This window comes from Coffea arabica, chromosome 2c (assembly GCF_036785885.1).
Source record: "Coffea arabica cultivar ET-39 chromosome 2c, Coffea Arabica ET-39 HiFi, whole genome shotgun sequence".
NCBI lineage: Eukaryota > Viridiplantae > Streptophyta > Magnoliopsida > Gentianales > Rubiaceae > Coffea > Coffea arabica.
Genome location: NC_092312.1, coordinates 20,010,500 through 20,080,294, shown reverse-complemented (window position 1 = coordinate 20,080,294; position 69,795 = coordinate 20,010,500). Strand labels below are relative to the sequence as shown.

Genomic DNA, 69,795 nt, shown 5'->3' with positions numbered 1-69,795 from the left:
GGTGGCAGCGATCAACTGAAAATTTTTGACAGATGCCACCGTTACCCGGCCTCGAAAATTTAGGCACCAGCACTGTAATTGTTCGTGCCATCTAGGTGCCTTGTTCTTGAGGATTAAAGGTTTGACCTTACCCTCCTCATCTTCATTTCCCGGCACACCAATATCAGAAAATCTTGAGCTGCTGAACTCCGTAGAATGATCCAGAGATTTTGAGAAAGAAATACTCCGGAACGAGTCTTCCAGACACCTTGGAAGGAGCTGAGGTTGGCCCGGTACCGTTCCGCCAGCGTCAAGTGCCGAGGCTGGAATTGATTGCATTACGCAATGCATTCTCCGTGGACCCCGTGTTCCCAGCACATTTAGCTCATACGTGATCTGAGCTATGTTATAACTTCCAGTTGGCACTTTTGGAGAGACCTTCTTGGAATAGAATCTGCGGCTTGTTCTCCCAGGTGGAGGGACATTTGTACAGGTATACGGAGGTTGCGTGTCGTATATTATGAATTTCGTGCCAAGAAAATTTGATCTGCAACAAAAAAGATTTTGCAGAAGAAAATCACATTGGAGTACTAAAAATGCATCATCAAATTGAAAAAAAATGGTGTCTCAAGCTTTAACGAGATAAAGAAATCCAAACTAGCAAGAAAACCAACATTTATGATGGCATATAAAAGCATAATCCCTTGAACTAGTTGAATCCATAAAGTTGCAAATGCCAGAAAACCAAATTGACTGAAAGTCAAGCAGCCCAGTGACAACTACGGTCTAAGGCATTGCAGATCCATACAAGAAATCTTCCTCACATACACAAAAATATCGGGATATAGATCGTAGCAATTCCATTGGAAAATTGTCAAAACTTTAATATATCAGTTAAACCAACTCAATTTCAACATTAGATTGGAGAGAAGAAAGCTACCGACCAGTTTGCTGCTTATCAAAATATTATAACATGTTATGACCAACAAGCGTGAGTTGAGGGGAGAGATGGGTTGGGTGGTATGGAAGGCGGGAGAGTCAGTAAGAGGCCTCGGGTTCGAAATCTCCCACTTACACCCCCCCCCCCCCCCCCCCCCCCCCCCCCCCCAAAAAAAAGAACTTCATCTACCATTTTCTGACCAGAAATCTGTTTATGTGCTTTTGTACAAACTCTCGAAAACCGTGACTTTTAATTTTTACCTGTAGGTTTTCTGAACTTGCCACAAATCTTCAAAGAAATTACCCTTTGCACAAGTCTATAAAATTTACCTTTCACATGTTGCAAGAAGATAATATCTTATAGCCTAAAAAAATTGGGGGACTTTAGCTTAATTTAGTGTAATGTTTATTTTGATGCCTCTTTTCAAGAATGGGGATGTTGTTTTGTCTGGAATTAAAATTTTAGCAATGGTGTTTGGCCTAAAAAGCCTCTATTGATGCAAAATACCCAGAATATGCTAAGTGAGCAGAAGAACAATAAGAAACAGGAATCTGCAAGTTTCAGACAGAGTGAAATAGATGCTGGACATTTGAATTTTCTGAAAGAATCCAATTCTTATTTATCTAACTTTACTTCTGAAAAACCTCTCAGTTTTGAGGCAATTCAGAATACTAAACGTGTACAAAGGAATAAATGGACCAAACCTTAGCTTTCCAATGTATGTGCTGCTTGATCTCGAAATGTTATCTGCATCCATTGAGATAACATACTCCGTGCAGGTAGTTCGCCGAGTTCTTTTTGCGGAGAGAAGAAACTTACCATTTTCAACTAGCAAAGCTGTAAATTCAATTGCAATCACAGTTACACACAACCAACCAAAAGAAGAAACTTAAGTGAACACATATTGCAGTAAAAGAATAATTTAACTCCATGCATTTGCAGTCTAGCCAAGTATACTTAATGCAATAGTTAATAAATTAAACATTCAAATAACATGCAACAAATACAAGTAAAATACTGCGACCAGTAGCAACTATAGACATTGGAAAAACATTCACATATATGGTGTAAAAATGAAGTAGTCCCTAAATTTGTCTCTCCAAGTTTTCCTTCTTAAACTGCAACTTTGAAATTATTACTGAAAGAAGGCAATTCCTGAATTATTACTTTGAAATTATTACTGAATTTTGTGCTTTAGATATTCCTGAACTGAATATCAGATTTTAAAACAAAACGAAAAGGAGTATTGATAGCGAAAACTAACTTGATCATTCAACAAAGATCTTCATTCTAAAGCAAAAGTAGATTCTAGTACAAGGGCTGAAAGTAATGCTTACCAGGACTAAGACACAAGAAAAGATGGTATGTTAGATTAGATTTATCCCTTTTGATGAAGCACTGGATAGTTCCATCACGAGGCCCTGGCTGGAAAACCAAATGGATGAAGACTCAGTATCAGTTAAGCTACTTAATGTTGTATACTACATTGTAGAGCAAAAAGATAATCAAAAGAATTGCCAAATTCAGGTAACACTTCAATGTAAAAAGTAACATGCCATTGATTGCATGGCTGAGACATAAGAAAAAAGAAACAAATATACCTGCTTAAGAGAAACTGGAAAAGTGAGCTTCCCACAAAATTCTGGACTTTTTACAATTTCTTTACACATACTCCTCCATGACCTGCATACGGCAGCACAAGCCACGACATGCTTACGACCTGGCCACGTAGTCTCACTCTCCTCTAGCCTTCTAATTACATCAAAGAGTAGCTCTGGTGGAAGATTAGCCCAACGGCTGTTTTGAATTACCAAAGGCTGTTCATTTGAATCATGAAATGAACCATGAGACTTCCCCCGATGATGGCCAGGTAGTCTTACATTAAAACTCCGTCTCGATAGGCTCCCAAAACTATCTCTTACATCGCTAACTATACTGCGGAATGACATCTAGTTCCCAATGTAGAGGCAAGAACTTAAGTGACAAATAACCAATACTATTCTCTAGCCTCTGGATATGCCTCTTTTCCAATTTACTATCTCCCACTTGACCTGTGAATCTGACTGGAAATAAGCAAAAGAAAATCATGTTTCAGCCACAAAATTTAGTAGCCAAAAGGAAAAGAGAAAGGTAAAAAGAGAAAAAGAATATAGAAGAAAAGAAAAGAACAGAAAAGAAAAAGAGTAGTAGAAAAAGGCAGCCTCACATGGACCACAAAGTGAAAAAGATCACAGAACTTGTATCAGATGAAACTTTTATAGGTTATTAAAGTAGATCTAGATAAGCTCCCTCTTTGCCACTCACACGAGAAAAGTTGAGAACCAGCTACTCGGGGTCAAACATATATACAAGTACAGATTTATTGTGTGCTTCTGTTTGAGAGTAAGCAACATATGTTTCCTTGTACAAGTAACAATTCCAAACTGATACTAGTTAAGGTAAGCAATTCCACTCTAGGAAGAAATAATTCAAGAATCTCCATAACTCGCCCAAGTTACGGGATTTTGAGTACTTCCTACAAAGATATGAACACAGAGGTCAACAGTATCAACAAGAGCATCAAAAAAATTACTGCTTCAACAAAGGAACCTTAAAACATATCAGCAACTTGGTTCTTTACCAATATTGTTCTAGAGCTTTTGAGGACTATTAATCTAAATCAAGCCAAACAAACTACAGATTACAAATCTAAACCAAACATGGCCTCGGCAGTTCAGTAGTGTTAGTGCCTACAGGTTTCATCCATGTCTCTTTCTAGCAAAACCTGTTATTATTCCGACATTTATTCTGCAATAACATTTGGCCAAAACTCACCTTTCTAAAGAGCTGTAAACTGAACAAGGCTTTGTAACTCCTTGAAGATCTGCAATAACTACAAAAATAACATTAATTGTCGAAAGGGTTTACCAATCGAAGCTAGAAATTCAAAAAAGCCACAAACTTTACCAAAATTTTCCCCCATAAATTAAGCCAACCAAACTTAAAAATACAAAAAAGGCTTCAAAATTCAAACTTTAATACGCAGCCTAAAATCCCATGATCCCCCCTTTGACCCAAAAGATTAAGCGAAAATAGAAAAAAAAAAAGTCAAAAATGACTCTAACCAAGGAAAAAGAAATTCACTTGTAGAAAAATATTTACAGTGATTGTACTCAAACCACAAAATGAAAGCCATTAGTGATAAAAAGGTTCTAAGTAGAAGAAAAAAATAAAGATAAGAACTTGACGCAAGCGTAAGATGGACAGAGCATTAATTTAAGATCTGAAGAAGAAAAAGGCCAAAGAAAGACGGGATGATAGATCTGTACCTGAAAGAAAGTCAGCCAAGCCCAGGTGAATGAATGAATGAATGTCTCTCTCTCTGTCTCTGTTCACATTCACATGGGAAAGTTTTCTGATAAACTTTTCAAACCCAGAAGAAGAAGCAGAAGCAGATCACAAAAATAAGAAGTGGGTCAGACCCCCAGTTACATGTATATTGGTTGTATTACCCACTTTCACCTTCTATTCCAATCACACACACTAATACACACACAAGAACACACATTCACATACTAACTATCTCTCTCTTTCCTTAACACGGACTCAGAAGTGCCATTAAATGTAGTTCAACGAACCAGAGAGAGATAAGCAAAAAGAAGAACAAAGGAGGAGAAAAGAAAATGAATTAGTAGTAAAAAAAAATGGAGTACATATTAAAGATATGTAGTTAAAGAGAGAGTCCCTGCATGCTTTATTGTTTGTTTATATTAGGTGAAATGGGCAAAGGCATATTATATTTGGCCACTACGTGATCAGGAAGCTGGGATACCAAGCAATGACTAAACAGGGCGTTTTTGACTTTTTCCGGTTTGGTGTCGAGCGTGTACGAGACAACTTAAAGTGTTGAAAATTTTTTTTTTCCCAATAAAACAATAAGATTTTATAGCGATTAACACTTAATAACACAAGAGCTAATTACAAAAATAGTAGCTATTTCATATCCTTTCTTGCTAGATTTATTAGCCACATTGGAAAATTATTTTTCCATTCAATATTCTTAACTAGCTTGGCAGCAAATTGTGCCACAAAATGGCTACAACCATTGCTAGTGTTGAAATTTGTTTGATTATTTTAATGAGTTTAAAATTTTGTTCACAATTTTAGTTTAGTTATTTAAATCATCTAAGCTCAAATGAACTTTTACCGAGTCAAACCTTTTATAAGTAAAGTTCCAATTTTATACTAATTAAGCTATACCCGAGTTCAGTTTGATAGTTTAGTGAATATAAAATACTGTTCAAGTTTGAGTTGATTAGTTAGCGAATTAAATTCGAATAAACTCTTAGTGAATCGAACATTATTTGATCATCGAATAGGTTAATTCATCTTTCAACCATAGCATGTGACTTTACTGTTATGATTTGACTAATAGGCACCCAGCAGGTACTCATCCAGAAGGGTTGAGGTGTTAATTTTTTTTGGAAAAAATATAATTAGTTGAGAAAGTATTTAAATATAGAGGGTGCAACAATTATTATGCATATTCATTTAATAAATTAAATGACTTTAAGTATGTTAACGAATTCTATTATATGCTAATTATAAAAATCCTATTAGTATTACTAGTGATAAAGATACGTCCGGTATGTGTGCAATGCAAGAACAGTCACTTTTTATACGGAAGAATTTAGTATAAAATTTTCATAAACAGAAAAACTTCGATTTTTTAATAGAATTTTAGTTACTTGGTGGTTACATTGTTAGTGGGTGATTATGGGTGAAAATTAGTTATGATTACATTAATTGATAATATGGATAATATGTAATAAGATAAAAAAGATATAATTAAATAATTGCGAGGGTAAAGTTAAAATTCTAAAAAGTGACAAAAAATTTTACACAAAACCCAATGCTTTTTCTTTATATAGAGTATAGATATTAATTGCATAGACTTCAACTCGCTCAGAAATTTATCAGAGGAAGTTGTTTTCCGTGGCTCATTTTTTGGGTCTATGTAGATTGCAATTCTGCCTCTTGTCAATCAACGGGTCGCTCTAAGGGAAAATTGGCACAGCAGACATCTTTTTTTCGTCGCTACCTGCCAATTCTTCAAAAAAATAAAATCTTTGATTACCTTGAAAAACTATGATGCAATATTATTGTAACACCGACGTAGAAAAGGTAAAACAAAAATAAAACTCTGAATATATCCCAACATCGGATGGATTTAAGACAAAGGAAGAAAGAAACTTTTGATTTGGAATAGCATTTGAGTTCATGTTTTTCAATGTAACATTAAGTATTAAGATCGAGGTGTTGATTTGGCATCATGCGTTACGATTTAATTGTCTATGCATGCTGATAGAAAGATATATCTGTCTGTAGCACAAATGCGAAATGTCCCTCTACAGTAAAAAGAAGTATAAATATCAAGTGTAACGGACATTCAACTGTTTTTCCATACATGTAGCGTGGTGTTAAATTTTTTTGATCTTCAAAATGCATATAATTAATTCCCATAATAACTCACAGGGCACAAATCGCTTCACAACTATTTGGATTTTGTGAAATGAATTTGTTTTAATTTGCTAGGGTTATTTGTGTATATTGAGGATGTATATATACACCGTCAGTCAGGTACGAGCGCGTGTCGAATGTATAAGAATTGAAGTTTAAATTCTTGCATATGTGACACGTATTTATATTTAACAGTGTATATATTATCAGTGTACGTAAAAATTAATCAAATTTACAATTATTCGCGGCACTGCTCATCAAGAATGATCGCAGGCTATTAAAACCATGGACAGCTTCCTACAAAATAAACCAAACTGCTTGCTTCATTGGCTCTAATAGGCTATTAATAATTTAACTCGATTAATATTACAAGGAATTCCATCTGCCTTTGCAATTTTTCTCCTTTTGGCAAGCCATCTAATTTTCGGGTTGCTTCGTTCTTATACTGACAGTTTGGTGGAGTTTTTGTTCAGCTTCTTCTTGTTGCTATTTGTAGACCTGCAAACGAGCCGAGTCGAATCGAATTTTGGTCTTATCGAGTCGAGCCTTGACTTAATTTCATCGAGCTCGAACTCGACGAGCTGGTAATTTTCAAGCTCGAGCTCGAAAAAAAAATAATTATTTTATTTTAAAAAAAATAAAAAAATAATATTTTTTTTAATAAATAATAAAATATTAAGAATATTTATGTAATTTTACTATTAAAATATATATATATATATATATATATATACTCGAACTCGCGAGACGAGCTTAATATTTTGAACTCGAACTTGAGCTCGACTCTGGTTCGACCAGCTCGAGCTTGAGCGGCTCGATTCGTTTATTTGAAGGGCGTTAAAGGGTTAAAGGCTATAGCTTTAAACATCGACAAGGGGTATGTTCTCAGTTCTCAGTTCTCAGCAGAATATGCGTTTCCGACAGCAACAGGCATTTTGGTGAGTATAATAATTGGCAGTTTGGTACCGCTACCATCTCCGCTGATTATTTTGGTATCTCTATTATAAAGTTTTTGGGTACTTGGGTTTCTCTAGTCATGATCATTAAGGGAGTTTAGGCTTTGTACCTTTGAGATGTCGGTAGCAGTAAGGAAGTTTTTGCTAGGCTGGCCAGATTTGGGCTCTTTTTTTTTTTGGTTCTAACTTAATAAACTCTTAATTAGTGCAATAAAATTCGTCTCAAAGACCCAACTTAACCAGCAAGTCGAAAGAACATGAAGTCCCTAATTCGAATCTTAAAGCTCCATTCTTGTAATGTTTTAGAGTCTTTCTTTGAATAAAAATAAATAAATTTTTTTTATAAAAAAAGTAAGAAGTGAAAATAAAAAAATTTCATGCAATTGACAAAGATCATACTACTGCAACCGACGTTTGTCTTCTGTACTCGGATAATCTCCTTTTTGAAGCACATTATTATTATTATTATTATTAATTTATTATTATTATATCTGTGCTTCAATTTGTAAAGCAAGAAGATCATCGAGCAATTACTGGTTTACTTTCCAACTTTTCGGCCGCGACCCTTTTATCACAAGAAAGATGGACAAAACACAGACGCAGATTGCAGACGGACAAAACAAACGACTCCTTGACTTTGATTGCACTGACCATCAATCAACAAAAGTGGAGTGGTGGAAAAGTGAAACCAAATTCTCAAAACTAAAGTCTCAGCCTAAGCATCCAAAGAATGTGCAGTTTGCAGCCCCATTGTCTAATACATCTGAAAAGCTCGCTGCTTTTTGCCTTGATATTTCAAACACCTAACATGCAGTTTGGATCATCTTCAAAGAGCCACATTCCAATTTCCACCACACATTAGCGAGCGAGCGAGCGAGCGAGTCAGTCATGTGTTCGTTCTTCTTCTCCTTCTTTTCTTTTTTTTCTTTTTTAAGTGGGATTCAAAATCTCGTACTTACAATCTCTTCTACTTTATCGTTCAGTCCAATGTTTCTCATGTAGTAATACATTGATTCATTATAGTTCATCCGCACATCATTTTTCTTCTGAAGAACAGAAGACAAAAAAAAAATTTCCTCAACTATTCTAGTATATCTAGATGTTTACGTGCGCCAACAGATCATCATGACTTTAACTTGTAAAAATTTAATAGCTTAGAAATTGCAGAATATCGTATCAAGACCCGATTACTGCATGGTGCATGCCAATTGGCATATGCTTAATTGGAATCTCTGTTGTACGTTGAAATAATAATATGATAATGTAGGGCTTGTAGGAAACGAATTTACAACTTTATCTGGTGCCTGTCAATTTTGGGATGTGTCTTGCATCATTCGCCAACTAATCCAGCTATTACTAGTATTGCTGATGTTCATCCAAAAGAATACTACAAATATATGCGATATAACTCAAGCTTCATAATTGTGCACTAATGCCAGATTGGACTTTGGGTAATTTCCCTTTTCCTTTTTTCTTATTTCAGATATTCTCTACCACGTCTTAGATGACTAATTCCCGTTACTGGCAGACCGGCAGTACTTTTTTTTTTTTTTTTTTGTGTGTCTATTATCATCATTTACATTTATTTTTACTCCTGCTTTAATCTATATTATGGAAGAATCGATAGAAACTGAATCACCATCAGACCATACAGGTGCTAGAGGCACCCATATGGATTTAAAAAAAACCACATTAAGTGATAACTTTTGGATGGTAAGCAAGATATTTGAATTTTTGACCTCCTATTCACAAGAATATGTGGTGGCCAACTACTCTGAAGATAGTTGGTTGCAGATTGGCAGTGAAGCTGAGCCCTTCTTAGATAATAAATTAAGGAAGGGAAATGTTTGCACTCTCATTTTTTGTTAATGATATTCTCACTACCATTCTAATCATATAAATTTTATTTATTAAATTATATAATTAAATTAAATACGCAATGAGCAACTTATTAAACTTTTGTACTGGAGCGTTTTCGCGCTTAAATTAAACTGTGGAAACATCAGCCTACAAATTAATCCTAGCCGATAACGGCTCACGTCCTTTGCAGCGATCCATATCCATATAAAGTTCCTAGAAAAAACCAAGAAATTGACTGCCAATTGTCCCAACCGGAATATTTGAAGCCTCAAAAGTCATCAATCAAAACAACCGAAGGGAACAGTACTTGATGGTGAAAATTCCAATATCTTGTGTTGTGTGGATTGAATGTTGGATACATTTTGCTTATGTACGTGGTCGAATTCGGCAATCATCATAACTACTTCCGGCTTTAGTGGGGTTAATTCCACTTTATCTCCCCAAACTTTGGACGATTACCCACTTCAGTCCCTAAACTTCAAAATGGGATACTTAAGTCCCTAAACTTATAAATACCTCCCATTTAAGGAAAATTGTTAACAAATCCTGAATGCCGTTGGTGGTCGAAGTGTCCCATTTTACAAGGGTTTAGGGATTTAAGTGTCCCATTTTATGTCCTTAAACTTATAAAATGGGACACTTAAATCCCTAAACCCTTATAAAATGGGACACTTCGACCACCAACGGCATTTATGATTTGTTAACAATTTTACTTAAATGGGAGGTATTTATAAGTTTAGGGATTTAAGTGTCCCATTTTGAAGTTTAGGGACTGAAGTGGGTAATCGTCCAAAGTGTGGGGGGACAAAGTGGTATTAACCCGCTTTAGTGTCTACATTACCATTATTTTAGTCACACATTCCTATGACAAGATAACATAATAGAATTGTGTTTTACTATCAACTGAATTGAAAGAGTGCGTCTGTAGTCCTTTGTACACACACTATGTTTCGTGCTTTCCTGTCATTACTTTAATTATTTTCTATTTCTTTGTTTTGAGACAAAAAATTTCACGATAAGTTGACATGTTGCTATTAAGGTTGCGAACGAAGCAAACTACTCGTAGATCAATTCGATTAAAGTTCAACTCGAATTCGGTTAGCATCGAGTTCGAGTCGATCAAATTGAGTTATCGAATTCAATTCGAACACAAAGAAACTCAATTTGTTAACTCGCGAATCGACTTGAGTATATATTTTATTTTTATAGTGAAATTATATATATGCATCCCTAATATTTTTTTTATTTATTAAGGAAAATAGTCTATATATAATTTTAGTTTAATAATGAAATTACATATGTACATAATATTTTTATTATTTATTAAAGAAAAATGACTATTTTATTCATTTAAAAAAAGGAATAATTGTTTTTTATTTTTTAAATTTGAGTAGACTCGAATACGAACTCGACTAAGTTTGAATTTGAAGTTGAACTCGATCTCGAATTTTACGTTAAAAGCTTGTCAAGTTCGAATTCGATTTTGAATTTAATAAAATTAAATCAAATCTCGATTCGATTAAATTAAAGTTGGATTTCACTGGCTCAGTTTACAACCTAATGATTGTATTTGTATTATTGCAAGCCTGGTGACTGTATTGTATTTGACTAGGAATAGTTAATAGAGGAAGAGAGAAAAAGGAGGTAGTGTCCCTGGTGGAGGGAGTATTGGTGGTGAGATGAATGATGGCCTGCAGCCCCATGCTTCGTTCGCTTTCTTTTTCTCATCATCAAAAGTCGCTTTCCGCCTGCAGTTTTATATTTGACATAACTAACACACATGCGTATAATGCACATTTTCCCAATCACTATTAATTAGAGGGAAATCTCTATTCTTTCCTTTTAAGTTTCATACTTATATTTATTTTATTATCCATATTCTCTTTTTTTTTGCTTTAAAAAAATTGAAATTATATCTGAATCCTTATGTAACTAAGGATATTAAAAAAGAAAAAAAAATTTCACCGAGTTGGGTAAAGAATCAGCATGTTTTTTGTGTTGGCATGGAATATATATACAGTGGATTATTAGGCAAAATTTTTAGAATGACACTAAAGCGTTCTTTGTGATATGATGTACGTAAGATAAAACAGTAACAATAGAAAAAAATTGATTATAAAACATGCATACTCATGCAAATGAATCATTTTTTTCAAATAATGTGCTAGCCAAACAAATCCAAATAATTTTTTTCCCAGAGTTGAGTCCAGCTCAGCCCAAATTTTGACTCGGCTTTACGTCTCATAGGCACTAAATTAACCCTTTAGGTACATTATTCAAACACCCAAAAAAAAAAAAAAAAAACACCCTTAAACAAGCACTGAAACATTCATTCGACAAATCAATGAATAATAATGACAATAAAATTGTATCTAGTGGCAGATGCTAAGGAAAGGCTCTCAAGTCTACATAATGAGTTGAAGCGCTAGAATCTGAAACTTTTGGCAGCCCAACTCAAGACTCTAAAGACTCGTCTTAGCACTTACTAGGAGCTAAGCATCGAGCATGCATCTTGATCTGGTTACGTCTATGTCTGCGTACATAATGTTTCAGGATGGTCGAATGTACCCGCCATATCTCATCACTGGCTCGTCACTACCGAGCTCTTCTAAGGTCCGCCGCGCGCCACCCAGATTTGGGCGTGGGCCAGAAGCTCCACGCCACAGCCATAACCAGCGGTCTGCTGGCTTTATCTGCCCCAAACTCATTCCTCCGCAACACCGTCCTCCATTTGTACGCTGCCTGCTGTAATTCTTACTTTGCGCGCAAGGTATTCGACGAAATTCCCCGCTCGCATAAAGACACAGTTGATTGGACTACCCTAATGACCTGTTATACTCGAGATGGACTGCCTCGCGAAACCCTCAATTTGTTCATCACTATGAGAAGTATTGGAGTTCCAGTTGACGAAATTACGCTGGTCTCTTTCTTCTGTGCTTGTGCGAAATTGGGTGATGAATGGTTGGGGTATCAAGGTTATGTTTGCCTGGTCAAGATGGGTTTCTGTTATAATAGTATGAAGGCTTGCAATGCGGCTATGAGTATGTATGCAAAATGTGGATTAATGCGTGAAGCGAGGCGGGTTTTCGATGAGATGAGTGAAAGGAGTGCTGTTTCTTGGACGGTTCTTTTGGATGCTGTGATCAAATGGGAATGCCTGGAAAGTGGGAGGAGAGTCTTTGATGAGATGCCAGAGAGAAATGAGATTGCTTGGACGAAAATGATCACGGGGTATGTTGAGAATGGGTGTGCTGGGGAGGCTTTTAAAATGCTCAAGGAGATGCTCTTTGATCATGGGCTAGATTTGAACTTTGTTACACTCTGTTCATTGTTATCGGCTTGTACCCGATCGGGGGATGTTATGATGGGCAGGTGGTTGCATCTCCATTCAGTTAAAATGATGGGAATTCAAATGGATGTTATGGTCGCTACATCTTTGATTGACATGTATGCTAAATGTGGCGGGATAGCTGCGGCTTGTAGAGTATTCAAGGCAATGCATCATAGGAATGTGGCCATGTGGAACGCTATGCTAAACGGTCTTGCAGTGCATGGAAAGGGTAGCGTTGTTTTAGATATGTTTGATCAGATGGTAATGGAGGTCAATCCTGATGATGTGACTTTCACAGTTCTCTTAAATGCTTGCAGTCACTCAGGTTTAGTTGATCAAGGTCGAGTTTTTTTCTCAAACCTTGAATGTAGGTATGGGATAAAGCCTTCAATGGAGCACTATGCTTGTATGGTGGATCTTTTGGGTCGGGCTGGACATCTGGAAGAAGCTGAGACCATAATAATGGGAATGCCAATGCAGCCTAATGAGTTTGTATTGGGATCTCTTTTAGGTTCCTGTATTGTCCATAGAAAGCTAGAGTTAGGGGAAAGAGTTATGCAAGAGCTACTTCAAATTTATCCGCAAAACGTGGAATATCATGTTTTGCTTTCTAACATGTATGCCTCAGTAGGTAAGCCTGAGAAGGCTGACTCTTTCAGAGGGGTTCTTAAAATGAGGGGCATTAGAAGGGTGCCAGGAATGAGTTCTGTTCATTTTGGTGGCAAAATTGGACGGTCTACAGCAGGGGAAAAATCTTACCCACCGATCAGGAGTATACCTCGTGTTGGAGGAATTGAAGACGTAAAATTTAGTAATACTTCTTATCAAGCTTAAATTGTGCAGATATATTCTGTATGGATATGAAGGAGCCACACAGACGCAGAATGGCAGAAGGGCCGGAAGAGTTTACAAGAACTGTATCAACTCTAAGCAGAAAGGATAACATACTGCATTCGACAATGCCTTGCTACTGTTGAGTTTAGATGAACTGGGACATTGAGCTTCACTATAAATAGCAAAGGGTTAGCTTCTGGTTTGGATTTTTGTGATCATATTTTCATGAATGAAATGTGGTGGGACTGCCGGAGGAAACCTCGGACAATCGAAATATACTGGTATTCGAAGTCATCAAGGGGACAAAAAAGTATTGTTACAAATCCACTAAAATAAGGATCGCATCATTCTTTTAAGGGACGAAATTGATGCAGTTAACTGGTAGGGATATCACGATTGTTTATTTGATGAAAAACAATATGGTTCGAAATATAGCCGATCTATACCTGGATTCACGGTTAAATCAATACTGTAACATGGGTACTAAGGAGATTGGACCTCAATGTAGCAACTCTTGTAAAGCACCGTGGTGGCTAGTAGAGAGTGCATGTCACAGAACAATCGACACAACTTTTTCCAGAATATGGTGTGATCAAGATGAAACTTGAAGCAAATTTTGGTAAGTGACATAAATAGAATGTAGATCTAAAGTTGGATGTGAACTGGTAAGACAGCTAAAAAAATTAGAAGGCCTTCGTGAAAGGTTTCGGCCTTTTAAATTGAACATCGATCTGAACATTTTCTTCCTGAAAGCATAAATACAACTTACCCGCATGAGTAAATTCAGTAGGCCTGGGACTGTGTCATGGGCATTAGATTATGTAAGCTATGGACCAATAATGAACTGCAATATTCTGTATAATTTGCTCATTAACCAAAAGAATGATGCGAAATTTAAATTGATCCTAGAAATATTTAGGAGGGTTGACATGGTGATAGGAAATTCTCATGTAGATTAAAAACTCGGTGCATTAAAAGACTCGTAATCTCGTACTATTAACTAATATTGATATCAATGTGGATATGCATAACTCGGGACAAGCCTGTTACCAGTTCTTTATGGATAGGTTGCATTAAAATAAAGGTGCCTCGACTTTTTTTGGCCAAGAAAGACTTTAAGAGTTGTTATTTATGGGATACATGTACGAATCAATCCAAATGTAAAGATAAAGTAGTAGCAAGAAATTCAATTGATTAATCAAAAGAAATTCATTTGGGCTGTGAAGAAGTACAATTGAGAGAGAACGGAATCCTAATTAGTGATTAGTAATAAGATTGCCCGGGCTAAACTAAATTTTCCCCCAAAAAAAAAAAAATGAAGATAATAGGTGTCTCTGTCAATACAGGTTATTTCACCAAAAGGCAAAATTACTAGTACAAATCTGGATATTGAGAGACACGTAAACTGAGCTTTCTTGCAATAAATATACCATCCAAAAACTTGGAAGCAAAAGTTGGTTCATTCTAGGCCTTCCCATCGGGAGTGGATATTGCCTCTTCTAAATGAACTTCTGGATCAGTATCTAATGCTTCAGTTTCTGAAGTTGGGAGAAAATTGGGACTAACCCCCAAAGCCATCATACTGCAACTCTTTGCATTTTTGTCCGGCTCGGCAGTCATCTCAATTTGCTCATCAGTTTTATCGCAAGTTGGCATCAACTGGCTGATTCTTTTCATCTCTTTGCCTTTCCCCCATAGCACCGAGTACAACCCAACGATTATTACAAATGCTCCCAGCACACTGGAACAAGTTCGAGCGTTATAGAAACACAGAAGAAAATACATTGAACTGTTCTAGTGACAACAACCAAAATACTGAGAAGAAAAGAGGAAACATTTACCTTCCCAAGTGCAACTTCTCGTCGAGGAATAAGGAGCCCGCTATCGCGACGAGTATAAGCATAAGAGGGCTAAACACGGACACAAATAAAGGGCCTCTCATCCTCACACACCACATTGTAACTGTTATCATTATTCCTGAAGCCACCGTACCCTGCAAGAACAAGAAGAACGCGTGGAATGTGCAGAACTTGGAAACTGCATAATCCGGTGATTCGTAATGATATGGACAATAAATTGAATGACCACTTTGTTTCAATTTCCTGTAATAAGTGTCGAACTAAGAATTAAACATACCGAGTAGGATACTGCGAGGAGTCTGATGTTCCAACCCAATTTCCACTCACTCCACCGGTTATTTTCCACACAAAGCGCAAAAATTACAGTTTGCAGAGATCCCATTAAGCAAATTAGAGCTGTGCTCGAATAATGGCAAGGGTACCTCTCACTCATTTTAGCCTATTATGATACACGTTCAAATGGTCACAACCAATGAATGTATTTCTTGCTCAGAACAGAACAAATGACTAAGAAAAAAAACATATGGAAATTAGTTTCAGAAGAAGAGAATCGAAAAAAGGGTACCTGAAAAATCAAAGACAGTGCAGCAGAGAAAGAGCTAGATATTGCAAGAAGAGGACCTAGAATGTGATTCCTGGAATTTTGATGGGACGCTGCCAAGTGTCCAGCGTGAAGGCGGTTGTTCTCGTGCAGAAGGCCAAGGTGGGTTGACCACAGATTGATTTCAGCTCCTTTGTAAAACGTAAGCAGCATTGCCCCACCTAAACATATTAATGTTCCTGTCACTTTTGCTTTGCCCGCCTTGGTTTTCAGTTCGAACTTCTCCAACCTAATTGTGGTTGATCAAAATTAATTGATGATTAGAAGATCAACTGTGCGGTGTGATGCCTTCCAGCTGTTGACAGATTACTAGTAATACTTTTAGATTTCAGAAAACATTTACCGGAAAAATACGGCTATGATGAAGGTTAGCGCCGGAATCAGATTCGTGGTTGCTGAAGCAAAGGTCGCTGACGTCAGTATTAAGCTTTGTGCATACAAATTTTGGGCCAATGATCCCCTGCATGCAGAGCTGATTAGTGAGTTCAGTTTTAGAGCTTTACAAGTGTACTCTTCAGCACCATCGATTTCCAGTCGCATGTGACAAGTTTGCCGGTATCTAAAAATAGTCAAAAGTTGTCTCACATATGAATCAACCAACCACCAGAACTACTAGTTCCTTGTGCAAAGGGGAGAAACACCAAAAAAAAAAAAAAATGGAAAGAAAGAAAAGAAACTTATACCATAAATGGAAAGAAATAGTAAATTAAATTAACTTTCTTTCCATTTTCTTCCTTAACATTAAAGAGTCACTAATAATAAATACTGTACGAACACAGAAATGCTGCGTGTCAGTGAATTTATCAAAATCTGCTGGCTCCTTCATTAATTCAATCTTTAATTGCTATATTTAAGTGTAAGATTAGAGCGATTTTGCTAATTATGTCCCAAAAGTTTGCCATGAGAATGGACATCGATGTAACAGTAGGCCGGATTCCCACATACCCGAAAAATGCACAAAGAAATGCTTCGAAAAGAACCATCCACGTTAATTTCGGCCTGCTATTCCTGCATAGATAACACACAAAATTGGTTGATGTTTCTCAAAGTTTCCTCGTGCATGCGTTTCTACTTGAAATGATGCTCGCCAAGGAAATTCTTATAAAAGTATCCAACGTCCGGATTATTCTTGATTAATTAGTAATTTAAAAATAATACGAAAAACAAGTATTCTTGATTTGTTTATGTTCAGCTCAATCTCATCTATTCTGGAATGCAGTAAAGATCGCATTTCTCCATCCGGAAGACAAAGTGAGGGACTTTCTCGATTCTTTTATCGCTTTGGAAAGGCCGTACGTGGACAAAAAGGTTTAAGAACAGTAGTACTTTCAAAGATCAGGCAAAAGGGATGGTACTTTTTTTCTGAACTCAGAAAGATTGTCCGGTTGGAAAAGAGGGATAATTAAAATAGCTAGCAGGAATTAAATTAAACACCTTCGATATGAACTTGAAGTAGACGACGGAAAGACACAGGAGGATTACCTTTCGAAGTAGAGGGCAAGAGGAACAACCGCAGCAGCGGCGAACATGAACCTGTAGGCAACCATGATCCTCATACTCATTCCATCATTTGCGGCCAATTTGTAGAATATATTCACTCCCGCCAGTGCTACTTGAACCATTACCATCATCATGGTTGGCTTCATCCCATGAAGCCTATTACAGAACCTCGCCACTGTCATCATTTTCTAACCTTCAAGTCTTTGAGCAAGAAAAAACAAGCAAGAAAATCACAATTTCTCGCTTCTTTCTTGCTTTTCTTTTTTCTTGATTTTTTAATGTTATTTTATTAGTGAGAGATGCAGTCTTAAGGGGTTTACGTATTCCTTGTCAATATTTATATAGATAACAGGGTGAGGGAGAATTAGTTGGGTTGAGACAGATGGGGTTGAGAGGGGTTGGGTTTATCGGTGGAGGAAGCCAAGAAGGCTTTATATAGGCGGGTGAAAGGGTTGCTAAACATGCATGGAGGGTTACAGAGTACAGCTATTTATTGTAGCGTAATCAAGAACTTTGCTATTTCCCCACGTCAGAAAGCAGGTGGGGGGTTTTCTTCGTTTTTCTCTTCTTGATTTGCAAGTGTAACAGGGCATGGTGACGCGTGCGAAAAAGATTGAATAACCCTTGGCTGGCTGGACTGCACTGCAGACGGAAGAGAAGATAGCAATAAGCAGACGTCTCCGAGGTTGCATGGCTGATGGCTGTTTTCTTCTTCTTTCTTGGAATTTCTTCTTCTTTTTATTGTTTACACTTTACATTGAGTTTTTGTTAGTATTAGATACATGGATGATAGCTGTACGATTAACCGTACGTCACAGCCTACGTTCTACTCCACCAATTCACCCCAAACCACTAAGAATTAAAGGGGCCTTACCACTGATTTACCACAAAAAGGTAGACAAGAGTTTATGCTCTTCGGACTCTTACCATAACGGCGAATGCTGGTTGCCGAGCCTTTCCAACCTTAGAAATTTCCCCCACAATTACCAAAATCTGATGCTACTGCACAATTTTTTATTTTTTTTTTTTTATGAATGAAAACTTTAAGGATACCTATTTTATAGGTAGTATATATGACTTTGATTACTATTAACGGATTTAAATATATGTGGCATAATTTTAGAGGTGTTCATAACAATCCAATTATGTTGACTTGCTCAAACGCACCAATCAATAATCAGCCCAAACCCGTCCATTAATTTTGAATGGGCATTCAGTTAAACCAATTAAATTGATGGGTAATGAGTTGATTTGGTTCACCAATTTTTGTTCATTTAAAAATAATTATAAATTTAAATTCAACTTTTAGTGAGTGTTAAGCAATACATTTAAATTTCTTACCAAACTAATAATAATAAAATACGGTCTTTTCTTGTTAATAGCCATGCAAACAAATTTTAAAAATATGTACTCCCTCCCTTTTTTTATAACTGACGTTTAAGAAATTTGCTCTTAAATACTTTTATCTGTCGTTGTATTATTCCCATGCAGCATTAATTATTTTTTCACAATTTTACCCTTTTATCTCTCTTTACCAATATAGGGCTCTTAATTACTACTCCTAGTAATTATTACTTCTCTCTTTGCTTTTGGCCTAGTAAAACAGCACCATTTAATACTCTAGTGAGAGAAAATATGAGTGAATTGGACAATTAATGAGGGTACAAAAGGAAAGTAGTGTATAGATTTAAACAATGAAAAACTTTTCTTAATTGGCGTGTAAAACCTTAAACGTCAGTTATAAAAAAAAGGGAGGGAGTATAATTTTAAATGATGTTTAATTGGATATACCCATACCCATTTATTAAATGAATGTAAATGGTATACCCACCTATTTTGTGAATTCTAAAAGTTGAGAAACTCTTGAGCGGTGGGATGGAAACATGTCTACACGACGCACCAAGTGAAATTAATAAAGTAGGTGAAGCCACTCCAAAGTCCGAAAATACTACATGAATTAATGCTGATATTTAAGGCATGAAAGCTGTAATTGAAGTTCGTGTATTTTATTACGTTTGGAATTCTTGGGAATTATGTACGTAGTAATGTTCTAGTGTGTTCTTTAGGAAAACTATTGCTGATCAACTTCTCTTTTTTTGGAATCTGAAAGTGAATACTCCCTCCCTTTTTTTTATAACTGACGTTTAAGGTTTTACACACCAATTAAGAAAAGTTTTTCATTACTTAAATCTATACACTATTTTCCTTTTGTATCCTCATTAATTATCCAATTCACCCATGTTTTCTCTCACTAGAGTACTAAATGGTGCTGTTTTACTAGGCTAAAAGCAATGCAAACTAACTCCCACCAAACTAAATGTTTCTAAAATGAAGCAATAATTACTAGGAGTAGTAATTAAGAACCCTGTATTGGAAAAGAGAGATAAAAGGGTAAAATTGTGAAAAAATAATTAATATTGTATAGGGATAATAAAACGACAGATAAAAGTACACTAGAGTAAATTTCTTAAACATCAGTTATGTTATACTCCCTCCATTTTTTTATAACTGACGTTTAAGGTTTTGCACACCAATTAAGAAAAGTTTTTCATTGTTTAAATCTATACACTACTTTCCTTTTGTACCCTCATTAATTGTCCAATTCACTCATGTTTTCTCTCACTAGAGTATTGAATGGTGCTGTTTTACTAGGCCAAAAGCAAAGAGAGAAGTAATAATTACTAGGAGTAGTAATTAAGAGCTCTGTATTGGTAAAGAGAGATAAAAGGGTAAAATTGTGAAAAAATAATTAATGCTACATGGGAATAATACAACGACAGATAAAAGTACTTAAGAGCAAATTTTTTAAACGTCAGTTATAAAAAAAGGGAGGGAGTAAAAAAAGGGAGGGAGTATATGATTTTTGCTTTCCTGGTGTTTTACTACACGTTGTGGACCTGTGGCCGGATGGCAAGAAATTATGCAGTTAGAAGATGGCTAGCTTGCACCGCTTTCTATCAAATACTAGGAGAATAAAAGTACACAGCGTTGGCATACCTTTGAAGTAAGTCACTCCTAGAAGAAAAATTGGAATTTGGCTCTCCTCAGAAAGGCCTATAGTTGGATCAGCTTGAAGCTGGTGCTCCTGTGGGTTGATCAAATATAATATACCTCAAGAAATCATGGTCTAAGTAGAGGGGTGTTCAGAAAATGACATGATGAAAGTGCATTGAATTAGATATCAAGACGAACGAATGTGCAAACTAAATTGAACTTGTGTACACAATGATGATTAGGATTCTGCAAAATCTTTTTGATTCTTCCTCAAGTAACATTCAACTTTCAAAACTATGAGTCGCTAAAATTGCAATTGCAGGATGATGCATTGCAACTCATCAATTTACTGTCGATTTACTAAATAATTTTCCACGTATGCTTATAGTATAAGGTTCTGTATTCCAGTGTATGTTGTGTCAATCTCACTTCTAAACAACTAATTCCCCGTGGTACGATGGTGTATGTACTTATTTGCACTATTTTTCTTTTCAATTTTTAACGTGCTATTAATTTATGAGCTTTTATGATTCCAATATTCTTGATTCTTACATTTAAAAAGCATGTCTTTAATTTATTTCTTAGACCCCATGACAAGGGAATATTTTTTAGTCTCTTTGGATATTATTCCTTTAACTTGTATATTTCACTAAAGATAAATAGTTTAAATAGTGGGAAAATGACATGTTTCATTCTTCACATTTCACTAAACTATTTTTTTCGTCTCTCACTTTAAAATGAAACAAATTCGTTCTTAACATTTAAAAACTAAAACTATTACATCCTTGAAATCAACTTTCAATCTGAATCTAACCACCTAACAACCCGAATATAAATTTAGAGGGTGTAATTGATAAATTACTTGGTTAACTCAACTTAATATCTACTTGAAATTTAATGAATTCAAAACAAAAAAATAAAAAATTATAACATAAAAAAAAGATCAACCTTTCCTACATTGTCATTATATACACTGACCTGTCACATTATTTCAATTTAAATTTAAACACTAAATTTTATTTGTATGGTATACATCTACTCGCAAGTGTATATACTAACGATGCATGAAAAGATTTATCCAAAAAAGAAATTATACTATTCCAAGATAAAGAACGGTCTTTTTATGTTATAACTTTTTAATTTTTTTTCTTTTTTGGTTCAATAAATATCATATGAATGTGATAGAGTTAACCAAATGATTTATTAATTCTATCTCCGAAATTTATTACTAAATATTAGATGGTTTGATTCAGATTGAAAGTTGGGTTCAGAGATAAAATAACTTAAATTTTTAAATATCAGGAACGAATTTGCTTTGTTTTAAAAGTGAGGAATGAAAAGAATACTTTTGCAAAACGTGAACGATGAAACATGTCATTTACTCATATTTAATCTAAGGATCAATAATACTTCTTTCACTATCTAACAGTAAATTTTACTTATGCATATGATATTCAAAAGGGACTGTAATATTTCCCTGTAACAAGAAAGATGTAAGATTTACCCATCAGCCCTAGCTTTACAGGATACGTAATTTTACTCCTTAATTGAACTCTTTCATTTTAATCTTTCATCATTATATGTGTAAGGAGCCGCATGAATCTCACACTAAAATTGGACATACAATACCATTAGTTGTAATACATGGAACCTTGGGAGCTCTACTGATTAGAAATGTCTGAGCACACACCAATCATGCGTGAGATAAGTAAATTTATGATCTATGGAATAGAGCTATGTTTTTATTTAAGTCTTTAGACTAAAAGATCCTGATTGCATTACAATTTTTTGAAAGGAAAAACGTTCAAAACGTCCCTCATATTTTACAAAATAACTTTTTCGCTCATCACTTTTAAAAGTATAATTTTACATCCTTTATAAATTTACATTGATCAAATTTGGTCCTTATCTAGGTTTCTGACTAATTTTGATCAGAATCCACCACATGCTTTGCATATGATCATTTTTTATGGACAAAATTATCATATCAAATTTTACATAATCCGATTCATAGTCTCTCACATTTCACAAAATGAATTTTTTCATTATTCACATTTCATAAAATGAATTTTTTTCATCTCTCATTGACTATGTATATGAATAATTTTTATTTTTAAATCCATGTATATATCTATTTAATTTCACTTGAACAGTATGAATACGATGTAATATATCTCTATTTAATTTCACCTAAACAGATTAATTGTAGCTTACAAATAGGGAGGGCCCGCAAAGTGGGCCATACAACCCAGGCACACACAACCCAGGTCCTGGGTTGCTTTTTCTCTCTCTTTCTGAGATCAAATCCAGACCGTCCATCCTGGACCCCCTATCCACCGTCCACGTGTCCGCCCTGAGCATCTTTGTAATATTATAAGACGCGGGGACCATTAAGGGAGCCCACTCAACCCAGTCTACCCAATACAACAGATACTTTGCAATGGGTAGATTCCGATCAAAAATTAGTAAAAAACTTAGATAAAAACCAAAATTGATCAATGTGAATTTGTAAGGGACGTAAAATTACACTTTTAAAAGTGAGGAATGGAAAAAAAAATTTCAAAATGTGAGGGACGTTTTGAACGATTTTTTCCTTTTTAAAATCTTTGTTTCAAAGAATTTATTTTAATGATGTAATATAATTTTAAATTAAAATATAATTAAAAAATGTGTCAGAAGTATATTCCATAAAAAAATTTAATAAAAATTTATCATCCAGATTAGGTATGTCAATGGGTCAGATTTTAGCCAAATCTAATTCAGACCCAATATATTTGAATAGTGTTTGGCTTTAACTTATTTTAAACACAAACCCAAACTCAGTAAGAGAGTCATGGGTCTGAATGGCTTTTAATTTTTATGATTTATATCAAATCCAAAACCATACCAAACCCTACTTAGACTCATGTATATATGATATATATATATATTTATTTATTTAAGTAAGTACGTATGTATATATATCAATAATTTTATAAAATAATATAATATTCTATAACCATTTGATTGAATACAGTAAGATTTCGTGATTGTTTTCTTTTTTTAAACTAATCCTAGTTGTCATTATAATTTTTTCAGGAAAAGGAGATAAAGTGAAAGCAAACAAACGAACAATTGGGTGTGGATGTAATTGAAGTTTTGAAAATGAATAGAAGTAGTTGATAATAATTCTTTTTTTTAAGTTCATAATGTTGTAATCAACTTATTGAATATTAAATTTATTATTTAAAAATAAAAATTAGATGATATTTATATTATTTTTTAACTCTATATACTTTTAATATATTTTTAGATTAGTATGTTTAGAAAAATACTGTGGATATCCATTGGATTTCCAAATCCATGAGGATTTAGGTATGAAGTTACTTTTTCAGACCCACAGGGATCTGAATGTGGATTTAAATTTAACTAAATTTGATGAGTCTAGATCTGAATTAAAAGAACCCAACTCAAACCCTATCCATTGACATGCCAATCCAGACAAGATTTTGTGGCTTCAAATTGCTACTACTATATATTTATGGAGTTTGCTATATTGTATCAAATTTGAAGCCATAAAAATTAATATGCTCTGTTTTTTTTTTTTTTGTTATGATACGTTTGATTGGATTGAGCATTATTTTCCCAATTTTATTTGCTTACATCGTCATTACAATTTCCAATGCACCTTTTTATCTTCCCAATTACTTTTTTATCTTACATACATCACGTCACAAAAAGTGTTACAGTAAAAATATCCCAAATAACTTACAATCCAAACAAATACTTCTATAAGTTATAAGAGTAGTTAGGGGATAACAAGATGTTGCATACTTGCATTAGTTGATCATCGAACCTTTAATCTAGTATACCCAATCCTTGCTTTATAGGATATGTACGCAGTCATAACCTTGTCATAGAATAGTCGTGAATTCGTAAACATAAACTGAGAGGCGTGATTGGAAATATCTTAACCATCCATATATAAATGTGTGTGTGTATAAGTGGATGTAGTCTTGCCAAATTATTCGAGACAATCAAAGTCTTTATGTTCTACCCCAGACCGATGCTCGTCAAAAAACATCAAGGATACATGTACTACGGGCAGACAAGGTAATTGCATATATTCTATAGAAATAGTCATAATGTGTGGAGAGCTCGAGTGGGTTGGTGCAATTAGTGGAAACGTGCAGGTTTCGGTGACATTTTCCCAAGAAAATGTGTTACTACAAAAGGTCAAAAGACAAGATGTATTCGTGGTCACCGAACTTTTATGAAGGTTTGTCCTGCTTGGAATTAGCGATCTACTTATCAGAACTCAGAATTGGTTTTTTCCCGCAATGTCTTGGGTTAGCTCTCTCTCGACGGAGAGCCCCACATCTAATTAAAGTATCCCTAGTCAGGAGCATTTTCCTCTATTTCATTCAACGATATACATATTTTTGTATAGAAATGGTGTATTATTTATCTCTTAAATAAACGTTTGGGTAAAAAATAAATGGACGAAAATGGCCATTGTTTTAGGTTAAGACCAGTTTGAGTGTGCGATGCGTTTACAAAAAAAAAAAAAAATGCTTTCAATTCCTACACTTTTCTATGCAACTAATTATCCACAAAATCTTTAGAAACCATACAAGGAGCATGCTAGTACAAGCCCATTTTTATTTGCTTTTTTTCCTGGAGAGTTTCCACAATGCATCTCGAGCGCTAAAAGATCTGGGCAATTGCCTTTCAGCACCTAACAACCACAACCTAATCATCGACCAATCCATGATCTCAAAGTTCTTTTTTTAAGCATTGTTGATATGTCAGCTCCCTTCTGGTTTTGTACCCGAGGCAGAGTTGGGCTTGCGTGGGGGACAGCAGAGATTCCATTACAAATTGCTTGGCTAGAAGAACTAGAAGAGTATACTATCATCCCACTTATTTTATTCCTTTGCCCATAAAACAAATTTCATTTGCTATACAATAACATTCCACCTGAGGCACCATCTGAACCCCTTGCAATAATATTTCCAGAATTGGCGAAACTCATAAGATTTTTCAACTCTGTCTGGATCTTGCCTAATCCGCTACAAGATTTTCAAGTCATAATGGCTAATATGAACCCCCTTGGCTTTCATACATGGGTTTGGATTCTTTTTTCTTTCGTTCTTTCTCTCTCTCTCTTTTTTTAATATTACACGAATGATGCTGAAATAAAATTAAGCGGAGTAACAGGTGGGTTTGGTTTCTAGTCTCTAGTTTCTTTGTAGGAGCGAATTTCCTCAAACATGTCGAAATTAGGATGTACTAGTTTTTATCATCAGAGCTGAAAACGGTAGCCTCCAGAGCATGGGTCAACCAAACATGCATAATATTGAAATATTAATTTGATTTGTTTGAATAGTGTATTATTTGAAATATTATTTGGAATAATTACTGTAGTACTTTCTGTGATATGATGTATGTGAGATAAAAAGGTGATTGAAAATATAAAAAGATAGGTTGGAAAACGTGTTTATGATGCAAGCTAAATATTATTTGAAATAATTGAATATCCAAACACTCTCATTATTATTATGCACGATACCCAATGCTGCTACGAATTTATTTATGTGCTCATAATATCCATCGAATAAATCTTGTACACACTAACTACCATGATGGTAGAAAATTCATGATATGTGTGCAAAAATTAAATTTTAAATTCAAATTTTGCATGATTATTATTCATCCAATTCTGACAGGATATTTCCAACCAATGCCGGTGAAAGAAAGATTAATTCATATTGAAATCGGACAAAGAAACATACTTGCTATTTTCTTGAAACAAAAGAATGGATGCTTATTAGCAGTAAATTACCGGCAATTAAAGACATGGAAAAGGAGAACTGCATCGTGACCATGACACGACCGCACACTGAAAATTGCATTAACTCTTATTACTACGAGATACAAGCCAGCAGCCAGCAGCCAGCAAAACAGAAATCAACAAGATTTCCTGATTTCCGAAATTGGAAATCCATGAATTAGTAGTATTTTTTTATGTAGTAAAGGCAGCTGAAAGGCCGATTTTCTTTATTTTTGGCTTGGTAACTCATAAGAACAACAGACGTAAATGATAGTAAAACAGTACTACTAGTAAAATCTCCTTTGGCAAACAACCCAAGTGGAAATTGGAACTCCACTTCTACCTTGCTCCTTAGCTTTAACCATTTAGGCATTTACCAATTCCAACGCGCTCCAGATGTTTGTTTCACTATGGATTCAATTCCCACCTAAATTGTGCTTAGCTCGAGCATCATCTGTACAAGAATAAAGAGATCACATAACCAAGCAAATCTCAACTGCGAAAAAAAAAAGAGGATAATTACATTGATTTTATGAAGGATTTTTTTTTAAAATTATTATTATGAATAAATAAAAAAAATTTAGATGAAGGAAGGGTCTTATTTTCAAATCTTTGAATAAATTCTACTTTGCTTTCCAAATTTTTCTGTTAATTCTCAAAATTGAGTACCAAATTACCCAATCTCCTTCCACTAATTGCATTTGCAAGGTACTTTATTCACAAGGTTACGACTGTAACAGCTAAAATGTGTGGATCTAAGCTTAATGAAGGAGAAAGATATTCTAACAACCTTTTTCTGCAGTTCTGCCTCCAACTCTATCCTACCCATAAGTATCTTTTTAATACTTAATTCAGCCATTCATCCTCCAGTGGAGTTGCCACTGGCCAGTGGTAACATTAATATTAAGCTGAAAATGCTACTAGACATAAGACAGAATGACAAAAGGCAGCCTAAAACTGACATCCAAAAATCTGATTCATCATCATCAAACTATCAAAGCATACAAAAGACGAAGATGGAAACAGAACAGACCTAGCAAAAGTGCAATGCCAAAGAGCAATACGTAGGATCAATTTTTCAGTCTTGCTTTTGTACTAGTACTGCGCACTACTAGATATGTCGGCCACAGCCTAATGGATTAGCTTCCATTTCCAGAAATGATGATATTCCTCTCCAGAGAAACAACATGCTAGCCCAAACTTTTGGTGGACTGATCAACATTTAGGAAAGGAGCCAGGGCAAAAGGTAGATCTGTTCTAGATATCCCAATACTTCGACGGGTTTGGAGAAAAATCATAGCTTTAACTGGGGCAGTGAGGTGGGGGTGGCAATTAATCAAGAAAATTTTCTAGTTCAAAAGCAGCAGGAAATTACCTGGACCGCACCTTATCTGGCACTTGATATTACAACGTGCCTCTAGCCTAGCTGAAAGATGAAAATAAACACAAAATCAGCGAATCCAGCGGAAGCCCCCAAAAAAAAAAAAGGGAAAACGAAAAACTAGTAAATCATTTGAAGTCCCGGCCCTTTTCTTATGTAAAGTTATTCAAGGAAATATCCCAGATAAAAAGGAAGAGTGAATAACGTACGGTCAGGATTAACGCAGGCGGTGGTACAAGCATCTTCGCAGTTGACTTGAGCTGAGATGGGAACCTCCAAATCCACCGCTACTATGAAAAGAAGCAGAAGAAATGCAAGGGCTGCTCTCTGCTTCTGCATTTTGGGGGTGAATGTGACTGTAGATTGTAACTGGCTGCAGTGTAACGCGTTTGCGGACAAGGGAATTGCTCTCTTCAGTTTGGTTTCCGATCCTTATAAAGATATCACAGTGGGAAAGCAGGTGGCCACTAGATTAGGATTAGATTTGCTTATGGCCACTTGTCCTGGCAACGGGCAAGCTGGACTGGACTAGTAATCATGGCAAACGCCCGTCAGCTTTGAATACCTGTCTGGTCCGGTCCCTTTGACTGGACGGTTTGACCTCTATCAGTCAATTGAATTTTACAGCACCGAACCTGTACTTGACTAACTCAATTTTTGGAATAGGGGTGTATACCACAATGTTTTTAAAACTCGGACCGTCAATTGAACCGGTAAGGTGAAAGGGTCGAGATTCAATCGATCGGACCAGTTCAATCTCGGTTCAATGAATTTTTTTAAAAATAATTTATATAAATATATATATGCACAAAATAAAACATGCAATGAACTAATTTAAAACTTTATATGATGAAAAGTTCACTATTTTTGAATAATTTGGATTTTCAAAAGGGTTAATCGCACTTTATCCCCTTTAAGTATAGACCGTTTCTCACTTTACCCCCCAACGTTTGTTTTTCCTCAGTCTACCCCAAAAACTAACAGTCAACTCTAATGGACATAAACGAAATATTGAAAAGACAATAATATCCTTATGAAAACATTGAACAACCCAAAATACCCATATACGCTGGTTTATGAAATGCAAGTTTCCAAAATTACCCTGAAATAATTGAGGGAAATTTCCCTCCATCTAGCATGGGACAGAAAAAGAAAAAGAAATTAGGGAACAGAACAGACAAAGGTCCCCTTTTGACTATGTCGGGTCACTTTCTCTTCCTTTTTTTCTTTGTCGGATTACTTTCTCTTCACTGGTGCCCGAAGCCTTAGCAAAACGTCCACTAACAAAATTGAAAATTCTTGTGCAATCTTGAATGAAAAAATGGGTAATCGATGTGGTTGTTAACAGACGGCAGAATTGAATTTGAAGATTATGAGAGGAGATTATGAGAGCTTGGGCAGATCTATGAGGTTCGATTTTGCAATTTTTTCTCGATTTTAGAAATTTCTAATTGTTAATCAATTTTATTGCACAGAAACAATGGTATGGGTTTTTTTAATGACTGCATGGGCTTTAATATGTAGACAATTATTTGTTTGAAATCTGTTAGTGTGGTCCCTTAAAGTTCATAACAAGTCATTGTCGGGTTAGGATGGAAAACGATGGGTTTGTCTTTTTTAATTATTAATTTGTTGGATTTTTTGTTTATTTGGATGGTTATATGTTGGTTGTTAGATAGACAAACTAGGATTTTTTATTTTTGTGGGACAATAAAAGATACTTGCTCTGTATTACCTGTGCATGCACTAAAAACAATTACCTTTGTGTGATTACAGAAGAATGGACTTCAAAACCTATGTTTTAGAGGTTCACTACGGAGGCCATTTTGCCTATGTCCCAAATATACAGTATGTGGGGGGAGAAGTTGCTAATTTTGATGATGTTGACCCTGATTTGATGTCAATTTTTGAGTTAAGAGATGCTTTCAAAGATGCTGGAATATCACATGAAACAGATGTGTACTATAGGGTTAGGAATCTTGACTTTAAGGTTGGTCTTAAACTGTTAAACAGTGACCAAATTGTTATAGAAATGTTTGAGGCAAATAGAACTCAAAACATCATACAACTTTATGTTGGTGAGATCCCTGAAGAATATTTGCATGCTGATAGAACTGTTGCAGAGGATAATATTGAGGTTAATGGTAAACAAAATCTAAATCCTAATGCTGATCAACCCCAAAATGATGAGGCCAAAAGTGATGTTTCAGATGCTTCACAGGAAGGTGATCGGGATGGTTGTAGGGAAATTGAATATGACTCTGACTTTGATTTTTTCCTAGATGGGGATGATTTAAATGATGCATGTGACCCTATAGATGATGTAGAGAGGGATGGTGGTGAAGTAGATTGTCACCTAAAACAGACTGATTATGCTAAGTATGTGGCACTGATTAGTGAAGAATATAATGCATACCTTAACTCCAAAGGTCATGAAAAACTGGTCGATGATGAAGATGTTAGTGATGATGAAATACTTAAACCAGTTTATGATTCAAATGATGAAGGCATGGAGCATGAATTTCCTGAGTTTAACATGGAAAGGGATCTAAAAAATCCTGAATTGACTGTAGGCAGAATTTTTAGCAATATTTATGATTTTAGAGTTGCAGTTAGAATGTATTCAATTTTGAATGGGTTTGAAGTTACCTTCACTAAGAATGACAAAGATAAAGCTGTGGTTATATGTTCAAATAAATGTGGATGGAGAATATATGCTAGTGGCTATAATGGAAGCAAAGTTACACTTCAAGTGAAGTCCATTAAAGGCGTACCTCATAGATGTCCATGGTCTTTCAAGAACAAGAGTGCAAATTCTAGGTGGCTGTCTAGGATGTTTATGGAGGAGATTGCTGACCATCCGGATATGAAAGTAAAAGGGTTCAAGAAGAGCATAAAAAGGAAGTATAACCTGAACTGTACAAACTCTCAAATGTATAGAGTAAGAAAGAAAGCAGAGGAAGCAGTGAAAGGGTCATGTGCAAAGCAGTATGCAAGATTAAGAGACTATTGTGCTACACTTTTACAAAGAAATCCAGGTTCAGTGGCATTTATTGTAACTGAAAAGTCCAATATTTGTAAAAGTCCAATTTTCAAGAGAATGTTTGTGATGTTTACTGCACAAAAAGAAGGTTTTGTAAATGCATGTAGGCCTGTAATAGGACTGGATGCATGTCACCTTAAGGGGATCATGGGAGGACAGCTTATGTCTGCAATTGGTAGGGATGCTAATAACCAGATGTTCCCAATTGCTATGGCACTTGTTGAATCTGAATGCAAAGATAGTTGGGGGTGGTTTTTGGACATCCTTACTGATGCCATTGGCACTTCAATTGAAAGGGGTTGGGTGTTTCTATCAGATAGACAAAAGGTCAGCACCACTACAATCTGATTTACTTTCCTTTATTCCTCACTCACTTCTTTCACTAATTCTATTATTTATGTTTTTATGTCAGGGATTAATTGATTGCATTGAGAATAAGTATCCTGGAGTGGAGCATCGATTATGTGTTAGATACATGTGTGCTAATTTCAAACAGAAATTCAAGGATAAGCACCTAAGAGATTTAATGTGGGGGGCAGCCAGGGCTTATTTACCCTGTCATTATGAAAGCAAAATGAGAGAGTTACATTTAGTAGCCCCAGAAGCACATGCATGGCTTAGTTCCATACTAGCTAACTTATGGGCCAGACACACCTTTTCTCCAAGGACAAAATGTGACCTTTTAAGCAATAATATATGTGAGAGCTTCAATCAATACATTAAGGATGCTAGGGAAGAGCCTATTTTGACTATGTTTGAGGCCATTCGAAAACAGATTATGTGCAGATTTCAAGAAAAAAGAGACTGAATTTAGAAGGTGAAGTCTCATATTTGTCCGAGGATCTGTCAGAAAATTGAAGAGAGGAAAAAACAGGTAGCTCAGTTTGATGCACTTGTGTCTACAAGAGAGGTGTATGAGGTGACTGGTATAGTAGGAACTTTTGCTGTTAATGCAGTTCAAAGGTCTTGCACATGTAATGAGTGGGATATGACAGGAATTCCATGTGTCCATGCATGTGCTGGACTTGTGCAAGACAACAAAGATCCATATGCATATGTTGATAATTGCTATTTAGTAGAAACATATGTAAAGGCATATGCTGGTGTTATTATGCCTATGCCAGACCAAACAAATTGGGTGAATGCTAGCAGTGATACATTACTCCCACCTCGTAGGAAGATAGCTCCAGGCAGGCCTAAGAAAGTTAGAAAAAAGGCTCCATTGGAGGACTTACATGTTGGAAAACTATCTAAAGTAGGGCTGCCAATTCACTGCAGTCATTGTGGTCATACTGACCACAATGCCAGAAGTTGCAAGGTCACTGGTTGTTCATTTGTGAGGCAAAGAAAATCAGTGACTGCACAGGTAACTTCAATCAATAAATGTTGCTTGGCTTTTTTCTATTTACATCTGACTGTCATTTTTTGATGTATTGCAAGATGCAAGGGCCTACTAAACGAGGGAGAGGAGCTGGTAGAGGCCACTCTACAAATGCTGATGCTGATGTTGAGAGAAATACTGATGCTGATATCGTGCAAAATGTTGATGTGACTAAATCTACAACTGCAAGAGGCCCAACTAAAGCTAAAATGAGAGGTAGAGGTAGGGGCAGGGGTAAGGGTAGGGGTTCAGACCATAACAATGGGCCACTATGTGGCATTGGACTTTGGAATGGTCAAGGGATATCAACAAGTAAAACATATATCCCATTTGAGTCTAGCATGGTGAGTTCCTTTTGTATTTGTATGTAACTAATTTAATTTTAGACACTTGCAATGATTAAAAACTACCTTTATTATGCAGATTCCAAGTACTTCAAAGACTGGCCAGCCCCCTCCAACCCAACTGGTAAGCCTACATTTTAAAACTCTGCATGCATGGCCATTTTATACGTGCTCACTTATTGTTTCCTATTGATGATACAGTGGACAAGAACACCTACATCTGGTGCCAATTTGAGTTCAATTACTGTTGTTGCTCCCACCAGCGTACCATGTACAAGTTCAAAAGCAACCACTTCAGTAACAACTAAAAGACCAAGAACCAAGTTGGGTGATGCTAAAACTGGAAGTTCTAAAACCAATTTAGGTGCTACTAAAACTGGAATGGTGAGTTCAAGTCTTTTGGCTATGTTTACATGCTACCACCCCTAGTAGTAGTTTGATGCACTAAGATGCCCCTCATCCATGTAGGTTCAAACCAAGAGTATTAGATTTGGAGATGCTGTGTTTTCTACCCAAGGATCTTCAACTGCTGCAACTGGACGTTCAACAGTTATGCGCACACCTGAATGTGTTTTGATGTGAAATGGTGTTGCTGTTGCTATTTTTGTCATTACTAGTATTTGAAGTTACCTTTGCAGCAATGCTAGAAATGCTGATGTTGTTTTTCTTTTCCCATTATTTGGACATGTTCTAGAATCATGTTTTGGCTGGGTTCTACTAAAATGGCCTTTGTTTGGGTGGCCATGCAGACACATGCTAAGATGTAATCTGATGTGTAAAATACTTTTAACTTAATATAATTTTCTTTCATACATATTTGCTTACAACTATGGTAGATAAAGCAGATTTTTGTTACTTTTTGGTTCTGAAATAGAGTACATATACAAAATGCTAGCAATCAGAAATGTAATGGCTAGTGTTTTTCTCCATGATGAAAATCGAGCAGCTTTGACCATCATGTATTGTTGCTGTAATTGTTGGTTTTCAACTTGTAAGACGCAGACTTCTGTTTTTAAGGCTTCATATCTGCTTTTCAATTTCTCATGCTCATTTGCCAATTTTTCATGCTTCCTTTGCAAGTACATTAGTTTCTCCTTTTGCTCCAGCAATCTAGATTGCAGCACTGCACTTACTTCTTTTGTTTGGCTACATACTTCAGGATCTACCCATTCAAAGTGCCCACATGCGTGTCGGTTCTAAATTAAAAAAATAATTAGTTGTTTAAACTCTTTCTAACTAATTCAGGTATAGAGCAAAATTAAAGACAATATTAACAAATTATTAATGAAAAATTCTTACATTGTAATTTGAGCAGCCGTAAAATCTTCTTTCCGGATTTTCAAGTGTCCAAGACGTGCACAATGGTGCCTCTTTACCACATCTACACATTTTTTGGGGTGATCTTCCAACATCATTTGAAGCACTTTGTGACATTTTATGATACTTTTGGCTGACAAAGAGAAATTTTAGGAACTTTGGAGAGAAATTTTAGAAACTTTGGAACCTTTGAGAATGTATGAGAAAAATTGGGTGCAAAATACCTCCTTTTATAAAACCCAACCAACGGCTAAAACCAACCAACCAACGGCTCTTTGAGGGAAAAGGTAGGCTAAAAGCATCAGACACCATTGAGGGGCATTGTTGTCTGCTAAAACCAACGGCCCTTTTTGTACGGTAAATTCGAAATCTTAAAGTTTTTAACGGTGCAATTGCTGACGGAAGGGGTAAACTGAGGAAAAACAAACGTTGTGGGGTAAAGTGAGAAACGACCTATACTTAAAGGGGATAAAGTGCGATTAACCCTTTTCAAAAATAAATTATTTAAATTATAAGTTAAAACAAATAAATTTCATCTCAATTTCAATTATATCTACCAAAAAAATCTTAAATCCAACCCAAAAATATCAAAATATTTTGAAATTATACAAATTCACGTCTATGAGAATTTGATATTATAAATTTAAATTTTAATTTACGTCTTTGAGATTTAAAAATTGTAATTAAAAAAAAAGTTTGAAGTTCGAAAGAAGTTAAGAGAATTGAAAATAGAAATGCAAACTTGATAAGAAACAAAAAATGAGATAAAAGTGAGTGGTTATGGCATTAAATAATTTGGGTTAAAGAAAAATAATTCTTTTTTAACTTTTTCCAATTTAATGGGCAAAAACAAAATTAAAAGATAGAAGAAAACATCAATAAATTAAAACTAATGAGGTTTGATTAAAAATGGAGTGATAAAAGAAAAGATGAGAGAGAAAAGAAAGAGTTGAAGATTAAAAAGAAAGAGTCATGAGAGGATGAGATTTTGTAGGAAAAATAGAAAAATGAAATATAGATGTTTGTTTTATATAAATAAGTTATCAAAAAAATCAAATAAGATGTGATGGTGCAATGGTTACTACATTGGTCTTCTATTACAAAGGTTTTGAGTTCGAATCTTAATAGAAGCATTTTGCAAAAAGTAAAAAAAAAAAAAAAAGAAAAACTCAAAAACCGGTTCAATCCGGTTCAACACGGTTCACCGGTTTTTCCGGTTTTTACCGGATTTGACCTGTTCTCTGACAAAGTCAACCAGAGCATAGAACCGGACCGGTGCCATGGCCAGTTCGCGGTTCAACCTGTCGAACCGGCCGGTCCGGTCCGATTTTCAAAACATTGGTATACCACTTTAATCAAATCCATCGTTCTAACGTTCAAATTTACTTGATTATTTTAACAAATTTAAAATTTTATTTAAATTTAAATTATTTATTTATCGAATCAAATTTGAATCACTTTTTTATTGAATTTGAATGTTATTAAATATAAAATACTATTCAATCTTGACTTCACTAGTTGGTGAATCAAACTTGAACAAGCTCTTATCAAATAAATTATATTCAATTATTAAATAATTTAGTTCATCTTTCAACTCTATTTTGAAGTTAGTTTTACCGACAAAATTAATCTAAACAACTTCTTAATAGGGGCTAATTTCTACTTTCCAATGTGCCTCGATGCTTCCGGGGAAAGGAATCGATTAAGGTTTCATGCGATTCAGTCTGGTTGTTGTACATTTTATATTACTTAATGTACAATTATTTTGCATTGTTATATTCGCAATAAAAGTAGTGTACAAAAATTAAATATTTGACATATATTCAATACGATATTTTCATGTATTTGCACATCAAAAATTTCAACACGTACAATAATTGAACAGAACTCACAAAACACAACCGCATCAAGTTCTTGTCCATGCTTTTTCACACCATGGTCTAATTGCAAGTGATTACGTGCAGAGAGATAGTAATCTCTTTTTTTTAAATATTAATTACACTTTCATAATTTATTTTATCATATAGTCTAATACATGAAAACTTTATGATAAAAATAATAGTGGAAATGAGATTAACAGAAAAGTAGAGTGCGATTATGATATTCCTAATTTCAAAAAATTTCAAAAAATAATTAATAAAATAATGAAATTAGGAATATTGTAATCTCACTTAAGTGTTTGTTGGATAATGCCACGTAGATAAGCGTACATTGGATAATGCAAATTTCATGAGTGAGTTCATTTTCGCTAGCTAAGTCCAAGATTTCGTGAAGAGTTTTTTGTAGGAAAAAATCATGTTGTAGAAACACCCAAAAAAAAAAGGAGAAGTATTTCGACTTACCCAAATAACCTGAAAGAACTTGAAGAGGAGCATTTTCTAATGTAATTTTGGCATTTTCTTCCTAAAATGAAAAACAAGAACGATGATAATGACATGTTTTTCAACAAACATCAATATTTGTGTGTGTGTGTATATATATATATATTAACACTTGAAAGTACAAAAGTTAATTACAAAAAAGGGGTCTCGGCCCTCCTATCATTTTTTGCAGCTTCTGTTAGCCAAACTGGGAAGTTATTTTCCTATTCTATGTCATTAAGTGGTTTTGTTATAAAATGTGTTAACGTATGATTTCCTACATTAACTGATCTAGGCACAACAAGGAATATGCCAAGCTCAAAACCTTTTGCAAGGCCTGAGTGTGTTTGGATTGGATGATTTGAGAAAAAAATAATCTACTTGCATTATAAATACAAATTTTAATATATTTTTTTATTTTACATATATCACGTCATAAAATGCGTTACAGTAATTATTTTAAATAAACTCATAATATCTTCCAGAATTGTTGCTACGTACCCATCCTATGCATTGATGCTAGTGATGAGGTCAATTGCTGCTTTGCAATTTGAGTTGATCAGGATTTTCCTCCATCCCACCACCCAGGCCATTTGAAGTGCCATTTTGATAACCGCTGGGCCAACGGCTCAGTGGCCATCAGGAAGGGGTTTAAGTCCCTGCTTGGACTGTAGGCGAGGGTTCAAACTTTACCTGCAATGAAAAAAATCTAAGGGTTGTGCCAGAGCACTCTTTTGATTTAATTGGGCCTATATAGCCACTAACCCCCTACTACAGCCTTCTTAGGCTCCCCCTCTCTCCTAGATTAGGATAGAGTAGGTTATACAAATGTATCATTGCTGACAAAAAAAAAAGTGCCATTCTGATAATGACATTAGAATATTCTAATGTAGGAGGTGTTAAATTTTCTTTTCTTAAATGGGAAATTTGACAACATCCACTCAGCAAAAAGAAATCACATAATCACGAATTAAGGCATAGCAACCAAGAACCACGTAGATTATGGTATAACAAATAAAAATACACACAAGGCCTAGATAAATCCTTTTTTTTTGGGTCAAAACCTAGATAAATCATTTGATGAACCACTTTCATGTTTAAGAATAAATTTTACATCGAAAAGCCACGCAAACCTTAGCCTAATACGAGCGTCAAAGTATTCATTGAAACTCGTCCAAGCTGATAAAAGATACAAAACTTCATGAAATTGTCAAAAACATCATAAACTACTGATTTTAAGCAATGCACATAAGATAAAAACTCAAAAAGAAGTATTAAACGATGGACATAATGAGTTACAACTAATAAACAATATTGTCAGACATACCTTTCTAAAACAAGGCAACGGAGTGTTTGGATTACACATTATTTTCACCTTATTCACACACATTAACTTGCTTGCATTATCAACACATTTTTTAATCACCTTTTTTATCTCACATATATCATATCAAAAAAATGCTACAATATTTTTTCATAAAATTGTCTCAAAATAATTTACTGTCCAAACACACGCAAACCTTCCACCCGTTTAGCTTGCTAAAGCTTGTTGGCATTCCGCTGCCGCCGCCGCCACCACCAGGACCCACTTTAGTCCTTCTATCCCTCTCTCCAAAACCCAACTGAAGCAATTGATTTTCTGTTTTCCTTGGAGGGATTCTTTGATATTTTTGGTTAGAGAGATTGGAACCAGAAAGTACATAAAGTAAGGCCTTAATGTTATGAAATAATTTAAAATGTGGATGTTCCTTTGTATTCCCAAGAGGATTAATTCATGATTTATGACTATATTATATATAGAAGTTACAATCCATAAATCTACTCATGTAGTGAAGAAACCGTTTCATAAGTTTTTTCATATTCTTGTAATAGTGGGTGTTTAATAGGATTGATATTCCTTTAATCTTGTAGTACCTATATATAAAGGTACATTGACACCCTTTGGAAGGACTTTTGTATTAGTTGGAATATAAGAAAATCATTCTTCATTCCTCTACTCATTCCCCTAATATTTCAATTCCTATTATAGTATTTCATTTTATTAATTTTACAACACTTAAGAAGTAGTAGTATTTATTCCAAGTACTTTTCAATTCCGTTTTGGTTCACGCTTTAAATGGACGATGGAAATCAAAACTGACGAAACCATTTCACTTATGCAAGGGCAACAATGTGGATCGAAAATACATGATATGCTTTGCTTTGTTGTGGTAGGGAAATGGTTTAAATGTTTGTATTCTGTGAAAATGTAAATAATAGTGCACACATTTGAATTTTTTTTTTTTTTATCACAAGACAGATCTTCATAATTCATTTCCTATATACAAAATCCAGCGCTTACAAATGCTTACCATGTTATCTGCACAGATGAGATCCTGTGAATTCAGGACATGGTCATGTGTATTGTGGGATTTTAGTTTTGAAATTTGGATCCCCAAGGTTATGGCAATGCTATGTTAGAATTCTTAACGTTGTAGGAGCAGTTTTAGAAAAGAATTTCAGTGGCAAACAGATTTTTATCTTCAAAATTGTTCTCCATTTGTCTATGGATCTTACATGAGGTAACTTCATTGCTTACCTTTCACCTCAGTAATAAAATAGGAACATTAAAGTTTGCCCCATTGATGTCCCTCACAATTGATAATTACAATTGTAATACGTACCCTTCTTTCTGGAGATGTTGAGCATCTACTATTTAGGAGAGGATGCGTTAAATTTGTTCAATAGATTTTGAATAGGATTGTTAATGGGCTCGAGCTACCCCGCGAGTCTAATTTGACAGGATGGAGGTTGTATCTGAATATTATGCCTGAATTAAATGTGAGTTGAGCATAGGCTTTATTAGAGTCAAATCCAATTGAGCCCAACTTGTGTATAAGTATAATTATATACATAAAATATATAATAATATTTATAATTTATAATATACATATTACAACATAAAATATTAGTATTAATAATTTATATGTAAATTTATAGTAATTAATAATTATCAAATATACATTATATATAATTATGTATTTATTTATGAGTTTAGGTTGAACCAGGTTTAAACTCGAAACCCTTATAAAAGTATGAGTTGGGCTTTAACCTTCTAATTTAGGCTCGAGTCCAAAAGTCGAAAAACTCTATTTAATTTGTGAGTCAAATTTGGGTTTGTCAAAACTCGGTTTAGAAATTTGGATTGAGAGTCCTAATTTGAATAGCCTCCAAAATGCTACCATACTTACCATAGGTGTTAGCAAAACGTTTATATTTTAAAGACTCAAGTGAAGTAATTTGACTTAATTGAAATGAATATTGTATTCTAAGTATTAAAGTGACTCACTTTGGAATTTAGATACCAAAGTAGAAATCTGGATATAGTTGAAAGATCAACCCTCAAAAGATAGTAGTATTTACAATTGGTAGTGTAGGTTTGGGTTTACCTTCGGTATATATTGCACGTATCCGTCAATCTAAGTACAACATCAATCAGTGTGCTCAAAAAAAAAAAAAAGTCAATCAGTATTACAGAACTTAGGACAACCAGTACTAAATGCTTTTACTTGATGTAAGGTCATAGAGAACCAACATACATGGGGAAAAAAAGCAATTTTCCCAAAAAAAAAAAAGAATTATCATGTTTTTCCTTTTTAAACTTAATTTCCCACATAAATAGGTCAATCTTTAGTCCAAATATCATTTCTGTTCATCGTTTCAATTATTTAACACAAAAGTTCATCTATAGGCAGGAAATGATTTCTCCCACAACGTCAGTTGAAGTGGAGATTAAATTAATAGACAAAATCTCAAATTTGAGAGAAAATAATTGGTCACAGCATATAACAACAAAATTGTTTCCCCTGCGTAGCTAGTGTACAACAGGCAAAAATCAAATGTAACAGTCCCCCAGACGATTTGAAACCCCTAAAAAAGATAACCCCCAACAGTTCATTAACCTTTTTTTTTATTAGGTTTTTTTTCTCCCTTTTTCACATTTTAAATCTAGGACTATATAATGACCAACAATCATCTACTTCTTCGGGATAGTAACAGTAATCTCGATTTGGTCTGCATGACTTTCAATACTGACGTTCTTCTGTTCTTGCACCAACTGATCGTTATTCCTGTCACTGCTTTTCTCTCTTTCTTGATCCTCAATGCTCGTGTCCTCTTCTGGCACCGGTTGAGTAATCTTTTTAATCTCTTTGCTTTTTCCCCACGAGACAACAAATAACGCAGCAATTATGAGGATGCCTCCAAGCAAGCTGTAGCACACAAAAGTGTTAGTAGAACTAGTTATATAGAATCCCGCGACTAAGACACGTAAAATTTCATAAAACTGCTCTTCCGGGAAAAATGAATATTGGAGTTGATGATCTTGCATGGTGGCAATTCAGCATTTCTATTTTTCTTTCTTGAAAACATAGTAGTGGCAACCTTAGCCACCATCAAGCATATACATATAAACTATATATATGTATATATTTGGCAATTGACATTGAGGTGGATACAGTACATGATAAAGAAGAAAGTTGGCACATTTTTGTGTGTGACAAACGTACCTTCCCAAGTACAGCTTCTCATCCAGTACAAGTGATCCGACTATTGCAACAAATATAAGCAGCAGTGGGTTGAAAACTGACGCAAACACTGGACCTCTCATTCCTACAACTTGAGCAATCACTACGAACATGATTCCTGAGCCCACAATCCCCTGCAAATTAAGCAGCACGAAGCATGTGATCATATGATTGCATGTTAAACGAACAGAAAACTTCAATATTTTGCCAGAAATAGTTGATGTTCAATTTTGTCTTAGTATTGACCTACCGCATATGCTACTGTTAGGAGCCTAATATCCCATCCTAACTTCCATTGACTCCAGTCTCGCTGCATGCAAAGTGCAGAAACAGTACCTAAAAGTGATGCAAAGAAAACCACGAGTGCCGTAAATGATTGAGGACATGGGTACACTGCAGCTGCCTTGGCCTTTTTCAAGAAACAGAATATGAAACGCAGAAAGTCAATTACAAAATCAAAATTGTAGTATATTGCAAGAATTAAAGAAGCGGTAATAATTGATCTTAGTTACAGTTAATTTTCTCGAGCTCACCTGAATAATCAACCAGAGGGAGTAGAAGACACAACTGACTATTGCCAGGATAACACCAAGTGCGAGGTTACCACTTTCAGCAGCATGGGATGGATGATGACTAGTTATTTTCATAAGGTTAAAGTTTGTTTCCCAAATTGTGATATTCGGGCCTTTATAGAATGTAAACAACATTGCTCCGCCAATGCCCATCAATGTTCCCAACACCTTTGCTTTACCTGCCAGTGTATGCCACCCTAAATTTTCCAACCTGAAATGTAGGAAAAGTTAATCTCAATGAAACCACAAATCAGGATGGAAATTGTTCCAGCTACAATTAGAAGTCAAAAAATCAAGTCAAGAAATGAATAAAAAGAATCTATAATCATAGCGACTCGAGAGGCACATACCTCAAACAAACGGCTACTATAAAGGTAATACCAGGTATCAGATTGACCATAGCTGCAGCAAATGTTGCAGACGTAAGTACCAAGCTTTCTAACATCAGATTCTGCCCCAGTGCGCCACTGCAGCAAACAAAACCAAACAATTTTAGTGGATAGACGAAAAAGGAAACATATCACTAATGGTTTTTTTTAAAAAAAATTATTTGGGGTGTTATAATTCGTTATTTTACAATCTAAATCTCTCATACAAATACATGAGAAATTCCATGATTTAGTGAATCTATACATTACCATATTAACTCAACCAGTGTTCAGTTCCAAAGCGGTATGCCTCTTGTACTTTCCACCAAATTAGTTACAAAAGTTAGAACTGTCAGAGATAAGACTAAGTATTCAGCTAGTGTAGAAACCATTGATGATATCGTAAGCGAATTAAACGATCCATGATAATAAATTCGAGTTCTAGCCTAAGAATTTCTAGTTCTAGTTTAAGCTACCAACAACAAGCCCTTTAGAGATTATCTCCACACCAACATTTTTGGAATAACTAACAATCTTGAGGCTATGACTATGAACAAGAACACTGAAGAGTGAATCTTTCTTATGAGGTATATGGTAAAAACTCTAACCCAATAAACAGAAGGGCAAATAATGCATGTAGGAATGGGAACCTGAAATTGAGTTGCATTGGTAATGTATGCTAGAATGAGCACCTGCACTGAGGTGTTGCATTGGTACGGTTGGCTAACTACAGTAGTATAGGTTGGTAGGTCCGTGCTTTTCATAGGAGTTTCCACGTGTTAAAAGAACACCATGAAGTAAAGCTTCCGAGTTGAAAACGAATAATTGTACTCCACAGAACATAGAACTATTTCTTTTGACAAAAAAAAAAACACAGAACTATTTCTTCTTCTTTCTTTCTTTCTTTCTTTTTTTTTTTTTTTTTTTTCTGGATACGATGGATCTATATTTATTCTATACTAGAAAAAAGGGATATCTAAAGAGGCCAACGGAAAAATTGATGGAAACTGAAACGTAAGGTTGAACCTTGACCTTCCATTCCACCAAGCCTTATAGACTTTAGTGGTGGCCATTGAGCCAAAATCATTGGTTGAACATAGAACTATTTCAACTTACCCAAATAACCCGCAAAGAAGCGCGAATAAGGACACTTTCCAGGTCAGTTTTGGCCTCTTTTTCCTGCAATATTCAGTACAGGATCAAGGTAGCCATATTAGAACTTTGTCATGATCGAGGTGTTTAATAGTAATATGTTGGACTTTGAGAATAAAGAAATTGGGAACTTCAATTTGAGAAACTAGACAAAAAAAAAATATATCTATACAGCACAATCCTCTAGCTCTAATTCGAAAACGAAAAATAAGGCCCCTTTTGAATTTGTTTTGAGAGAAAAGTTCGATTTCCCGAACAATTTTCAATTAGAACGGGAGTTGCTAAGTGCACCAAAAGTTGTTTCTGCAAAATATGGACACATAATTTGCTGAACATGTGAAAAAAGTTGATTTCTAACAATTTTGAACAAAAACCGTAGATTTGCAAAATATTAACAAAGGTTTCCACAAAACCCTCCAATGCTCCACGAGCCATGCAAGCAAACTTAAATGGTGGTGATGAACATTAAAAATCTTCATGAAGTTTTAACTCCAGAAAATCAGCATGACTGAACGGTATCAATCAAGAAATGATAGCATGAACTCCAGAATCTAATTCAGGTAAAACATATATAACACGTCAAAGAGAAGGAAAACTATATTAGTAAACATTAGCAGTTACAAATATGATTTCGGACCTTTCAAGAAAGAATGCAACGGGAACAATGAAAGCAGCGCCAAAAAGAAAACGATAAGCCACCAAAACCCTGAGATCCATCCCATCAGTGGCTGCGAGTTTATACATAATATTGATCCCTGAAAAAATTACCTGTACCACCACCATTAGGATTGTTGCCTTCAACCCGTCACCCACTTTGCTCATGGTTGCCATTCGAACCACTTTTTAGGGTTTGACAGGGTAGAGACGGAGTTGAAGAGGTGGAATTATGGGATGGGAACATATATGATACATATAATATAATAACAAGCTAGCAAATATGAAAGAAACCAAGATTGCACCGACATTTAACAAGGAGATGCAATTGCAATGGGACTGTGTTTTGATTAGGTTGCACATAGATATCCTCCTAGAACACGAGAGCTAGTCGGATACCTAATGGCATTGATGACGCAGGGGATGATGTATTTGATGATGTATGCGGTTTCATATATATATATATATATATATATATATATATACATATATATATATATATATATATATATATATAGGGTTAATTGGGGCCCAGTCCTTTTTTTTTTTTTTTTTTTTTTCCTATTCACTTACAGTCCTTCTACTGGACAACATTCCCCTCCCCAGGTCCATGTTAAATAGAAACTTTTCGGACATGGATTACAATCAATTAATTTTCTGCTATGCTTAATCATATCCCATAGCATGGGTTTTCTGTAAAGTCTCCTTCATTAATTGTTATAGGTAGCATTTTTCTCAAAAACTATACGGATTAAGAGTCTGTTCTAAACTGACTGATTTTAGCTTCTGCATTTGCAAAAAGTTATTTTGTCGTGTTCTTAATTGATTTAAAGATCTAATTTTAGATTTTTTTTTTTGTCTAAAAAAAGCTGAAAATCAGAAGCGGGTTTGGAGTTGCTTTTGGATTCTGATTATAGACTTTTTTTTTTTGTACAAATAAAAATACCCTCATAATTTTAGAATAATTACTAAAGTACCTACTACAAGTTAGATAACTTATTCTGCCATATGTCTCTCACCTGCAATGTAATTTACTCAATAGTCACAGCTAGTTTCTATAAGTAAAGTAATTAATTATTTAAAAAATTATTAAATCAGCACAAAATTATTAATTGATTTTTCAGCATTTCAAGAATCAATTACCTGTTCTAAGGACCATTTAGGCATTAATTTGCCAAAATCAGCTTTTTTAAGGACACCTATACATTCAGTAGAATGGCTTTTGTAACAACAAACGAGAACACATAAGTTCATTTTAGAAATGTGGCTTTCAAGAATCAATTCTACAAAATTAATTAGCTCGTTCAAAATCAGAAGCTGTTAAGAACAAGCACTAATTAAGTTTCATCCAATTCAATTTGGATTTGGCCTTCAAGACAGAAAAAATTCATCTATTTCCACAAACAAAAGATAACATCAAAGTGATGAAAACTAAAAGCAATTTTAACAACAACATGATTAAATTTGCCCAATATGTACATTGACTACTCCTACGTGTTGGCTATGGAGACTTGAAGCATTATTGTAACAGCACAGCAAATCCCTTTAAACGGTTAAAGGCTCGATCCTTCTTAAATTACAGAGTTCTTTTTATGGTTAGCTGTAGCAAACACTTGTGACCTTGGAGCCTTTACTTAATTATTATTTTGACCAGATTTTAGAGCTCACCTTGTACTATTTTAGTCGCTTTAACCAATTCCTGCACTTTATTAGGCATTCAGTCAAGTTTAAATGCTACACGAGGCCACTCGGATTTACGACCTCTATTTCATCGTACTGGAATTATAGCCTCAATACAATCGTATTTAATGGGCTTGTTTGATGGTTGTCGTTTAATAGCACATTTAGGCCAAATAAAAATTAGCTGTATTTGGCATGGCTCCCTGAAAATTTTCCTCACCGTGGATAGAATGTCGGAAACAGCAAATCGTGCCCCTATATAAACTCGAGTTTACCAATGATTCGATCACCGTGATTTGAGTAATCTCCTTTTCTCTCTTGAGTAACTTGCTCAATCTTTCTCTCCTCAAAGCCAAATTTGCGAGAGAAAGGTTTGCCTGCGCATCAAAGAAAGGGAGAGAGAGAGAGAGAGGAAGGGATTGCTTCTGCATCTGTCGTTGAAGAAATACTAGAAAAAAAAAATGGGTGCCTGTGCTAGCGTTCAAAAGGGCATGAAGGAAGAGGCTACAGCTCCACCACCGGAGCCAGCCAAGGAGGAGACCACCACCGAGGTGCCACAGGTCCCCGCCCTGGAAGAAAAGAAGGCTGAGGAAAGTGCTCCCGCAGAGGCAGTAAGTGAAAAGCAGCAATCTCTCACTAATTCTTTGTTCAACGAACGCATTATTACGTACAGGATTTAGATGCCCTCAGCATGTATTATGATCTAGCTACTTTGTAAATGCAAATGATATGATCCGAAAGTCTCTCTCTCTCTCTTTTTTTATTTTTTATTTTTTAATTTTACGTGTGTGTGTGTGTTGAAAGGCACCAGCCGAGCCATCCACGACAGAAAAGGCTGAAGAACCAAAAGCAGAAACCCCGGAAGAGCCGAAATCAGAAACACCTGAAGAACCAAAAGCAGAAAAAGCTGAAGAACCAAAAGCTGAGGCAGCAGAGGCCGTTCCTGAGAGCAAGCCGGCTGAGGAACCAGCCAAGGATACAAATGTTGCAGAAGAAACAAAAGAAGAAAGCAAAAAGGAATAGGATGGACGACGTTTTATAAATTCTAGCAACTCATGATATATTTTTCAATAATATTATCTATAGGGTGGGAACGGGGGATGCTGCTAGCACTAGCAGTGAAAAGAAATGCGGGATTTACCGGTGATTGATTTAAGTCGGTGAATATCTGTTTTTGGGAATGGGTGTGTACGAATTTCTTGTTTTTTGACAGTTGATAAATTATTAGAAGAAGTTCATTTCAGGTCAATGTCCTTTATTTTTCTTTTTCTCTCTGCTTCTTCTTCGTCTTTCTAGTATCGACTGCAAACTCGCTCTTTCCACTCTGAAAAAGATCTGCTGCAAACTACATACGCATAAGTCGGCCAGCTACACTACTATATAAGCATTCACATTTCTGGTCATCCGGTCGGACGGACAACTAATCAGATGCGAAATACGACCGAGTTTGAGCCTGAGTGCATGTGAATGTGTAAAAACGGGGGATTCAACAAAATCTAATTTCTATTACCCTTTCAGAAATACGTCCCGTAATGTACCAAAAGATAACACACACTCCTACGAACCAAGTTGTATATACCCAACAATAATATAGTTATCAAGATAGCTATTCAGTAATTACTACGGGCTAATTTTGACTTCTTCAATGCAGTGTCCTCCATAGCTACCGTGCCTTAGAGAATTAATCAGATAAAATTTCAGATTCCAAGAATTACGTATGAAACTGCATCCGTGGTGTCATTAACTCCAAAAAAAAAAATAGCGCACCAGTAATCGAGCACAGGAAACAATGGCGCTGAATGAAAAAACAATATGGTGACACGAGAATTGTGGAATAGGACACTGAGATGGAGAACCCAAAACTGCCAAATCACGACAGGAATTTTAAGATATAATCCACTTGAGGCAAATTTGTCTACACATAGCAACGCGAAATAGCAACGAGAAGCATGTAGTAGTGAAGCAAATATCTATAGAAATAGCAACGAGATAAAACCGGGTTTTTCCAATTCAAGTACAAGTTCAAGCTAGGAAATTACAGAAATCAATCCACGAAACATCAACTACAAAAAGAAAAAGGAGATACTGCTTAAACATCAGCAAGCCGGTTCCTTCAGAAACTTAACCTGGATAATGACTTTACAAAACTTGCCATCAGTTGCTGCATAAGACTTTCCAAATGCTCATTTGCTGCCTGTGAAATACATTCAACAAAACAACAAGATCAATTTCAATGATGATGCTACTATGCTTATTTGACGCCTGCATTATCTAGACAATATTGTATTGAGACAGTATTCAATCAGGACCTCTTTTCCAGTATTTCAGTTTAACAGCCAACCGTTGATTCTCAAGCCTCATAACCTGATTTTCCAGCCTCATCTTTTCCAACTTCAAGTCCTGTTGTTGGGTGTCCCTGAGAAACTTCTCCAGATCGAGTCTCTGCTCCTGTATTTGCAATTTCTGCTCCTCCAAGTGCAGTAAGCGAGATGTCATCCAATCATCCTGAGACCGGTCTCCCTCACCACCCTCGTTCGTAAGAGAAATCGGATCAGTCTGCTCGTTTGATAGATGATATGCTGATTTTCTATTGCAATCAGAAGCACTCCTGAAACCTGAAACTCCAAAATCTTCAAGCTCTCTCCTTCTTTTTGCAGGCAGCTCATGACTCACATATTGAGAGAGCTTGCCTTTAGCTTTAAGAGCCACTTTAACTAAATGTTGGAGAGACTGATCATGAGGAAGAAAAAACCGATTCCCATTATAATATGAGCACATTTCTTTAAAGAACAACTGTTTGCTACTTAGAATCTTCATGACTTCTGCCACTACTTCTTTAGACAGATCCATTGAGTTCATAAGCTTCGGGTTCTCTACAACCTTACAAGCTGTACCTCTGCCTAGTAAATCATTCAGCCTTCTGTATTTTTTGCTCAAATCATAGAATTTATCCTCACATTGATGTGGTGTTACATGATAACCTCTTTGTACCATGACGTTTGAGATAGCTCTCCACTTGCCTGCCTTTGGGCAACTCACAAATCTAAAACGCTGAACTGCAACATCATCCTCTCCAGTGTAGGAAAGAGCAGTAATCAGAAGCTTTACCATATCATCTGTCCATTTTATCCGCTTGTGTGAAGTTTCTTTTACCCCTCCACCACCTTCAATTTCATTATCTGAACTTTGCACAACATTTAAATGTTCACCAGTACCAACAAAATTGTCTATTTTCTTACCCTCGTTATGTTCAGTCAATAGAAGAGGCTTATCAGGTCCTTGCACTCCAAAAGGCAACATATCCAGGAAAAACTTAGGAGGAAACACAAATCCATCATATGAAGGGTAGCTTTCTTGTTGACCATTGACTGGCTTCAGTAACCACTGTTTTTGCATGTTAAGTGTTTATCTGGCATCACATAAGCACAAGCCAATGAGTGTCCTATATCACATTAGAAAGAACATTCACATCATTTCACATGGAAATTCTACTTTGAAAATACAATTGGAGAAAAATCCCAAAGCAAGAAATTTTCCAAATTAAATGTCTCGTGTGCAAGATCATCCCCCACGGTTGTGTAAAACAGCTAAATAAAATTTTACAACAGTGAAAAGATATAGCACTTAAGATTATAATGAAAGACCTAGATTTTCATAGACACAAGCAAACATCTATGCTTGATTTCAAGATAAATGCTTGTGCTGATGAAAATGTATAGAAGAAAAAATACCTTGTTGGCAAGTTCTTCAACGAATTTGAGTCACAAATCGATTCGAAATCTATCTGATGAGGCCAAATAAATCTTCTGCATCATAGAGAGAGAGGAGATAGATGAAAGTGAGTGTTCAGAACATTTCATGTATTCACCTTGTTTTGAACGCCGTGGCGAAAAAGAAAAAAGAAAAAAAGGACGCCGTAAAAGTAGGAATTGTAAACAAGTGTCTTCCCATTTGACAACTGGCTAATGTTTCCGCAACCAGAAGTTCAAAATCATTTAATGACTTTGAGATCACTGTAACTCTCAATTTGTGACATCAGTTCCCTTTTAGAAATGTCTATATTGAGATATAATCATAATTACTTCACATACAATCTGAATTAAGATTAGGAGCCTTTTTTTATCGGGTGGGGGTGAGGAGGAAAGGGAGTATTTTGACATAAGGTTATTAATAAGTTAATCTAGTTGTTACCACAAGCACTTTCATTCCGGTAATCCTACTTTTATGTTTGAAATCCTGTTTACTTACTGAAAGCTACCATGTGAATTGTTAGCCAAGCGACTTTATTTGATCTGTTAGTGAGTACTAAATAATAAACTAGTATCAATATTTTGGTCTAAAAGCGTAGAAAACCAAGTACGACATATAAATTGTCCACTTATGCCAGGAGGCAGTCAGCAGGAACTCTTGGTTATTCAGGATCAGACAAAGCCTATACATCAGAATAAACAGCCAACTTGGATACTTATGAAATGAATTAAGGAGAACTGAACTTCTGATGTATCCACATAACAGAAGCATCATACAAGCTTCCATTAAACATCCAATAACAATAAATGTAGCACAAACAAATGGATTCATCAACGTGCAAATTGACCTATTGAAATAACATATAAAGAGAACATGTATTACTGGAACCATCCTTTCTGATAAAAAACAGGAGAGATCCAATTATTTGAAGACATCATTGAGTTTGTGCCAGTTACAAGAAAACTACAGTTTTGATTTTTATACCAGATGAAAGCAAACAACCATGGGAAGCAAGAAGAGCAAATCGCGTGACTGGACATAGGCATCCAGTTTCAGACTAATTTACAAAAGTACTTTGCGGGCAACTTTTTCCAGAAAACTCTCCAACTTATAAACCAATAGGCATGTTAAAATACCAAGAGACTGCATATGACCAATCTTAAGGGATTAAACTTAGCATGTTAATCTAGACAACAATCTATCATGTTTGCGAGTGTTAAATAGATTACTGCCATCAACAGGCACTCTATGCTGGTCCACACCTGCATTTTATCCTAAGCAATTAGAAGGCAGTGGCAATAAGAAATGCTTGAAGCCCCAATAGCTTTGCAATTTCAAGTTTTAATCCAATATCATTGGCTACAGTTATTTCTTTTTGACATTGCAAAGACTAGCAGATATTTAATACTAATTCTGTGTTATTTGTCATATTTTGTTAATCATGAGATATAAGAAGAATCTACTGTCAGGTCAAAAGGAACCCTTTAACCATGGTGAACAGACTAAAGGATATATGAGGAACCGTACTCAATGCTGGTTCTCACTGTTGTTTGATCCAATATGGTTTTCCAGGAAGAATATGCAACCAAACCAGATGAGAACCTTAAGCGATACAATCTATCCAGTGGCTCACATCCCTTAGCTGCACGAATGCTGAGAAGATTTATCAGCAACCTGCATGAGTTTCAAAGAGGCACAAAAGACTGAAGCATCATGCATAGACATGATAGCTAACATCACTTAAAGAAGCGGCCAAACTATTCATCCCGTAAACAGTGGCAGAAACCCCCTGTTACCATGTATAGCAATTTAGAATCATGCAAACTAGCAATCCAACTAAAAGCAAAATTAATCAAAACATGAGAGAACATCCACCCTTAATATTTCACAACCTATCTTAATGACCAGATTTCCAGAGAGATTAAACACTCATGAGTCGGGACAATACAATATACACCAAATACTAAATGTGTTGTTTTATATGGAAACAAGATATCCATCAAGGATAGAAACTGCCACACCACTAATATGTCTTCATAAATTCCATAAGAATTTTAGATGTGCATTCAGGGATACAAATATCTTAATAGCTCCATAGATTGTGCCAACCAAAAGAAATCAAAGGAAGACAAATTCAAATATGTCCAAAGAATACAATTCAGAGTCGACAGGATCAAACCCCAACAAAGACTTAGCCAAAAAACTGATGATTGGCTACTTACATTCAGCGTCTTTTACTAGCTTTATCCAATGACAACCATAATTCTGAAGCATAAATTTCCATCATTATCCTTTTCCAGATAAACATATTTAAACTATTTTCTGCCTCTCTTTTTCTGGGTGTGTTTGGATAGTAGATTATTTGGAATAATTTTTTTTTAAAAAAAATACTGTAGCACTATTTTGATGTGATGTATGTGAGATAAAAAGGTGTTTGGATAGAGTAAATCACTTAAATGCAAGCAAATTTGTTACTCCAGTTGGTATCGGCAAATAATGCCAAATAAACTTTAGAAAGTCGAGTACCTCTAGGGAAAAGGAGCCTCTACAACTATTTTTGGAAAAAAAAATAAAAATGAGATTGAATTGGACAGTGAAATGCAAGTTTCGATAATCAAGATTCTTTTCCTTCTTTGTTTTTTGCATCTTGTTGAAAGAGAACCTATTAAAAGACAAAAGGCAGTGATAAATTCAAGTGACAATAACATTACTACCTATTGTATGGATATTTAGCAATCAATTTAGACATGCTTTAAATCAAAACACAAAGTTCCCAAGATTTTTAATTGATGATGCTGTTAAGCTACCAAATTGTAGCTAATATCAACAATCGACTGACATAAAGGAGAAAAGAAGGTAGTTCGATGCAAAGGATACATGCGTTGTGACTGAGCTCAACAGCTGAAGATAACACCAGAAGAGAAAAGAACAAAGCATGGTGAGCTGGCGAGACATGATGTTTAAAGATATAGCAGAAACATGAAAAGCTTACATACCTCCCGCTTTCTCTTCCCAAGAAATGAAGAAGGGAGAAAGACGACATGCGTTGTAGTAAACATAGAACATTGTAGAAATCACAACTGGTAAAAAGATCCCACTGCTTCAAGAGTAGCATCAATCACATTGAACATATATTCATTGAACACTCAATTCACAAGGTTTTAGCGCTAAAAAGTGACAAATACTATAACAGCAAGCAGATTACTCAAAAACAGCCAAACGGACCCAGAAGTTCAAGGCATATCTTGATGCAATGTCAATTCTGCCTTATTGCTTAAGATGGGCAATGATTTTCCACGTTGTTTTAATAAAAATCAGGTTAAAAAATATAGATGAAGTATTATAATAACTGGAAGGTCTGAAACCCCATCCATACATATCATACCATCAAGTACCACGTCCTTAACCATGGATTATCCCCGAGAGAAGGCAAAATTTTCAGCTCTTCTGCGTTGCTGTTCAAGTGTCACAAAGACATGCTGAACAGGTTTTTGCTAAGGAAGGTTTCTGAAGCTTCATAATAACAAAGCCAACTTTATCTTTTGCAAATCAAGTAAAAGAGAGAAAAAGGGGGAAAAATGCATTAGCCATCACTGCAGCTAGGGCTAATTGACATTAGTACCAATGGGGGCTAGTATCTGCCATGAGTGATTGACAAACCATAGTTGCTGGTAGAAACAGTTCAAGCCCTAAAATAAATTAACTGGTGATGAAAAGAATGAGCTCCAACATCATTTTAGAACAGACGAAAAAAGCCTGGCAGAATTTTCCTCAAGTTTAAAACACAGCAATTTGGGACTAACATCAATATAGTCGTAGGAAATATATTGACAAATAGCAACCCACTATTCAAGAAAAATAGTGAAACAGAGAATTGAAATTTTCCGATGTACCAACTTCAAATCAGCTAAACCACAGTAACTAAGACAAAACAAAAGCAAAAAAAATCTAGTCCTGAAGCACCCTTCTACTACATATATTGCTTGGCACCAAGTCGAGGTTCATTTTCTGTTCTAAAGTGTTCCATTACAAAGGAACAGACTTCAATATTCAGCTAAACCAAAGTAATGATGCAAACACCATGTATCTCTTCCTCTAACTCAGAAGCACTTCCTATGGACCACTGCTGGACCAGATTCATCGTATTCGCTCTTAGTTATCCACATCTGCAACATTTAAATGATACATGTAATCCATACAACAGCCATCTAAACTAACAAAATGATGAAGAACATATTGTCCAAAAACTCAGAAAATCTTAGCGTACCTGCTGGAAGGTGCTTAGAGATGCTAATATCGACCCACCAATCCAGACACTATATTTTCGTTCAGGAGGAGCCACAACCTTTATCTTCATGCTACTGGGAGCAAGAGCAATTAGTTCCTTACTCATGCGGTCAGCAATTCCTGGGAACATCGTTGATCCACCACTCAGCACAACATTCCCATACAGATCCTTCCTGATATCAACATCACACTTCATAATGGATCTGTAAGTTGTTTCATGGATGCCAGCAACCTCATTTCCAATTAATGCTGGCTGGAATAGAACTTCTGGGCAACGAAACCTCTCTGATCCAATTGTAATCACTTGCCCATCTGGTAACTCATAGTTTTTCTCAAGTGTAGAGCTGCTTTTGGCAGTCTCCAGCTCTTGCTCATAATCATAGGCAACATAAGCAAGTTTTTCTTTCACATCGCGAACAATTTCTTGTTCAGCAGCCGTTGTGAAGACATACCCCCTCTCAGTCAAAATGGTCCTCAAATACTCCGTTAAATCACGACCAGCAAGGTCCAGCCGCAGGATTGCATGGGGCAGTGCATAACCCTCATATATTGGAACCGTGTGGCTAACACCATCACCAGAATCCATGACAATGCCTGCACAGAAAACAAAATTATGCACCAAGGACCAAAAAGAGAATGTAGACTGAATGAAAAATGACAAACTAGAAGTCATGTCCACCTTGCTTCCCAAGCAAATAAAGATATTTTATAATTGACATCTATTTGGGGATCATTCCCAAGTTTTAACCACAACCAGAATGACAGAATACAAAACCAAGTTAAAAGAAAAAAAAATTGTTCATCCACAAACCTGTTGTACGACCGCTGGCATAAAGAGACAAGACAGCCTGGATAGCTACATACATGGCAGGGACATTGAAGGTTTCAAACATAATCTGGGTCATTTTCTCCCTGTTAGCCTTGGGGTTTAACGGTGCTTCAGTCAATAGTACAGGGTGCTCATCCGGAGCAATGCGAAGCTCATTATAGAAAGTGTGATGCCAAATTTTCTCCATGTCATCCCAATTACTTACTATACCATGCTCAATGGGGTATTTCAAAGTAAGCATTCCTCTTTTTGACTGAGCTTCATCACCTATGTAAGAATCTTTCTGACCCATCCCTACCATCACAGCAGTGTGTTTAGGTCGGCCAATCATACTTGGAAACACAGCCCTAGGAGCATCATCACCAGCAAATCCAGCCTGAGAATTCCAAGGGAAAAAAGGTAGAAGTTGCAACTGTCAATAGTACAGATTATGCTAGTGCAACTAGAAGAGAGGCATATAAGTAACAGAAGCTTAAATCTTTTACTCCAGTCATAAGATGTAAGAGAGACACTCCACATGGACATGTGAGTCATCAGCAAATGGAATTATGTCCACAAACTTATCAGATCTTTTTATTACCATCATGCATCCTAGACATGGTCTCAAGTGCAATAAACCCTTTCCCACTGCCCACCCAACCCCTCCAGGAAGAAATTGGGATACGAAGTGTAACAGCTTGGCTTACTAACCTTAACCATTCCAGTTCCATTATCACAGACAATTGGTTGAATTTCTTCCACATCAGCCATCTTTGACAACCTTAAAAAGGGAAGACATACAGTGTAAGCCACTCAAGGATTAGATGAGCATAGCCACATGATACAGACAACAATTCCAACAGTAAAAGCTGAAAGGCAACAGTCAAGGATAGCATCTGGCAACAGAAATTATATCGTCTCCAGTCTCCCTATCAGTCAACTTTTTTCCAACAGTAACAGGAAGGAAGAAAATAGGACTGTCGCCTTCAAATTAACAAAGCAATCTCACGTCATTTTGTATAAAGCATGCGGAACTCTTTAACGCATTTAAGTTCCTACTATTATCTTCCCTAAAGTTACACCCCAAAACACACACACACAGAGGAACCGTAAAAAAGAAGATCCAGATCAACAAGTAATTATCCACAAGACCTTCATAGGGTGAAACATGCATTACAAAACATAATACCATAAAATTTTGAAAATGCAAATAAAACATCCTCATTCTACACCACAAAAACTAAACAAGAACAGGTACCGTAAAAAAAAAAAAAATTTAACATCAACGAAAATTATAAATATGAAATGCGAACAAGAAAACGAGATCACGTGTTATTCCTCGTACTTCATTCATTTCAATTTATTTACACAGTAACAAAGAACACGTGAGTAATATCTTACGAAAAAAACATCGTCCGTCGCTACTGTTATACAACCAAAAAGAATCGACGGAAAGAACACAAAAATCACCCTATCACAACGTACATAGTTAAGCATATAAAAAATTATTTAATACAGAAAACATGGATGGTTATTTCACTGAAACGCTAAATTAGACAGTAAAAACTGATAACTACGCGAAGTAACGTAAAATCACAAAACCACAAAACGAGTCTAAATCAACCGAAAATAGAGAATAAGATATGATATCCATAATAGGAACTAAATGAGAAAAAATGAATCAGAAAGTCGAACCAGTTTTGAGTGGAGATAACGAAGAAGGCAATGGAGTCAAGGAGAGAGCACAGAGTTGATGGAGGGAGCAAGGGTTTTCGGTGGCAGAGAGAGAGAGAGAGAGAGAGAGAGGGATGAGCAAGAAAAACGTCAAACCTGTCGTCGTGTTGAGTCGCTATATATAGCTATTGCGGTCCATTAGTCCATGAACGCTACTTGCGTGGTCTTAACTGAAGAATTTAGTCAATGTGCGTTTGCCGAATGCAAATGTTTTCTGTTTCAATATTTTAATTTAGCAATTTTGCATGACATAAAAAATTTAAGAAAATTGTAATGAGAGCTTAGACTAAGGTGAAAGCAGTCCTCCCTCTAGAGAAGAGAGTCTATAGAATTAGAAGCTCAAAAAAAAAAAAAAAAAAAATCGAGAGAGTATTGCATATATAGATATATAAATGTAATTACACTATCAATCGTGTTCCATTGTATTGTAAAGATTGAATTTTAAACCATATTAATGTTCAAGATTTTATCTTAACTCTGATAAGGTAGAAAAACAAAAATCAGTTCATAAACATTTTATTAGTCCATAATGTAGTTCTAAGAAATACTAACAGGGAGAGTGACAAACAGACCTGATGCTAATATTGGTGCATTTGCTGGCAGGAGAAAAAATGGCATTTGCAGCAGACCGAGCAAACACAAGATCAAATACACACACATATGTATATGTATATATAAAAATGTAATTACACTCTCAATCGTATTCGTCTACATCATAAAGATAAAATTTTTAAACTACTGTTCAATATTTATCCTTATTTTGATAAAGGTCGAGAAAGAAAATATTCATTAGGTTATGAACTTAACGTTTTATTAGCTCACAAAGTAGTTACTTCTAAGAAACAACAAGAAGAATGTTAGTAGTTTTTTATGAAACAACAAGAAGAAGTGCGTCAAACAGGCCTAACGCTATTTGGCGCGTTTGGTGCCAAGAGCAAGAAGAAAAATGGCATTTGCGTCAAACCAAACAGACCTTACTGAAAGTTCGAAACAACAATTGCCCGAGATCGCCCCGCGACTACTTGGTTCCAAGTTCGAGTCTCTGCTCTGCTGAATTCCTCCCGTGCATTTATCGTGCTAGGATCGGGTTGGGGCGCCGGGCCCGAAATACAGGAGATTAGTCGGACCTCCTAAAAATTGGTCCGGACACTCCTATGCCTGTCGGGAGAAAAAAAAAATGCCCGAGATCAGCTGGGTAGCCTGGACGTTAGTCACTTTTCGCGGGGTCCGCAATTGCAAACAACGCTTGGTCTCTTCACTTTTGAATTTCCACGTCAGATCGATGCTAATTTGAGAACTGAACCGTCTGGGAGCGAGCCTTGGCGGCCAAAGCGGGCGGGCGGTTGGCTAATCCTTAGCCGACTATGTCTTCTGCACTGAAAAAGGTTTTGTTTTGGTTTGATAATGCTTTGGAGTTATTTTTTTTTTTTTGTCAAAAATGCTTTGGAGTTATGGAATTTGCTTTTCAAATTTATCCCAATTTTTTTTTTTGGGATGTATTTTATGTGACAGAGAGAATTTTGTGATGTTCCTTAATTATACAGAGAGGGCAAAGTTAATGTATTTACATATTAGTTCTCAAAATTTAGGAAAATTTACTTTTTCGGATAGAAAGAACTTATTGTTTAATTTCCAAAGGGGAATGATATCCCAAAACCACCCCACTTGGTAAATCGATAAAAAGAACTTAATTTTGATTGTTTCGAATAATAAGTTTCTCAAGAAATAGGAATAAAGAGAAGAAAAGGACCAAAAGTTTCAGTTGTTGTTATTATTAATATAAACAAGTCTACATCCTTAAAACATTCCTAGAGAAGCATACTCCCCTCAAATCATCACCAATAAGGTTTTACAAATATAGAGGTTTTCCCTAAGAATTAGTAGTATTCTTCCAATTCCAAAATGCAATTGGTAAGGAGTTTAAGATATAGTTTAATTGGTAAGATGGCATTAATTTGATATCATTAGATACCTAATCAAGATTGATACTTATCATCGATGAACTCTCTTTCCACTCATTCTCTCTTATTTTTGTAGAAAGGAAGGATAAATAAGGTGTATGAGCTCGAAAAAAAAAAATTAAGTGATAAACATAAAGATAAAGATGTCCCACTTTATAATCATCTTCTATTTATTTTTTCTTTCAGAGATGAAGAAATAAAAGGAATTTAACACTAAAAGAAAATGGAAAAGCACATTCACTCTTTTTTTTCCCCTTGGGTATAGCATTCAAGGCTGGTTTAATTTTGCGTCTTATATAAAAAGTACCCTTAAAAATATTTTTAAAATATACAAAATACAAAATTTCCTTTTATAAATTACACGTTTAACGGATATACCATACGAGTATGACAGGAGCAGGTGAAATTTAATGGACTCGTAGGCAAGGGTCAAAAGCAGAGCCCGGGCATTTTCCCAATCCAAAGGGAATTTTAATTGGGAGTCGCCGGCTCGATGTATCAGCCTAAAGGGTGTAGTTGACACATATGTGAAATTTCAGGGTATCTGATGATAATTACACCTTTTTGAATAGCTTCTTGTAATTTCGACATCCTAACAAAACGCACAACCCTACGCGCCCGATGCACTAAATTAGCTGAGGCAGCAATTTCACAAATTCCTCTCCCTGCCACTTCCAGCAGCCTTCTCCCTCCCTCCCTCCCACAGTCCCACTCGACTTCAACGCATCAATCAAACCCAAACGTGTAAGTTTCCTGTTCTTTTTTCTAATTCGACCATAGATCTATCTCCCGATCATCATCTATTACTGCTGTCCATCTGCGAAACTTGGGTTTCCATTACGAAGTATGTACTGTAAAGATGCACGAATTCGCTAATTTTCAGATGGGATTTTTGAAATTCTGAATTTTTTCAGGTGACTACGCGGCATCCAGCTCATTGTCACTTGATTTGATCTGACCATGTGAGTATTTTCGATTTTTTTCAACTATTTTAGTGATCGGATTTGGTTTTACTTAATTGACGTTAATGTTGTTTAGACTTGCATACGCTATGTACTTTTTGGTAAGCAGGTTAGCTGTAAAACTAGAGATTGTTGGTTTAGTGATATGCTAGTTAAGCCAAAGTTGAGTTTTTCCCCCTTTTTCGCCCTATGCTTGAGTTTTTGAATTCTTTTATGGCTGCATTGTGGTTATGCAACAGGAAAATGCCAACTTGACAAATAACTGTTGACTAGTATACAACTTGCGGGCTGAATTTTGGATTTGTATTCTTGCATGTAATTCATACGATAGGTGATCCCGATATTAGGGGGCGATGTATCACTAGTGAACTAACGTGAAGTTTTCTTCTTGTTGTGAAGGGTGATATGTAAAGCAAAATGGGTTCTATTTATGAACTATAAAGTGTTGTAATTTTTTTGCTTTTCTTAAGCAATAAGTGTTCAAAGTAATACAATGTCATGACTGTTTATGATAAAAATGCTGGGTGATTTATAGGTTGTGGCATAATAGCATGTGCACTACTACAGTGGAGTTCATGTTAATACTTCTAATCATATTAAACTTCTATACTTCCGTTAGATTCTGATTTCCTTATTCTCTGTTGAATCTTGTATGCATAAAAAATTACGCAGTCTTATGGTCTCCTGATCATGTTTTCTTATTAGGGCCGATGAGGAGCCAGTAGATCCAAAGAAACATATGGAAGACGTTTGCAAGGCCAAGTGCACTAGGGAATGGCGGGCATACGAGGTAATAGGCGATGATATGAGAGCCTTTTTTTTGCCTCTTTTGATATAATTTTTCCTTTCCTTTATGGATTTTTATTTTTGTTACTTGACCATTATCCTCTAGAAACTTCTCCTGTAATAGTACAAGCATGGCTGTTCTTGCTAAACTGAATGCTAGAATGAGTCTTACCTGGATGGAATATCTTGACTTTTCACATAGTTTTGTTCTGAAACTTGTGTTGAAATTTCTTGGGTTGTCTATGAGAGATTCTTTTCCCTGAATCCCGCCTTGTATAGAAACTTAGGTATCTAAATTTGTTTTGCTTGGATTTTTTAAACTCGACTCTTTTATGTTTGAGATTGTACTTGAGCGTTGTGCAACAATAAGTTGCTGAGCTTGTAATTGAGACACCAAGATTTGATTAACAGTTTTTAACATATTATTGTGGAGGTCATTTGCTCTCATCGTGCCACAAATTTTCTTTCCTCCCTCAACTACTAGGATTTATTTGGCTTGAGTTTCTGAATAGATATTAGTTTGCTGAACATAAGGGTACAGGAGTTGGATAACGAAGAACTGTTTGTTGTTCTTGTTGTCTGTTTTCTGGATACCAAAGTCTAAGTTACTGAGGTGATGAAGCAACTTTTATTTGTTTTCTTCGACAATGGTGAAATAGCAATTCCAATACTATCTTTAAACTGAAAGTGAAGACCCTGTTCACCTGGTGGTGTTTTTACTCTTTTACATATAAGCATTTTGGTAAAATTTTTAAGAATTATCTTGTGACAAAATTATATAAGAGGCTTGATCAACAAGCTGCAGGGCTCTAGGTTCTGCTTGACAGCCACACTCCAATTGGTTTTCTGTAGATAGTCCAGAGATGGCAGTAACCTGATAACTTTTTAGGGTGTGCCTTTGTCTTTTTTATTTGTACTTGCTGGTAACCTTCCCCTTTCTGCTTTTTAGGAGTATGAGGTGTTTACTCTCGTTTCATAGAGGACTTCAAGTTAAGAATGTTTCAGAGAATCGATTTTCTGGACTTCATTTTGTTCTGTGCACTGCGGAGTAATTCTGATTCTTTTAGTTCCACAGTGTTATGTGGCATCTTCCGCCTTCTACATGTTGTCACTTTGAGTTTAAAGTGTTCATATGTTTGTTATGGCTGATGTCCTATATCTGGAACAGTACTTTTGTTTGCTTGAGTATGTCTTGCCTCGGTCTTTCCTGCCTTTGGATTTGTGCAAGCTTTAACCGTAATGTTCTGACCTGAATGGTCTCCTGTTTTTACATTATGGATTGCATTTTACAGATTTCCCTTAAAACTAAGTTTCTTTTGTATAGCAGGAAATGTTATTTGCACTCCATATTTGTTATTTGTACTTCCACCATTTGTTATATCATATAGTCTAATAAATGAAAACTATATAATAAAAATGATAGTGGGAGTGCAAATAACAAAAAAAGGAGTGTAAATAACATTTCCCTTGTATAGCTTACAGATAAGATGAAATTATCTAAGTAACCCATGATGAGTGCTACCAATGGATGTTTGCCTTGATTACTGGGCTGTGGATGGATTTGCTATTTGCTGATAAAATACCACCATTTAGTTACTATAACAGCAGGTTTTTTTTTTCTTTTTAATAATTATTTATACAAGCTCAAAGCATGCTCTTTTCTTGCGATAAAATAGCTTGTTTCATTTTTAGTCGTTTAATTTCTTTTGGCATTAAGCTGTTTGTATCCTAGCAATGCTTAGGTTATGAAAATTCTTTCAATTGCAACGAGTAATATTCAAAGACATTCTATTTGTTACAGGACTGTGTTTTTAGAGTAAGAAAAGATGATACTGGGAACAAGCATTGCACTGGCCAATACTTTGATTATTGGCATTGTGTTGACAAATGCGTACGTTCCATTTCTTTCATATTTTCACATTTTATTGTATTGATGGACAAATTCTTTACCTTTTGACTGATTTGCCCCTCTAATTGTTTTGTCATGCAGGTTGCGCCCAAGTTATTTACTAAACTGAAATGAGAGATTTCCTCGGCAGTTTACATGCAGTGTTATCTTTTTTTTTTTTTTTTTTGGAAAGAAGACGGTATCCATTCTGTCTTTGCTACAAACTAGCAGTGATAGAAGTCTTTGGCTTTTGAGCTGTAGGATCTTGATTCGAACTAATAATGTGTGGTAAATCTTGAAGTTATCCACTTAACATGGCTATTTTGAATTTACAATTTTCAAATGTGTTGAATTCCACCCCTCTTCACGGACTACCGTTGAGAATAGGGTTGGTTAAATTATACTTTGCAGAGAGCAAGACTGATTAGAATCCGTGATGCTTCTCAGTAGGTGTCAGTGATGCTTCTCAATATCTTAGTAGATGTCGAATATATGTTCTTCTGGGGATTTAGCTTCAATAAACTTGTCTTGATTTACACACACTTCAAACATGCTGTCAAGAACAGCTTTTAAAGTGCTATTTTCTGATACATGTAAAAGAGAACCATTTAAGGCATCACCCAGTTTCTGTCCTTTAGATGCTTAAGTTTTAGCCAACAAGAGAAAGTGCAATCCAAATTCGTACGTTGCATCTTGCATGGCAATCAAGCATAGAAGTGCAAAGCCATCCTAAAATGGCAAAATCGATCCGGTACATACGAATATAAGCCCAAAGCTGAACTGTTTAAAATGTATCCCACCTCGTTCTGTCCTGGGAACCCTGTCCAAAAGCAAATGTAGAAGAAAGGAAAACAAAAGCGGCCCGGGTCAGAGAAGTGAAAGGAGAAGCGCATTAGTTTCTTCTGGAGCGGTCCTTTAAAAAAAAAATTTTCAAGATGGCACTAGTCGACGTAAATTTCCTCCTGAATGAGTTCTCATTTTCCAAAAGAAAGGAACAAGCTAATGGTCCCAATTTTGTACGCTTTCCTGAGAACCTAAATCTTCTTGAGTGCCATAGGTGGCTAAATAGAAGTTGGATATAATTTGAAACCTAAATAGTAGTCCCATCCTAAATTTCCTCTTAAATGAGTTCTTAATTCTCAAAAGAAGGGAACTAGCTAATGGACAAATTTCCCCTTAAATGAGATCTTAATTCTCAAAAGATAGGACAAGCTAATGGTCCCAATTTTGTACATTTTCCTGAAAACCGGCCTTGTTTGTATTGCATTTTCTAGGATTTTTTGTAGAAAAATTACTGTAGCAATTTGATGTATGTAAGAAAAAAAAAGTAATAGGAAAATATGATCATAAAAAATGACGCAATTTTCCGGCGAAAAATGGCTGTCCAAACGGGGCTTGCCATAGGTGGCTAAATAGAAGTTGGATATTATTTGAAACCTAAATAATAGTCCCATCCTAAATATCCTCTTAAATGAGTTCTTAATTCTCAAAAGAAGGGAGCTAGCTAATGGACAAATTTCCTCTTAAATGAGATCTTAATTCTCAAAAAACTACAACAAGCTAGTGGTCCCAATTTTGTACATTTTCCTGAAAACCTAAACCTTCTTGAGTGCGTTAGGTCGCTAAATAGAAGTTGGATATTATTTGAAACCTAAATAGTAGTCCCATCCCACATTTCCTCTTAAATGAGTTCTTAATTCCCAACAAAAAAAGGAACAAGCTAATGGTCCAATTTTTGTGTACTTGCATCCTGTCCCATGCATGGTTCATATTTCAACATTCAAATTGAAGAGTTAAAACTTAAAACAAAAGGAAAAATTCCTATAACTTGTAATTTAGTTTTATACTTTTAAAATATACTTACATTTGTGTCTTCAAAATAAAAGCACTAGATTTAGTTATTTGTGATATAAAAAAATTTATAGTTGATTTAGTATTCATCCTCCAAATTGAAAGGTAAAATTTGAAGCCAAAGACAAAAAAAAAAAAAAAAAAAAACCCCTTAACCTGCAATTTGGTTTAACGTTTTTAGAACATATTTACCTTTCCCTCCCACAATATGAAAACTATATAAAACCAAGAACTTACATTATGGTTGCAAGTATCGACATCTAGAAATGTAAATAAAAGATTAATAATATCTTATAATACCCCTAACAATCACAAAAGAATATTAAAAAGATTTAGAATATAAAAATGACATAGTAGTGTTGAATATTTACATACAAAGAAATAATAAAAATGCACAAAATAATCAATAATACACAAAATAATTGTTTGTGGTTGGGTTTTACACTCTTATTCAAACCTAATATGGGCCAAATTTAGATCAAATATATACAATTGAGTAGATATAGTTTTATAGTCAAATGTTCTATACTTTTCTCTTAAATTATGTTATTATTTATTTCTTTTATTTTTGGTAAGACTGGTGTCATTTTTATTATTACTTTTTTTATCAAAAATAAAATTTTAAATAAAAAGTTTCTAGTTTGAATGGCCAGTAGGATTTTGTTTTACATTTAATGATTTTATAATTTAGAATAATACATTATTGATTGTCTAAATCCATGACTAATGAATAATATTTCTTTTTTTTTATATAGTTTGTCCTTTTAGTTAGGATTACCAAGTTGAACGGTAAACTATTGTTATTTAGTTTTTTTTTTTTTTTTTTTTTACTTTTAGTTAGGACTGTCAATAGGATTAGGCTAGATTCGACCTGTTTGGTCCAGACAATGCTTACGAGTCTAAACTTTAATTGGTTTAGATAGAGTTTAGGCCTAAATATTAGGTCTGAACTAAATGTGAGCCGTGATTGGGTTATACTAGGCTAATGCCCGATTAAAATTTGATCCATATATGAGTATAATTATATATATATATATATATATATATATATATATATATGGAGAGGAGGGGGTTTGGAATAAACAAAAATCTGAGGGGGTTTGGAATAAACAAAAATCTGTCACTTTATATACTTCTTAAATTACCCTTGGTGATGAGACTACTAATATGATTTTTTACTAAGTAATATGTATTTTTTTCATATTCTATTTTTCAACTTATTTAGCAAATCTTAATTTTATTAGCAACTACCAATTATGGTTATGAATAACTACCAAATAACTACTTTTTATAACTCTTATTTTGGTGAATTTTTTGCATATGTATTTTTGAAATATAAAACCAATTTTCTTGAAAATGAGTTCAATAAATATACTCAAAACATTTCACAAATATTTTTCTATTAGTTGCATACATATTAGTGTGTGCCTTGAATAATAGTACATAAATGTTAATAATTTATATGTAAATTTGTATTAATTCACCATTATAAAAATATATATTAAATATAATTATGTATTTAATTATAAGTTTGGGTGAAACTCGATTTGAACTCAAAACTCATGTAATAGTGTGACGTGAACTTGTCCCTTTTTAGTATGAGTCCAAAATCCAAAAGCTCAAAACCCAAAAACCCATATAACTTGAGTTTGGGCTTACAAAGATCCAATTCAAAAAGTCGGATTGACACCCCTACTTTTGGTATAACTATTGATGTTTCATCTTTATTTATCTTCCAAGAAATAAAAAATTCAAACAAAATCCCAATATTAGTGAAGCCAACTCTTATATTTTAAATTCAAAAGGTATGAAAGAATATTTAATAATTAAAAAATTTTCAAAAACTTTTGTTTTTAAAAATAGAGAGTTGAAAGCATTACGATTTGACTAGTTTTTTTTTTTTTTTTCCAACAAACTAGTTGGAAAAAACCACTTCTACAATTTACATAGATATAGATTTTCCTAAATCTTCTTGAGTGCCATAGGCGGCTAAATAGTACTTGGATGTTATTTAGAACCTAAACAGTTGTCCCATCCTAAACCTCCTCGTAAATCAGTTCTCAATTCCAAGAAAAAAAAGAGGGAACAAGCTAAAGGTCCCAATATTTTCCCGAAAACCTAAACCTTCTTGAGTGCCATAGGTAGCTAGCTAATAGTAGTTGGATATTATTTAAAACCTAAATATGGACTTGGTGTTTCTGTTAAAGACCATCAGGCGAATCCAATCACAATTCACAACACCGCCGTCTATTCCTTACTCCATTAGGAGCAATGCAAGAAGCTTTTGGTATCAGAACTGCGCTTGTAAAGGCATTGGAGGACCGCTAGCTGGACGTCAATTTTGATCCTTTTAGAGTGCAAAAAATGTGATTGACAAAATCAAATACTGCACGGATATAGGTACGACTGATGTTACTGTAGTCATGATATCAGGTCTTCATATAATTAATTCCTTCTGGCGTTGTTCATTTTGCCTATTGAAAGAGATGAAGTCATGATTTTGCAAAATTTAGCTAACACAAACCTTTTTTTCAACAAACTACGTAGGTGGAATGATAGCTTCTCCACGTTGTTCACTAAAGCTACTGTATGAACAGTTTATATGTATTTGCCCTTGTATTTATACTTCATAGTTTAATAATGAGGACTTTTTGACCGACAAAGTATTAAAAAAAAAAAAAATCCTCTGAGCTAGCAAGAAGAAAGGGAAGAGGAAGAGGGAGAAAATGAAAAAGTGGTTAGTCTTGGAATAGGGAGAAGTGCATTAAGTAAAGGAAACAAAAGCGCATGGGCCCAAATTACGTCGTACTTAAGGCCAGCCCCGAGGGGAAGGAAATGGGAACTTAGGCGTAGCTACCATTTGCAACCTGGACTCGTAAGGGTAACAGTAAATAAGGCAAAAGAAATTCTCGGAGGATTCTCCAATTCGTTAATCCAGGTGTGAACGCATCAGATTCCTTGGAAGAAGCCCCCACCAGCCTAAAATTCCTCCAGATGGGATGGCCATTAGATATGTGTCTAGTGGTAGATTTTCGGATTCTCCTCTATAAATACTCAGTCCCCTGGGCGTGTGCCCTCCACACTCCCTCATATCCATTCCCACATTTCAACCCTAAGAATCATCTCCCTTTCTCTTCTTTCTTGTGGTAGCCACACGCCACCACCAGAATCCATCCATCATTTTGGACAGCCCACTTTCTTCTTGTAGTAAGACGATGAATCCGTCCTCCTTTGAGATTCAACAATCGGCAACCCCATCTCAAACCCCGCAAAACGAGAGTAATATTAATGATCTGGAAGCACAAGTTGCTTCTACTCCAGATCTTGATCTTGTTCCGGTTGTCGATTATTCTAAGAGGGCTCAGTGGCTTAGAGCTGCTGTTCTAGGTGCAAATGACGGGTTACTGTCAACCGCATCTTTGATGATGGGGGTCGGAGCCGTCCGGCCCGATGTCAGGACCATGATCCTCACCGGAATAGCCGGGTTGGTGGCCGGTGCATGTAGCATGGCCCTCGGGGAATTTGTCTCCGTGTACTCGCAGTGCGACATAGAGCTGGCTCAAATGAAGAGAGAAAAAATTGCCAACGCTATTGATAGAAACGAGTACGATGCCAAGAAAGAGGATTTGCCGAGCCCCCTGCAGGCGGCGGCTGCATCTGCCTTTGCTTTTGCCATGGGGGCAGTGGTGCCTTTGCTGGCTGCTGCTTTTGTGAAGGGCCATCAGTTGCGGCTTGGATTGGTGGTAGCTGCTTCAAGCCTCGCACTCTTAGGGTTCGGATGGCTGGGTGCCTTCCTGGGGAAGGCACCTTTAGTGAAGTCTTCATTGAGGGTGTTAGTTGGAGGATGGATGGCCATGGGAATCACCTTTGGTGTAACAAAGTTAATTGCCAAAACTGGAGTGTAATCATTATATATATTCAGATGGATGCTGCTAGGCTTTGTCTTGCTTTTGAATACCATGCATCAGTTTGGCCATTAGCATAATTAAGCATGCATGTATCTTTGTTTTTTGATCTCGAACCATCTTGTGTGATGATGCATGCTCAAAATATATGCCCAAAGGGGTACATGTTCCTTTGGTCCTCAATAATAGTGTATTTATGATAGTATAAAAAATCGGCCCTCAATATATGGTCCTCGTCCCAAAAAATCATATACGTACCATGGCTCACCAGTCACCAGAAAATATGCCAAAAACGAAGATATACCAAAGACAAAACAAGCTGCTATAGCTTTTAAATACAACAAACAAATTGAGTGGGCGATTTTCAGTGGCAGAAGGCTAGCTTCAAACAAAGTCCCATGCGAGATGAGATTCTGATAGGTAAAGCGATTCCCTTTCGGGTTACAACAGGATTTTATATATGCAACGTATTCTTAATTTGGTCTAGCTAAATTTAATTCCACAAATCACTAGGGATTAATTAAGGATCGAGTTAAATGCCTAGCTCGTCTGGATCTCCAGTTCAAGTTGATTAGTAAGTGGTTAAGGAGTCGCTCGCTGTTGATCCCTTCTCGAGTCAGTTGTAACAGATCAAAAGTTATCCACCTGTTGCGGCCTCAAACCAGGATTACCAAAACCTAAATGAAAACATACCCTCCTGCAGGTTTAGTTGCATGTCAAATATTTGGCATGAAAAAAAAAAAAAAGTTATTGTTTCAGTGGTAATTGAATTTTGCTCGAATCCAGTATTTAGTGATGGGACGTAGGAAGCACAAGAGGTGATTTGCCATAATAATTGTAGGACGTCCTCCCCTCAGGCTCTGTTCTAACTCCTAATTATAATAATTAAACTTACCTCCCTTCAGCACATAAAATGACTGTAGTTTCCTTTCCCGAAAAGAAAAGGTAAATTATGAAGCATTGGCAGGCATTAATCCCCAGTTTTATTAATCCCATTGGCATTAATTGTATACATAGTATATAATATGACAGGTGGTTTAATAATTTAATGTTATGGAATCATCAGCACATAACATAACAAACCCCATGGCCATGAACATGAACAGAAAAATGATACTCCACTAGCGGAATAAAATATTGGTTGGTGGATTATCTGATTTTTAAAATTTACTAGATAAGGAGGAGTGTGGCGTGGCATCCACAGTTATTTTATCATTTACTAATTTCTTGATTCCAAACCCTAAAGCTAATTAAGCATCGACGGTGATGCCTAACGAACCTTGCTTTAATTTCGTCTGAGTGGATTGATAAAACTGGGGATAAACAATTATAAATGCTGGTAACCATTAGAGAAAATAAGTTTTTTACTGCATAGGTCTGCGATTGGGGTTTTAAGGGGACGAGATCGAGTTGACCTTAGAATTCTTTTTTTTTTTTTTTTTTTTCCCTTGTAGCTAGATACTATATCAATTCAACGAGATTAATTTAACTCATGACATGGACCATTCCGATTCTGCTTGGAGTAGCACTCAGAAAAGCAGGAAGCCAATACTCTGTGTTTGCTTAGATATGAACCCACCAGCTACTGTGAATTATTCGTTGAAAGCTGGCAACCAAAAGGGCCGGTCGATGTGGTGGAGGAAAGAAGGAAATTTATTATTAAACCATTTCAAACTCTATCACTTCACCAGCCAGATAATACCGTGGAACTAGCAAATCCTCCTTACCTGGGCTGACCACTGAATCACCAGGCGGCTCTCCTGATTCTGAAAGTTTGCATACACACCTGTTACATGCAGCTGCTCTCTCCGCATTTTTATCTCCCGTCGTAAGTAAAAAGTGTTACAGTAATTATTTCAAATAATTATTTGAATAATACTCTGTATATCCAAACAAAGCTGCACGTGGTAATTGCTTTACATGAAAATGGGCTACATATATACATATATATAATTGAGATTTTGTGTCCAATTTTGACGCACTAAATCTAAAAATATCCCAGTAAATCTATTGTTCCTTTCTACGCTGTGATGCTAAGTGTACGTAGATTACCGTACGTCACAAACTATTTTTGATTGGGGAGAGTATATGTAATCTTGAGGGATAATTTGGATTGAGGGAACGCCAGCGAGCGAGGGGAATGAATGGCGATGAATTAGAGGGATTTAATTTTTCTTGTTTAGATTGATTTTTGAAGAGGAAAAGAAAGGACAGAATGAGAGCTTACTGTAATCGGATCGTTTCCTTACAGATTTGATACTTATAATCTAAACGGTATGGATTGAAGCCGCTTTACTCTTTATGTCCTTTCCCTTCCTTTTCTTTTCCATTGGCATTTCCTCTCCTTCAATCCAACCAGCACCTTAGGGTAGGTATGGCCATGGTTCCATTTGGAACCGGACCGGAACCGAATCGTTCGGAGCTGGACCAGAATCGGAACCAAAACCATAGAACCAGAACTGTCGTAGAACCTTAGATAAAGGTTTCGGTTCTGATTCTCTAAAAAATAGAACCAGAACCAGAACTGCCGGTTCCAGAACTGTTAAAAATAATTAATATAAGTAGTGAGATAATTCAAAAAAAAATTAGTTGTGTCTAATAGGTTTTAAAAAAGTTTAAATTATATGGACTTTCTATATATTTTATTAATTATTTAATTCTTTCTATTCATCTAATATCTATCATTATAATTTGTAAGTATTAAATTATTACTTACAATTTTTTTTTGCTTATTTGCTAGCAAATGACAAGTTTTGATGGTAGTAGCTCATCTTCAAAATCAAGCAAGCAAAAAAATATTTTTTGCAATATTTCTTCAAATGGAATCTTCAACATTGATGATTGTCCAACTCAAGAAAGTCAACACATGACAACTATTTGA

General features: G+C 35.5%; 9 protein-coding genes and 1 long non-coding RNA gene across 13 annotated transcripts in view; 4 read left to right on the top strand and 6 right to left on the bottom strand.

Moving 5' to 3' along the window:
• The window catches only part of LOC140035177 (tubby-like F-box protein 8), a 4,794-nt gene extending 427 nt beyond the window's left edge, over positions 1-4,367 (bottom strand). The window contains exons 1-6 of one of the 2 annotated variants that reach the window (XM_072075066.1): positions 4,228-4,367; positions 3,734-3,791; positions 2,521-2,982; positions 2,257-2,344; positions 1,624-1,756; positions 1-526 (exon numbers count right to left, since the gene is read on the bottom strand). The exon at positions 1-526 is cut by the window's left edge and continues 427 nt beyond it. In XM_072075066.1, the coding sequence (XP_071931167.1) occupies positions 1-526; positions 1,624-1,756; positions 2,257-2,344; positions 2,521-2,868 (1,095 nt within the window). In that variant the 5' untranslated portion in view covers positions 2,869-2,982; positions 3,734-3,791; positions 4,228-4,367. The remainder of the gene's footprint in view (positions 527-1,623; positions 1,757-2,256; positions 2,345-2,520; positions 2,983-3,733; positions 3,792-4,227) is intronic. The other variant, XM_072075067.1, reaches the window with a different exon arrangement.
• Positions 4,368-11,572: 7,205 nt separating this feature from the next.
• Positions 11,573-13,886, top strand: LOC113726703 (pentatricopeptide repeat-containing protein At5g15340, mitochondrial). The gene has a single exon (XM_027250562.2). It carries the CDS (start codon positions 11,789-11,791, stop codon positions 13,397-13,399), a length of 1,611 nt encoding a protein of 536 aa, XP_027106363.1. The 5' UTR covers positions 11,573-11,788; the 3' UTR covers positions 13,400-13,886.
• A 685-nt stretch (positions 13,887-14,571) lies between these two features.
• On the bottom strand, positions 14,572-17,832 carry LOC113726698 (WAT1-related protein At1g68170). Its single transcript, XM_027250560.2, has 7 exons — positions 17,342-17,832; positions 16,805-16,867; positions 16,203-16,319; positions 15,824-16,088; positions 15,536-15,697; positions 15,241-15,392; positions 14,572-15,140 (listed from the first exon to the last, which is right to left on the bottom strand). Exons 1-7 carry the CDS (start codon positions 17,542-17,544, stop codon positions 14,864-14,866), a joined length of 1,239 nt encoding a protein of 412 aa, XP_027106361.1. The 5' UTR covers positions 17,545-17,832; the 3' UTR covers positions 14,572-14,863.
• Positions 17,833-26,192: 8,360 nt separating this feature from the next.
• On the bottom strand, positions 26,193-28,059 carry LOC113726702 (uncharacterized). The gene is made up of 3 exons (XR_003457611.2): positions 27,756-28,059; positions 27,541-27,591; positions 26,193-26,619 (listed from the first exon to the last, which is right to left on the bottom strand). It is a non-coding gene; the product is annotated as an uncharacterized lncRNA (long non-coding RNA).
• An 11,687-nt stretch (positions 28,060-39,746) lies between these two features.
• Positions 39,747-43,692, bottom strand: LOC113726701 (WAT1-related protein At1g68170). Its single transcript, XM_027250561.2, has 7 exons — positions 43,286-43,692; positions 42,613-42,675; positions 41,479-41,595; positions 41,090-41,339; positions 40,807-40,965; positions 40,539-40,690; positions 39,747-40,241 (listed from the first exon to the last, which is right to left on the bottom strand). Exons 1-7 carry the CDS (start codon positions 43,477-43,479, stop codon positions 40,007-40,009), a joined length of 1,170 nt encoding a protein of 389 aa, XP_027106362.1. The 5' UTR covers positions 43,480-43,692; the 3' UTR covers positions 39,747-40,006.
• Positions 43,693-45,156: 1,464 nt separating this feature from the next.
• LOC113722628 (uncharacterized) lies at positions 45,157-46,231 on the top strand. Its single transcript, XM_027245906.2, has 2 exons — positions 45,157-45,593; positions 45,787-46,231. The coding sequence occupies exons 1-2, from the start codon at positions 45,444-45,446 to the stop codon at positions 46,003-46,005; spliced, it is 369 nt and encodes a 122-aa protein (XP_027101707.1). The 5' UTR covers positions 45,157-45,443; the 3' UTR covers positions 46,006-46,231.
• Positions 46,232-46,937: 706 nt separating this feature from the next.
• On the bottom strand, positions 46,938-52,368 carry LOC113722615 (uncharacterized). 3 transcript variants are annotated; one of them, XM_027245893.2, is made up of 3 exons: positions 48,714-52,368; positions 47,292-48,391; positions 46,938-47,176 (listed from the first exon to the last, which is right to left on the bottom strand). In XM_027245893.2, exons 2-3 carry the CDS (start codon positions 48,376-48,378, stop codon positions 47,166-47,168), a joined length of 1,098 nt encoding a protein of 365 aa, XP_027101694.1. In that variant the 5' UTR covers positions 48,379-48,391; positions 48,714-52,368; the 3' UTR covers positions 46,938-47,165. The 3 variants fall into 3 exon arrangements, with proteins under 3 accessions (XP_027101694.1, XP_071931166.1, XP_027101700.1); XM_072075065.1 differs by having other exon boundaries at positions 46,938-48,391; positions 48,714-48,788; positions 50,260-52,368; XM_027245899.2 differs by having other exon boundaries at positions 46,938-48,424.
• Positions 52,369-52,523: 155 nt separating this feature from the next.
• Positions 52,524-55,674, bottom strand: LOC113726697 (actin-7). Its single transcript, XM_027250559.2, has 5 exons — positions 55,523-55,674; positions 54,539-54,608; positions 53,831-54,224; positions 53,000-53,613; positions 52,524-52,898 (listed from the first exon to the last, which is right to left on the bottom strand). The coding sequence occupies exons 2-5, from the start codon at positions 54,596-54,598 to the stop codon at positions 52,833-52,835; spliced, it is 1,134 nt and encodes a 377-aa protein (XP_027106360.1). The 5' UTR covers positions 54,599-54,608; positions 55,523-55,674; the 3' UTR covers positions 52,524-52,832.
• A 2,454-nt stretch (positions 55,675-58,128) lies between these two features.
• Positions 58,129-61,493, top strand: LOC113726696 (cytochrome b-c1 complex subunit 6-1, mitochondrial-like). The gene is made up of 5 exons (XM_027250558.2): positions 58,129-58,266; positions 58,437-58,484; positions 59,190-59,274; positions 61,072-61,161; positions 61,261-61,493. Coding segments are annotated over exons 2-5 (210 nt in total). The 5' UTR covers positions 58,129-58,266; positions 58,437-58,482; the 3' UTR covers positions 61,294-61,493.
• Positions 61,494-65,916: 4,423 nt separating this feature from the next.
• LOC113722605 (vacuolar iron transporter homolog 4-like) lies at positions 65,917-67,100 on the top strand. The gene has a single exon (XM_027245886.2). The coding sequence runs from the start codon at positions 66,225-66,227 to the stop codon at positions 66,912-66,914; it is 690 nt and encodes a 229-aa protein (XP_027101687.1). The 5' UTR covers positions 65,917-66,224; the 3' UTR covers positions 66,915-67,100.
• Positions 67,101-69,795: the final 2,695 nt, after the last annotated feature.

Excerpts from the sequence above, each read along its gene's own strand:
- LOC113722615 (XM_027245899.2), bottom strand. The coding sequence starts at position 48,378 with ATGCAAAAACAGTGGTTACTGAAGCCAGTCAATGGTCAACAAGAAAGC.
- LOC113726698 (XM_027250560.2), bottom strand. The coding sequence starts at position 17,544 with ATGATGACAGTGGCGAGGTTCTGTAATAGGCTTCATGGGATGAAGCCA. Across the intron at positions 16,868-17,341 it reads CTTGCCCTCTACTTCGAAAG|GAATAGCAGGCCGAAATTAA; the intron begins GTAATCCTCCTG and ends TTATCTATGCAG. Across the intron at positions 16,320-16,804 it reads TTTCTTTGTGCATTTTTCGG|GGGATCATTGGCCCAAAATT; the intron begins GTATGTGGGAAT and ends CTCTGCATGCAG.
- LOC113726697 (XM_027250559.2), bottom strand. The coding sequence starts at position 54,598 with ATGGCTGATGTGGAAGAAATTCAACCAATTGTCTGTGATAATGGAACT. Across the intron at positions 53,614-53,830 it reads TGCCAGCGGTCGTACAACAG|GCATTGTCATGGATTCTGGT; the intron begins GTTTGTGGATGA and ends TTTTCTGTGCAG. Across the intron at positions 52,899-52,999 it reads CTCTAAGCACCTTCCAGCAG|ATGTGGATAACTAAGAGCGA; the intron begins GTACGCTAAGAT and ends TAAATGTTGCAG.
- LOC113722605 (XM_027245886.2), top strand. The coding sequence starts at position 66,225 with ATGAATCCGTCCTCCTTTGAGATTCAACAATCGGCAACCCCATCTCAA.
- LOC113726703 (XM_027250562.2), top strand. The coding sequence starts at position 11,789 with ATGGTCGAATGTACCCGCCATATCTCATCACTGGCTCGTCACTACCGA.
- LOC113722628 (XM_027245906.2), top strand. The coding sequence starts at position 45,444 with ATGGGTGCCTGTGCTAGCGTTCAAAAGGGCATGAAGGAAGAGGCTACA. Across the intron at positions 45,594-45,786 it reads AAAGTGCTCCCGCAGAGGCA|GCACCAGCCGAGCCATCCAC; the intron begins GTAAGTGAAAAG and ends GTGTGTTGAAAG.
- LOC113726696 (XM_027250558.2), top strand. Across the intron at positions 59,275-61,071 it reads GGGAATGGCGGGCATACGAG|GACTGTGTTTTTAGAGTAAG; the intron begins GTAATAGGCGAT and ends TATTTGTTACAG. Across the intron at positions 61,162-61,260 it reads GGCATTGTGTTGACAAATGC|GTTGCGCCCAAGTTATTTAC; the intron begins GTACGTTCCATT and ends TTTGTCATGCAG.
- LOC113726701 (XM_027250561.2), bottom strand. The coding sequence starts at position 43,479 with ATGGCAACCATGAGCAAAGTGGGTGACGGGTTGAAGGCAACAATCCTA. Across the intron at positions 40,966-41,089 it reads CCCTCTGGTTGATTATTCAG|GCCAAGGCAGCTGCAGTGTA; the intron begins GTGAGCTCGAGA and ends TTCTTGAAAAAG. Across the intron at positions 40,242-40,538 it reads GAGAAGCTGTACTTGGGAAG|CTTGCTTGGAGGCATCCTCA; the intron begins GTACGTTTGTCA and ends TGTGTGCTACAG.